This window comes from Magnolia sinica, chromosome 11 (assembly GCF_029962835.1).
Source record: "Magnolia sinica isolate HGM2019 chromosome 11, MsV1, whole genome shotgun sequence".
Lineage (NCBI taxonomy): Eukaryota > Viridiplantae > Streptophyta > Magnoliopsida > Magnoliales > Magnoliaceae > Magnolia > Magnolia sinica.
This window is the reverse complement of record NC_080583.1, coordinates 71,803,676-71,875,764: the sequence shown is the minus strand read 5'-3', so window position 1 is coordinate 71,875,764 and position 72,089 is coordinate 71,803,676. Positions and strand designations below refer to the sequence as shown.

The following is a 72,089-nucleotide window of genomic DNA, read 5'->3' as shown; positions in this document are numbered from 1 at the left end:
TCCTTTAAAATCAAACTTTGAATCAAAGAAGGTTCAACATAAATATGAATAAAAAAGAAACATCCTATCATGCTACAAGCTTCTCCTCTTAGTCCTATCTAAGAGGTTTAGCCAACCATAGACATGATTGAACTAAAGTCTCTTAAGAAAAGCATAAAAACAAGTTAAAGACGAAGAAGAAGAACTCCTGGACAGTGGCTCCACCCTTTTGCCCCACTCCTCAAACCATAAAAGATACCTAGGAACATCCTAGGGACTCCTATTTATAGTGTGCAACTCCAACTTTCGCACCAAGTTAGAAAAATCTGGAAACCACCTTAAATTTACACAATCCATGCAAAATTTGTGTAACCCTCGACTGGTCGAGGGTTACCTTCGACTAATCGAGGACCACCTTTGACTGGTCGAAGATCGCGCTAATTTAGAATCTAATGTTGCTGGAGTTCGAGTGGAAGTTTCCTTGACTAGTCGACCTGGAGCTTAGACGAGTTGAAGCAGAGCCTAGCCTAGTCGAAGATCACACAAATTCACTTCAAATCTTCAATTCTCTTCATTCCTCACTTGGTTTCCTTGGATCTTTGGTATATGAATTCTTCATTCTTAGTCTTCTAAGATTCAATCTTTGGCTTGGTGATTCTTAAGTATTAAATTCATGCTTTTAACATTCTTTTCAATCCAAGCTCTCAAATTCACCTTGCAACACAAACATTATAAAATATAACATTAAGCAGTATCATGTTTATAAAACTAAGATATAAATAGGGGATAATATGCAATATTTGACCCTCAACATTTATCACCCAAGGATGACTACAAATAATGTAAGGGTCATCACCCAAACACAAATGTGGCGAAATCATGATATCGATTCCATTAACAATATGGTAGGCTCATGGCCTTCACTAATGTTCAATGGTTACTCCAATAAGGCTCGTCACTCAATTTTATACCAATATAACAGACTCGTCATCTCATTTTTTATCAATATGGTAGTTAATGTCACCTTTGCATAAGCTGACAATTCAGACATTATATCTCATACCATAATTCGATTTGTAGTCGTGTGACTCATGATAGTTAATTCAATGGTAACAGTGGTATTTTAGATTCCTTTGAATATTATACAATCATCAAACATAAGAATGATCGGGCCATGCATGCAACTAATCCAATCGACAACGAGGGACCCTAAACAAAACTAGCATTAGGTGTAAAGCATCCCGTGTAGCTCCAAATACTATTAATCATTCGTATTCAGTCTCGGTCGACCGTATAAGTCCGGGATAGCCAACCCAAAGTGGTTCATCCACTTAAGATTTTACAGGACCCAATTTACATGACTATAAATCAGATTATCAAATACATAAACATAATCACGAAACAACTTAATACCATAATATGGTGCATCAACCAAATATATGTATGAATCAGTACAATTCAATGTATATCAATACCATCCAATGTATATCAACATCACTTATCAATTTAAATACAGGAGTTTAAACAGTAGGAGTTTCATCTTGTTCAACCATTTCACCAAACATGTCGGCTATCATAAAAAAGAAATATTAGGATTACAATAATAAAATAATTCAAATACAAATAGCATATGACATCTTATAATCAACCAAAAATTATTATCTAACACTATCAATGGTTGATAAAATGAAACTTAGAAGAATAGTCCACACCTTAGAGGCTTTCACCCAACCTACTCAAACTTCTAGAGTTAGGGTTTTAAGAGAAAATATCAATTCTTATACAAGCACCAAGAAATATGTGAGATTCATGCAATTTATCCTTAAAAACCTGGATTGGGAAGTAAAGTTCGTTTCTTACCTCTAATCATCAACAGAAGGAATTTGACAGAAGGAATTTGACAGTCGATTTGATAACGGTTAGGGCTTTTAGTTAGAGGGAATTGATGAAAAGGAGTGCCAATCTCTCCCACTTTTGTTCTCTCTCTCTCTCTCTCTCTCTCTCTCTCTCTCTCTCTCTCTTTCAAACCTAGCAAACTCGGATTTGTGGGAGGGGAGCTCAAATGGGATGTATTTATAGTGTCAAAAGTTGTTCTTTTGGTCATAAGAGCTAGTTTTTTGTCATATAACCCTATTGGAGGTCAATTATAACTTTTGAGACTCATATAAAGGTATACAAGTCAATCTACGTCATGGGATAGATGGCCCTAGTGATGATATACACATGGATATGATTGGCCTGTCATTTGGATGCATCGATCAATGGGTATTATTAGAAGTCAATTCGACGGTCACCGATCATCGATCAAGGCTGTGGCTATAGTGATAGGTGTAGGGACGTGGATTGCGTCCTACCCCCGCCCGGACGGTAATTTGTCGAGGCAGGGCTCTGTGGGGCCCATCATGATGTAAGTGTTTTATCCATGCCATTCATCGCCCTGATCAGATTATTTTAAGGTATGATCTAAAAATGAGGAAGGTCCACAGCTCCAGTGGACCACACTAAAGGAAGCTGCAGTGATAATGACACCCACCGTTGAAACCTTTCTAAGGCTCACCATGATGTTTTTTTTACCATCCAACCTATTAATAAGGTCATGTAGATGTGGATGAACTAAAAATACAAATATCATCTTGATCCAAAAATTCTCCAGCTCCCAGTAAGTTCTTAATGGTGGACGTTCAATCCCCACTTTGTGGTCCACTCAAGCCTCGCACCTGCCTCATTTTCTGGATCATAACTTAAAATGATCTGAGAAAAACGATGAACGTTGTGGATAAAACAATTACATCATGGTGGGCCCCACAAATCCCTTCCCGGACGGATTACCATCCGGGCGGGGGTAGGACACAATCCGCGTTCTATGTGTAGGGTATTAACTTAGATTAGTGTAATAGTCTTAGGCCCCGTTTGTTAAATCTGAAGTCTAAAGCCTGAATCTGAAATCTGAAGCCTGAATATGAAATCTAAAGGCTGAATGTGAAATCTGAAGTTAAAAAAAAAAAAAAAAACTTGTTTGGTAATTATGGCGGAAGTCTGAAAATTAAGTACCGAATTTGAAACAACGTGTTTGTTAACAAACATCTGAAATGTCTGAAATACATTAATTTAACACATTTACCCCTATCTCCTGTTTGGAAATGTTTTACATTATAAAGAAATTATTTTTTATTAAATGAAAATAAAATTATTCTATTTAATTCAAATAAACTAAAGTAATTAAGAAAATTAAAATATCATTATTCATAAAAATAAAATAAAAAAGATAAATTCCTTATGTTGCCTCACGAATATTTCAAATCAAGACGTTCAATCCTCATGTTTTGGGCCCACTTGAAACCTTCCTAGGGCATACCATGCTATTTATTTGAGGTCCAACCCTGTTCATAAGTTCACACAAACATGCAAAAAGGGAAAACACAAATATCAGCTTCATTAAAAACTTTTGTGGCTTCGACGAAGTTTTTAATGGCAAACATTCAATCCCACTTTTTCCTGTGGTATGGTTCACTTGAGATTTAGATCTATCTCATTCTTGGACTCATATCTTAAAATGATTTATCCAAATGGATGGACGGTGTGGATACAACACACACAACAAGGTGGGCCACACAAAACTTGGTGATGTCACTACAGTAGTGAGATGACTACTGAAGTTGTCAGTAGCTAATCCTCGGACTATTCATTAAAATGGCCCTCAATTATGATGTAATTACGGCGCTAACATCAGATTTCTAATCCATATCCTTTTTAGCTCCCCGAACACTTTTGGCTTTTAGAATGACTAAAATGCGCCTCTGCCAGTCGTACCCTTGTACTGCGTTAGCTTGTCTCGGAAGTCATAATGGCCTTTTGCGAATAGGGTGTGGGTTCCACTAAATCAACGATTAAGGTCACTTTTCAGCTGCTCTGACCCGTTCACCTTAATCGGATAGTCGTGAATCCATGGTAGGGTCATTTCAAAAATAAATAAATAAAGTTGTTTATGGCCCACAATTGTATAAATACTATGAGTTAATTCTGAATTGTTTCATCCAGTGTAATCCATCTATGATGAGTTTTGCTGTCATACTATGACAAATTACATAAAATGAAAACCACATTCATTTGGACAGCTTGGATCTACTACAAGATTATCTAGTGAGCCCCATATAAGATGTGGGATGGGTTTAATAGGTGGGTCCCTTGCACAGAAAAGGTCATTTGGGCTTTATTTCTTTCTTTTTCTTCTTTATTTTTCAGAGGAGGGGACCACACTAAGCATCATCGATGGTTAGTAGTTGTACGGTTTGATATTCGACTTTCCGACGACGATGACAAACTCCGACCAAGCTTCGATGAAATTCTAGGCAAAAAGAAGATGGTTTTTTATATATCTGGCCAAAATCTCAAACGTGATTTCGACCAAGTTCTAGTGAACCTCACTAAATCAATGATTGGGACCCACCATCACCTCTTCCATTCAACTTCCGAGGTAAGCTACTACATTAAGGACAAGGAAAGAGAAGAAAATGCCAAATTATCTTTCTCATGCAAGAGACCCACCTATTAAAGCCATCCCACATCTTATGCGAGGCACACTTGATAGTCTTGTAGTAGATCCAAGCTGTCCAAAAGAAATGGATTTTAATTTCATGCCATCTGCCTAAGTTTGAAGGTAAAACTCATTACAGATGAACACTTCACTCCCTGATAATGATGAAAAACTTCAAGGATGATTCGCAGTCTTTTATGAACTTTGGGCCCATTTTTAGGCATTCAAATAATGTCAAAGTGAGATAATTCCAAAGTTATTTGAAAGTTCATTAAATTATTTTACTAACGAGTACAAGATCACCCAAATCAAACATTTAACGAGGGAGTTATAATAGTTATCGTCAGATTGGCAATATAAATGTGTATCTGCAATCCACAGTGAATATTGGTGATCCATAGTGAATAACAACGATCTATAGTTAATTTCAGTGAGTCTCACTGAATATTGGCAACACACAATGAAAATCAATGATCCATAGTTAATATTGGTGATCCTTACTGAATGTCGGTGATCCTCATTGAATATCGGTGATCCACAGTGATTATTAATGATCCATAGTGAATATCAACAATCTGCTATACAATATTCATCAATTGTAACATTCTCCCATGTCAACATTCTTCCATTTCGACATTTATTACATTCATCCATTACAACATTCTTCTTTTACAAAATTTATCCCTTTGACAAACTCCCACCATTCATACTCAAAAAAAAAAAAAGACAAAAAAACAATTATAAAGGGAACCACCATACCCTCTTTCCTTTCACAAACTCCCACCATTGATGCTTGTTGAAAAAATAAAACATAAAAACCACTATTATCCTAACCTAAACCTACCTTTGGCGGTCATAACTTCTATGTCGGAGATCGAGTATGACTAGAAATCTTCAAAAAAACACTTAGAAGCTTGACAAGATAGAGGGAATGACGCTAGATGCACGCTGAAAGATAGAGTAAGTCCCATGGAGGTGACAACGGTCCTAACAACCAAATGGACCCCTCATTTGAAGAAAAAAATGAACAAGAAAAGAAGGAAAATGCCAGATGGCCTTCCTACGTCAAGCGTCCCCTTTTGAACCCATCTCACATCTTATGTTAGGCCCACTGGATAATCTTGTAACATATTCAAGTCATCCAAATGAAAAAGGTTTTAATTTCATGACATCTGCCCAAGTTTGAAGGCAAAACTTATCACAGATGGACCACACCGGAGAAAATAATTCAGAATTAACTCACAACATTAATGTATTTGTGGGCTACGGATAGGTCTAAATATTTTTTTTCTTAAATAACTTTATTGTGAGTTTACGACTATTCGATTAAAATGAACAGATCAGATCGGCAGAGGTGTAACCCCAATTGTTGATTTAATAGGACCCACATCACATTCTCAAAAGTCTTTCTCGACTTTCACCGGGTGTAGCCCCAATTGTTGATTTAATGATCCATAGCTTAGCATGCATCATCGGACGCGATTTGGCTAGCGACGCTGCCACTAGTCAGGTGGTTAGTGGTTGATTCTTTGTAGGCTCCACCATGATGTATTTGTATTATCCATGTTGTCCATCCATTTTCTCAAAATCATTTTAGGTTTCATCTAAATCTCAAGTGGACCGTACCATAAGAAAACAATAGTGATTGAATGTCCACCATTAAAATTCACTTATGGCCACTCTAATGCGTATTTGACATCCAACCTGTTTATTAGGTCATACAGACTGGATGAAGGGAAAAAACAAATATCAGGTTTATATAAAACTTATGTGGCTCTCAAGGAGCTTTTAATGGTCAGCGTTCAATCAACACTGTTTCCTGTGACGTGGGTCACTTGAGACATGGATCTAACTTAATTTTAGGCTCATGCTATAAAATGATCTGGAAAAATAGATGAACAGCGTGGATGAAACACATACATCATGGTGGGGCCCACAGAGCAACGACCACTAGCCATTGGGTAGTGTCAGAGTCACTAGCCAATCTGCGTCCGTTTATGTCCTAAAATAAATGGATGGACGGCGTGGATATACAATGCATATATCAAGATGGTCCAACGGAGAGGGCTGCACCGGGTCGAGCGAAGCCGGGAACGCACCTAATCCGCTCCAGTTGAACACGGCACCGACGCCCGGGGAAACGGATTGGCTGGTGTACCACACACCACCGATGTTGCTGGTGTGTTGACGTCATCATGTTCTATGGTCCATCATGAGGCATGAGTTATATCCAAACCATAAATCCACTTGATGAGCTCATCCTAAGGCATGAACCGAAAAATGAAATAGATCCAAATATCAAGTGGACCACACTATAAAAAGCAGTGGAGGTTTGCACGTATGCCATTGAAACCCTGTTAGGGGTCATAGAAATTTTGGATCAATATGATATACGTTACGGTGGGGTGGGCCCTACGATTGTTTTAAATTAGAAATTTTTCGGATCAAGATATAAAATGATCTCTTCAAATGGATGAACGGTATAGATATGATAAATACATCGTTATGGGGCCATGTAACTTTCATCTCCTTTGAACCGTTTCGTACAAGTCAGGACTCGAGGAGGATCAGCTCGTCTTGCGCACGACACGTACCCATACCAAGTAGGTTGCTGTGTGGTACACCAGCTAATCCGCTGGAAGCATATCCAAATATCAGGTGGACCACACAAAGGAAACGATGGTGATTGACTAATATAAAGCTTTTGAATCAATCTGATATTTATTTTTTCTAATCATCCTGGTCCGTATGACCTTATTAACAGGTTGGATGGAAAATAAACATTATAATGGGTCTTAGGAAGTTTTTAATGGTGGGCATTGGATCACCACTGTTTCCAATGGTGTGGTCCACCTGAGATTTGGATCTGCTTTATTTTTTTGGGCGAATTTTTAAAATGAGCTGAAAAAACGAATGGAGAGTGAATATGTATTACATACATCAAGGTGGACCCAAGCCCTCACAGTCTTGGGTGAGGCGTGAACCGGATTGGGTGCATCAGCTGCTAGCGGGTGGAAAAGCTATATTGGCTCAGCCATGATATATATATATTTTATCATTTTTGGAGCTTGCGAGTGAAAAATGAGACATATTCAAAGATCAAACAGACCATACCACACGCAAGAGTAGGAATTGGACATAAACGGTTGAAAGCTTCCTAGAGCCCACAAAAGTTTTAAATCAAGCTGATATTTGTATTTTCCATTCATCCATAGTTATGCGATTTTCTAAGTGGATTGGATGGGAAATGCAGTGGGCCTCAAGGAGTCAACAATAACAAGCGTTCAATGTAATGTTTCATATGGTGTAGTCTACTTGAGCTTTGGATCTACCTCATTTTAAGAATCATGACCACAAATGATATGGAAAAATGGATGGACGGCATGGATTAAACAAACGCATCACAGGTGGAGCCCACGCTACTTTTCCATCAGCTACTTGAGGGTCACCACAGATTCCGCGTCCGGTGAAGTCGGGCCGCAGCTAATCCGATAACGCGGAAACGCTCACCTGCGAAACAGTTCGTACCTATTACATACGAACGTTTTTGAGAACCTATCATACGTGAGGTGGATCCAAAATCTGAACCGTTTATGTGAAGAAGCACCTCGTGAAACACCCCAGGAACAAGTTTTACGTTGATCTAGAACTTTTATGGGCCACGAAAAATTAAAACAGTTTCCTCCCTTGATTTTCATTTCTCTTTTCTATAGCCCACCAGAATTTTATATCAGGGTTAAGATTTCTCGTATAAAGTTGCATGGGATTCCACATCACATGGACCGTTCAGATTAGACACACATAACACGTGTGCAAAGGTGCGCACGTGCGTAGGTGCGCAGGGGAGCATGACTCCCGATAACGTTTCGTTAAAAAAACATAAAATAAAATACAATTGAGATAACTATCAATACATAGATACGTAGCAATATTTAAATTAATTACTACATAAACTCTATAAATTAGAATTAGAAAACAAGTAAATCGTGAATTTTTATTTGTTTTCTTTTAAAGAGGCTAAGATGGCGGTTTCATGGCATTTGGGAGCATTGATGTTGATATTCTTCGTTCACATCATAGCTGCTCAAACAGAAAGAAAGGTATATGTTTACCTTGGAAGAGGATTAGGTGTGGCCCTAGCTAACCGTGGGGCCCACCTTGATGTATTTATTGTTTATCTCTGCCGTCAATCCCTTATTCCATATGATTTTAGAGCATGGTTCAAATACTGAAGTAGATCTATATCTCAGGTAGATTGCACCATAGGAAATAATGGTTATTGATCGCCCGCCATTAAACCATTTTAAGGCCATTTACCATCCAAACCATGGACGGTTTGGTTTCATAAAGTATGAGACCCACATGGATGGATGTGTATACTTTAGTCTTTAATTTTAGAAGCTATTATTATTATTATTATTATTATTATTTTAATTATTTTTATCTTTTATTTTTTTACTTTTTTTTGTATATGCGAGTGTAGATTTATATTGTGTATATGGGCGCACTACCAAAGGATTACGAGTATTCAGAAGATGAAATGTCGGTGGAATCGCTCCATCATGACATTCTAGAAGAAGTTCTTGAGGGCAGGTAACATTTCTTCCCGTTGTTTTAGTTATTTTGGAGAAAGGTGGGCCCACTTGCAATCATGGTAGAACTATTCTGGGCCCACCGTGTTATGCGTGTGGAACGTACTCCGTTCATCATGTGATCCTTCTAATTTACACCGTGTACCCAAAGCATCAGCCAGACCCAAAACTCAGGTGGGCTACTCCATGATGAACGATTTAAAATCACACTTAAAACCTTAAGTAGCGGTGTGTCCCATTTTAATTGTAGGTCCACCCTTCTTAATGGGTTGGATCTCACTCACATACCATGGTGGGCCCTACTGTAATGTGCACATGTGTGACCTTTCACGTTCTTCATGGAACCCAAAAAATCAGGACATCCAAAAGTCAGGTGGGCCACACCTCAGGTAACAGTTTGAATATGGACACTCTCCACCTAATACTTTCCTGATTGTGCATTGCCCTACCATGTTTTTGGTATTCTATCCAATACATTCATAAGTTGTGTCCCCTATCAAGACAAATGGACTCGTGGGGCCACACATGATGAACGGATTGGATGTCATGCACAAATCCCGTGGGTCCCACTCACCGAGTTGTGAACATCTGAGTTTTTGGTAAATTTTTTTGTTTTGAATTTCTCACAAATGGGTCACTGTTTTATCTAAATGTTTGGAGCAGCTCAGCAAAAGAGTCCATAGTCTACAGTTATAAAAAGAGTTTCAATGGATTTGCAGCGAGGCTCACCGAGCAAGAGCAACAAAAGATAGCTGGTAAGCGAAAAATATAAAGTGCAGCCCGAGTCAAGAGTCAGACTCGGTGCTAAAGAGGATCGGACTCGAACCAGTCAACTCGAACGAGTTAGCAGTACATGGTCATAGGTTATATTGGATGCTTATGAAAAGTTTTCTGAACAAATATGTAGGCATGGAAGGTATAGTATCAGTTTTTCAAAGCAAAACTCACAAGCTTCATACCACAAGATCATGGAATTTCATGGGCCTCTCTGAAACTGTGAGAAGACAGCCAGACGTTGAGAGCGACATTATCATCGGTATGCTAGACACTGGAATCTGGCCGGAATCAAAGAGCTTCAATGACGAAGGAATGGGGCCCCCTCCAAGTAAATGGAAGGGATTTTGCCAAAACATCACTTGCAACAAGTAAATATTCCTCCTTTCCTAACATGTTTTTTGAGTCTTCCCCACCATTGATCTTTGTAGTTTTAGTCAGTGTGCCATGTCTGGGTCTGAGTCTTACAGATTGCCAATATTCAGATCTATTTCTGGCTTTTGATCGACCCACATTGTTATCATAGCTGTCCAGGAAACAAATGGAATTGAATGGATCGGATGGTGTATTGCATTCTTGGATTCAATTCAACCCTAGTTAGGGTTAGTCGGTCCGACTCAGACGAGTTGTGACTCGACTCAGTAATGAATGAGCCATCTGAGTTGTTTTTGGCCCAGGTTTTTGAACTGGTTGGGCTGGAGCAGTGTTCATTCGGCTCAATTGAGGGATCTTGACAATGATCTAACGGTCCCATTGAAATTTTGCAGTAAGATCATTGGCGCTCGCTTCTACAATTCTCACAATACTTATGGGGAGGACCTTTCGCCACGTGACACAGAAGGACATGGGACCCACACCTCATCGACGGCCGCTGGACGTGAAGTGAAGAATGCAAACTTCTACCATTTGGCACGAGGAACTGCCCGTGGTGCAGATCCATCTGCGAGGCTCGCAGTCTATAAGGTGTGCTGGGACGATGGGTGTGGAGATGCAGACATCTTGGCTGCATTTGATGATATGATCCACGACCGTGTGGACCTTATATCAGTATCATTGGGTTTAGAGATGGCCATCCCTTATTTCCAAGACTCTTTGTCCATTGGCTCGTTCCATGCCATGAAACATGGTATCTTTGTGTCCATGTCCGCCGGGAATAGTGGTCCCGCCAGCTTTAGTGCATCCAATGTTTCGCCCTGGACTTTGTCAGTAGGGGCTAGCACCATTGATCGACGATTCACAACGAAGCTGACGCTTGGCAATCAAAGGTCCATTATGGTAAGTATGATCTTACTAAATCTGATTTGTGTCATTGAAAATTAGCAAAGTGAAATGCATGCGCCCCATTCAATCTGTCCACTAATGCAGATATGCTGCTGGGAGCTGCATTTTATTGTTATAATTATGATCATGATTAGAAACATCTGAACCTGTTTCGTTTATTACTTCTTGTAATTTGTGTTCATGTTCATGGCATATATGGATCACATTTTAGAAACTAGGTAAAATGACTCAGTGTCTATATGGGCTGACTTAACTCAAAGACCAGAACAAGTCCTTGTCCAGCTCAATTTGATATAAGTTATGGTCCACCCCACGAATAACTCCCAACCTTTCATGTATGTACAAGATCGAACCCGTCCATTAGATTGGTCTTATCACGAGGATCGCCTCGTGCAAAAATCGGTCATTTCTACTCATCAAGTAGATCACACTTATATATTGTAATTTATCAATGACTAAAAAACATTTCCAATGGTGCAGCCCACTTGGTGAGTAAAGAGGGGTTGGTGATCCTCATGGTGGGGTCAATCTATTGAAAGGGTTGGATGTCACATGTACGGTGTTAATGTAATTGCTGTGTGAGCTATTGAAAGAAATAACAGTTTGTTTTGCTTGCATTTCATATTAATAATAACATCGTTGAAATTAGAGCTGAACACGAGTCGAACTAAGTCGAGTTTGGCACAGCTCGACTTAGCCTGACTGGCCAGTTTGACCCAAGTTCGAGCCTAATTTATGGACACTTGTTTGTGAAAATAGGACCGTTAGAAATTTTCATTTTTAACTGTTCAATAAATCTCCACCTATAGTCAGATAATGAAATTAGCTTAGTTGTTGGTTCATAATACATCTTCACATGATCATTTATTTTATTTGACTATTATAGTGGGCCCACAATTCTGATAATCACACTGTCATTTATAGTTAGATAATGTATATACGTATGCATGCATGAATATGCATGTATACAACACAATACGTAATATTTCATTAATCTTTCACTCACTCATATTTAATTTTTATTAGGGAGTTTCCGTAAACAGTTTCGCCACCGAAAAAACGTTCGTTCCCTTCATATTTGGAGCCAATGGGGCGATTCAATCCGATCCCTCTACTGTAGCAGATGCAGAGTAATGTTTCTAGTTCATCCCAGAATCATTTTTTTGTATGGTCCCATCAGGAAGCGGATCATGTGATCTATATTGTCTTTCAGATAGGTCACAAATGATGCATGTATTCTGATATTATTATCAAAACCTACATTCAATTATATTCTCTCTTTTTCTTTTTCTTTTTTTCAGTGTTTGTATGCTTGAATCTTTGGATCCCAAGAAAGTGAAAGGGAAGATTGTTTACTGCAACTCCGATATGTCGGAAGGCGAGGGGCCATATGAAGCTGGGGCCCGTGGATCTGTTATGATAGCATACGCCGAAACTGATAATGCGTTCACTTATGTTCTACCGAATCTTGTACTCACCAAGGATGCAGGAAAAGAGGTTTCTAAGTACCTGAACAAGACCAGGTGGGTATTGCACTTACCCTTTCGTCCGGAGTCGACTTGGCCGAGTTGAGTTTTGACTCGACTGAGTCAGGAGTGAGTTGGGCTGAGTCACCCCATGTTCATCAATTCTGAATTGGACTTGACCAGTTGTGAGTCGACTCAGATGAGTCATGGACTCCATGGGTCTGACTCATTGGGCTTTACTGGCTGGGCCATGAGTGATGGTTGGGTCTTATTTTTAGCCACTTGTGCAGTGTGAGTGTCTTTTTTTTTTAAATTTTTTTTATACAGGTCTACCAATGTATTGGCAGCTCATATACATATGACCACATCATTGTGGCCAATCAAGCCTAATTAGCATCCTTGAAGAAATGTATGAAGTTGTTTCATATGATCAGTTGGTGTATTTTGAGCAGAAATCCAGTGGCTAGGATTCACAAAAGCGAAGCAGTCTTTGATCGAAAGGCTCCCCAAGTCGTTTCGTTCTCTTCCAGAGGACCCAACTACATCACGCTAGACGTTCTTAAGGTAGTATTCAACTTAGAACTCTTTAAAAAAAAATTAAAAAATGAATTCACCTCATTTTAGTTAACGATTATTATTTATTAGAGATTTTTGGAAAGGATTAAAATAATATTTATATCATTGAGAGGTTGAGCCAAATATCATAAAATTTCATATGAACCAAATTAAACTGATTAATCATGATATTTGGGCAACCAAACACGACCCAAACCACGATCTCTAATATATAATTAGGAAATGCTCCTAGTTGCATTGGGTAATTTGAACAATCTAATCAATCTATCTGGATGAAATTTCAATGAGTAAGTCCAAAATTATCGATTTCACCCATGGGATGCTTCTAATTTCATTCCAATTTCTTTTTTATTTTTTCACTTACTGACTGTATGACGTACGTACAGCCAGACATAACTGCTCCCGGGGTCGATATCTTGGCTGCATGGTCACCAGAAGGCTCAATTTCGGGGTGGGAGGGCGATAAACGACAATCGAAGTATAATATCATTTCTGGCACATCCATGTCTTGCCCTCATGCAACCGGTGCAGCCGCCTATGTCAAATCAATTCACCCGTCATGGTCTCCGGCGGCCATTAAGTCAGCTCTTATGACAACAGGTATTAGAATAATCTCATTGATAGGACAATCTCCACCATTTGATGGGCCATCCATGTGGCGTCCACATGATAAAATGTTGTGTCCAATGTTTTGAAAAATACCATTGATTAGTCGCCTATGTGATGAATGAGTCCAATCTTTAGAAAAAAAATCTAATCAAACCATATGATCTCGATCAGTTGATCGGCCATCAATGTGCACCCACTTGATAAAATGGTATATGTGCCAATATTTAGAAAAATCTCATTGATTAGATGATCTTGGTCATTTGATTGGTCACCTATCTATCATCTCCGGATGAATTTCTCCAATCTTTAGAAAAAAAAATTCTCATCCATCAGATGATCTTTTCCATTTGATCTGCCATTTATGTGGCACCCACCTGATTCATGGTTCTTGATTTCAATTTGAGCTTATTGTTATTGTGTTTTTCTTGGTGCATCTATAGCTTTTCCAATGGATCACTCCGGCAGTCTAGATCGCGAATTCAGTTATGGTGCGGGCCATATCAATCCTAAGATAGCCGTAAATCCCGGTCTAGTGTACGATGCCACTGAAGCTGACTACATTCAAATGCTATGCAACCAAGGCTACGATGCAATGCAACTTAAGCTCATAACAGGAGTAAACACCAGCTGCCCCAATGCCACTCTTGGATCTTCCAGTGATCTCAACTATCCATCGATGGCTTCCGCAATCCTGAAACCGACAAATTTCACGAGGACATTCCCACGGACGGTCACAAATGTTGGCCCGCCAAATTCCAAGTATAAGGCAACAATCAAATCTAACCATCGGGTGAACATCACCGTCGAACCCAGCATTCTACATTTCAAGTCTGCCTATGAGAAGCTCAGCTTTACGGTGACGGTGACGCTCTTAGGTGAGCCATTGGATAATTTTAATATCATCCCTTCTTCGCTAGTGTGGTCTGATGGGAAACATAGAGTTAGAAGTCCAATAGTTGTGTTTTCATTCTACGATTCCGAATTGTCATCCGATGAGAAATATACAGTTAAAAGGGCCATGTATTCAGAGCCGTCGGTGCCAGTGCCTTCTCCTTGAAAATGCTAGATAGTGGTAGTGGTAGAAAGGAAAGAGAATAGCTTATTTGAGTTGTCCAATTTCAAAGTTTGTTAGTCTTATATTGAATGAGTTTTAGTTTAGTTTTTAGGATGAATCGAGTAGCAAAAAGGATTGAATTATATTGTTTGAGTTTTCAAATCTTCACCTCTTCTCTTTCATTATTTTTTCCAGTCTTATTGCAAGAGATTTATTAAACTAATGAATTAGTATTAAAATGAGTTCATCTTATACTTCCAACGTTTGGAATCTCCAGATAAAGAGGAATTTTACAATGGGTGTGAAGAAGTGCTCGTTTGGGTACTTACTGGGATAATTTCTCAAACTGACTCATTTTAACCATTCAACCTAAAAAATCATTATTATCCAAGGCTCATGTAATCCAACTGCTGAGATGGAATGCCCACTGTTAGTTTTGTGAGAACCTACTGCGGTGGTTAAATGCCATCTGATCCACTCATATGATGTGCCTAATCAGGATGAAGGAATTACTCAAAAATATAGGCTTGGACAGGAATGATTATCAAGGCATGTAACTACTCCTAGTATCAGAGCTCCCGGCATCTCTACTCTAGTTCAATAGGAGTTTTTTCAATAAAGCTACTCTAATAAGCTCTTTTTATTTTAGCTCTTATTTCAAAACTTCCAAATAAGAGCTTTCTTTAAGAGTAGTTCAAATGGTAAAGATCTTCTTTTTTTTTTTTTAAAGAGTAGTTCAAATGTTTAAAACTTCCAAATAAGAGCTCTTATGATTCATCTTTTTTAAAGGCGTTCAACTCTATTATAAGTGTAATTCAAATGGTTGTTTTGGTGGATCTCATCATAGATGAACCATGCCCAATATAACAAAAGAATGGATAACAACAATCTTCATATGTTAAGACATCTAGGCCATCTATAATGTCGTACATTAGATGTGTGGATCAACCATCATATGGAGACTGTCCATTGTGTGAGTGGGCCGCCCATCATATAAGACACGTCTTGGATGTAGGTCATCCATCATGTGGGGCCACCATCAAATGTGTAATTGTATGCCAATTTTCATGTGCAATGCAAATGCAACAATAGCATGTGCTATTGTTGCTAGATTGGATTCACTGTCCAACTTTATGGTTGGTGGCATGATTTCTTTTCTCAGGTCCAAAAGGAAAGAATCATGACCGGTGTAAAATTAAATTCAAGAATCATGACGGGTGTAAAATTAAATTCCTTTGGAGAAAGTATTCTAGATGAAAGATGACATCAAATAGGAGACCAAGTTTTAACAATCCTTGAAAATTTTGTGGAAAATATAGATGATATATCAAAAAAGAATAAGGAACAATTAATGAATCTAAAATATAAAACCCTAAGCAATTTCATATGTCCTATCCGAGCTGTATTGGATCACTTCTTGTGGTGATACATTTTGGAAAAAACAATTCATATCTGATATACCATCGTTATTTATGAAAAAAGCAAAAAATTATATTCGAGATCAAAATAATGGGAACTTAAATTACAAAGGTTCATTGGTTGCCTCAACTATGTCTCTGATTTTTATTAGGACATAGCTAAGGATAGAAAAATCTTGTAAAATTGTCATAAAAAATTCAATAATGAAAAATGGCAATCTTCTAATACTGATGCGGTAAAACCAACTTGGAATTCAAGACAATTCTTCAAACAGATGCTTCAAAAATAGGATTTGATGAAATCTTATTGCAAATCAATGATAAAAATAAAGAACAAATTGTCTGATTCCATTTAGGAACTTCGAATCAGACTCAACAAAATTATTCAACAGTTAAAAATGAAATTTTGTCTATTATTAAATGGGAACTTAAATTTCAAAGTAATATTTTAAATCATTTTTTTTTTTTGTAAAAAATATATTGCAAATCAGTTAAAAGCGTTTTGCAAAATGATGTTCAAAATTTGGCTTCCAAACAAATATTTGCTAGATGGCAAGCTCTTTTAGCAATCTTTGACTTTGAAATTAAATTTATCAATGGATCTACAAATTCTTTACCAGATTTTCTGTCTCGTGAATTTCTGAATGGCCATAATGCCAAAAAAAAAAAAAAAAAAAAAAAAGGGAAAGCCAAAGTCCAAATTCCTTATGATCCTTCAAAAATTTTCAATCAGCAAAATTCCAGAGGTTTACAACCCTTACTGCAAACATCCAACAAAAATCATCGCAATACGAAATAATTAGCAAACAACCTCTCTTTGCCTTTGATCAGGACCTCGTTACGAAAGCTCATAATCAAATAATTACAAAACTATACCCCCAAATATGCATTTTGTCACAAAAGACCCTTGATTAATGCGTTAATTCTGTGAATTAATTCTCATCACTACCAGAAAACTGGGTAAAGGCTATGGATAAAAGCCGTAATCATAGACCTATGGCTACGGTTTTAGTCGATAGTACGACCGTAGTCGTAGGTGTCGTAACCATAGGTTTAAAAATAGGTCTTAAACCTAGGGTTACGGATTTAATCCGTAGCCATAGATCACAATAGCTACAGATATAATCCGTAGCAATTATATTTGTAGCGAAAAGCATGAACAGTTACGGATATTATTTGTAGCTAAAAGTCCGTAGCAATATGCCAAATTTAATAACGGCTACGGTTGTTAGATTACCAGCTACAGTTAATATCCGTAGCTATTGCCAACATTTTAAAAAAAATTATAATCATTTGTTCATGTAATTACCACCAATATAATCATTAATTCATTCAATTACAATTAATTACAATCATTCATTCATTCAATTACAATCAATTACAATCATTCATTCATTCAATTACAATCAATTACAATCCTTCATTCAATCAATTATAATTATAATTACAATAATGTTGAAAATATAAATCTTGGTGAGTCTGTGTGTACTCGCATATGGCCAAGTACATCCTTCATCCTGACCTTTGGCTTCATTAAAGAAATTTTCTCGACTTCACCTTAAAATTTCAATGATAAAGAATTGAAAGAGAAGATAGATTTTGATGGAATGATATTTTTTTCACAAGTAAATATGCCATTTTTAGCCATCATCCCATCACCCACCTGAAAAATCAAAAACCGATTATTATCCAAGTTCACTCCTTTTCCTTTCAATTTCTTAGTGACCTCTGTAAAATTACTTCCACGGTTGAAAAGAGCACATCACTATATAACAATTCATCACTCAATGAAAAGAGCACAAATACCTTTTCATGATTCAAAGAAGGGAACTCGAGGGTTTTCCTTACCTTCTATTGTATGCTTCCAAGGTGTAGATGGCCCCTGAAACACGCATACCCAAACAGCACATCACAACTTCATTCCATCAATATAGTGCCACTATACTGAATGAAGAATGAGGAAACATATTAACCTCTAGAACCATCTTATTGAGGAATGTTTCAGTGTCGGCCCGGACATCTAAATCATAGTTCTCATTTATAGTTAGGGAAGTGCACGTGTGTTGAACTGGAAAAAAAAAAAACAGTTTTAGGAGATAATGACAAACATGCTTGAGAACATGCGCAGAATCAAATTGGATCACTTACTGAATAAACGTGCAAGACCGCATTTGAAGCCTGATAAATCTTATTCAACTTCCTTCAATATCTAATAACCAAGACCATCAGAAAATAGAGCAAAAAGACTTTCAGAAAATGAAACCAGATCAAAATGACACATTACAATAATGGTCACAAACTCATAAACAACTTGGAACTCAATCAAGTTCTCATTTTTGAGTTCATGTACAGTACAAATTTTGTAATATATTTAAATCAGCAGATTACTTTATGAAACCATGGTTCCCGGTCCGCAGCCTCTCCATAAACCAGCCATGTTTGGGCTCATGTCGAAAAGGTTAACCATTCTTCCCATATATCCTGGGAATCGCTTCACAAAACCGCAGACTGCTTTGTTTTGAAACTCGTTCATCTCACCTGAAAACCTGTCACATAATGAATAATTGTAACCACAATGATAACTATTGTGAATGCACTATAATGAACAAATTATTATTACAGATAACTGTAATTACGACACAGATATCATGCACATGATATCACGAACATATTGTTGCAATAAATAAATGTAATTATAATCACATAATGTATTGTTTGATAAACTACATATGTCCATTCTTGACAAGAGACGTATCAGATGCTTGAATCTAAAATATGCAGCTCCAATCCTCCCACATGCAACATCCACCTGAAAGAATGCGCATGACCGTCATGCTTGAGTAATCAATACAGGAATGTACAAATAAAACCATAAAACCAAAGATATTGCAATTTCAAGATCTCCTCCATAGTTAATGATCTCATTCTAAAGCCCTTCTCCCTCCTCCTTTACCCGACCTTGGGACCGCCAATGCAAGGAGAGTTAAAAAAGGGCTTAGGCACCATTTGGTTTTCAAAAAAAAAAAGTTTTCATAAATACTAATGTGATGACCAAATGAAGCCTAAAACTAATAAGTTCAAATATAGAGTACAAAATTTATTCAATATTAAAAAATTAAAAAAAAACAAAACAAAACAAAAAACAAAAAACAAAAAACAAAAAAAAAAAAAACAAATCAATTAACATTTAGTGTAACTAGAAAGAACATGTAGACTATAACTATGTTGAACTATAGAGTGTCAAATTAGTTCAAAATTAAGAAACAAACAACCCAAACATCATATAGCGTAACTAAAAAAAAAAAACATGCACACTACACATGTTCAAATATAGAGTACCAAATTTGTTCAAATTATTGAATTCTCAAAGCCTCCTTCCCCCATTGCACAAATGATCCCAGATCGGCCTCTCCAAGTGTAGATGCGAACCCATCTTCTTTCCACAAAGGAGCGTCGGGTTGTATAACCTTATAAAATCTATATTGAATAAACATGAGCATTCACACCCATAGATATTTTTTTCAAAAAAATTACTTAATATGTCTAAGATTATTATTTTTTTCATGCGTACTCATACTCTTCAAATGATCTTTAGCAACTTCACAAGTGGATACCACATTTAGTAGCATCTCAAGCAAATTGGGTGTGGGCAGTCTCTACCAATGGGAGCAGACATATTATTCTACAAACATTGGAATTGTGTGCTTAGGGATTTGAATAATCGTATGCTTTATTCCAATGCATAGAGCATGATGATCCTAAAGCTCCAATCTTCCAATCTTCCAAAGATACCTATTAGAAAAGTAATATAGTGAAGAGTGGAATCCTTCTCTCTCTCTCTCTCTCTCTCTCTCTCTCTCTCTCTCTCTCTCTCTCTCTGTTGAATCTTAAAGGGAAATTGATCGAATGTTACATGCGCAATTCTATAACCCACATCAATTCACAGTAATGCAACTATTTACCATATTTAACATAAGATAACATGAAGCTAAATAATCCAAGTTAAAAAATGAATAATGAAATAAATGTTATGCGAGCCACACAAAACAACAATAACTAGGAACTTCCTTCAAATGTTTTTGCAATATCTTGACCTTTTGTGCAAAATGCACACATCTATTGTACTCAAAAGTAGTAACCAAAGAGGAACTACATGATGTCACAGGTTGGGGACTGGAGGGGATGTTACAACTTTACCTTCATAGAAGATTTACAAGCAAATACAACCATTCAAAAGTTTTAGCCGTGAGCAGGGAACCGGAGGGGTAAGAGGGTGGTAAAATGCTCTCTCCACCCATTCGTTAGTGGATAGTTTGGTAACAAGGGAGGGATGAGATGGTTTCGGAGCTCCTACTGGCTTCCCAGGAATAAAGATATTGGCCAAGTCAACTCAGACTTCTAGGAACATGGTACCGGATCTCATTGTCCAAAATTCAGAGTCTTGGCAGAGTTGGATTGTAGAAAGTGAAAGACTGATTTCAAACATCGAATTTGAGTTTGATGATATCTCTGGATGGAAAATTTGATCAAACATCTCCATATGTTTACCCATGATTTTGAACATTCTAAAGAGAATTATATGATTCCAGACTTGAGGATATGACACATGTATACTTGTGTTTTCAGTTTGTACAAGTGGGGCCCATGGTTCGGTGATTCAAAGCATTGGTCAATTGGGTACCTTGATGGATGATGGATCACGCATCAAGAGTCCCCTTGAGAGGACAACCCCAACCTTTAATTTCATGGCCTACAACTAGATGGTTAAAGCTAGAAATACAGCAGTAGAAGACATTCAACTAAGAAAAGGACCAACCCAAGAAGAGAGTTTCTAGGAGATTTTTGGAGAATGATCCATCCATGATGGGTCACACCAAACCAACAGTCTGGATCCCTCAACCTGTCCAAAGTGAATATCCAAGTACGCTGCAATATCATCGGGGAAAGAATGCTGTAAATTCCTCCATTCTAAGAACTTCACAAAATATGAGAATAACCATTCATTCTTCAGTGACATGAGAATAGAAAAAGAGAACCATCGGAAAAAAGAAAGCCAATCAATGTTTTTCCATGATTTATTTTCCAGTTCCTTAAAATATAATTGGATGCTCAAACCAATTAGGCAAAAATAAATTAGAATTTCTTCAGACCTAATTGTAAAAGCTAACCAAAATCACAAAATAAATTAATACAGAATAAGGGAAGTAGCCTTTCTTGAAATCCTTATTCCTTCTCTTTATAGTATTTAAAATGAGAAATGATCATATACATCCCCGTATGTGAACTTCCACTTACAACCCTTTCTTTCTAACCAATATGTCCCATATGTAAGACATCTTAGTAGCATAAAAGGTGGGCCACACCACGACAGTAACCTGTTGTGGAAATCAAACCGATCCACTCATTGGGAGGGATACAAAATCAAAATCAACATACATCCAGCAGTATCACTCAATGTGTGGCCCACACGATGAGTGGCTTGTGCTCACCTTTTGCAAGGATCAGATTTCTTACACATGTGACATGTCGTCAGGAAAGTAAGGGGTGGATTCGAGTTGTCAACAGTGCAAAAAAGAAAGAAAGAAAGAAAGGAAGGAAGAAAATATTCATGATAGAAAACTCTCCTCATTGCAGAGTTCCCAGATTTTCTTTTTCTTTTCTTTTCTTTTGTTTGTTTGTTTGTTTGTTTGTTTGTTTGTTTGTTTTGGCCCCCTACTTGTTTTAAATGAAATACCCAAATAGTTCCAGATTCAACAATCACCAGAAATATTAATGAATAAAAAACACGCAAAATTATCAATACTCTGTAACTGAGAGGGTTTTCTTTAAAATCCTCTCATTCCAAACATCAAGTAATCTCGACAGTCACACAAGTCCAACCACCACAATCAACTAAAATTGACCAAGAAAAAGAAAAGAAAAGAAAGAAAATACAAAATATTGCTTCTTCTTTTTAACTTTTTCTATCAAGATATTCCATTACCAAAATCACTCCAATCTATACCAGTTTCTTCTTCTTTTTCTTTTTTTTGGGTAAGAATCCGACCTCTATCAATCTAACCACCAAAAACAAATAATTTTTTTTTTTTAAAGGCATTCACTACACAGAAATTTAAATAAATAAATAAAACAAGAACCCACATTCTACAACCATCACATTTCTATACCAATCTTTTTTATTTTCTTTTTCTTTTTCTTTCAAGATCTTTCCATTACCTAAACCCCTCCAATCTATACCAATCTTTCTTCTTCTTTTTTTGGTGAGATATTCAACTTCTATCAATCTAACCATGAAAAAAAAAACCAAGTAAAATTATTTTTTTTGGAAGGCATTTACAACATTTAAAAAATAAAAATAAAAATAAAAAAACCCATCGCATTCTACCAACATACATCTATATTTAATCTTTAAAGAACATCAGAGAACATGAATAATCTACAAAAACAAAACATGGGTTTCCAACAAATTTCAGAAACAGAGAGAGAGAGAGAGAGAGAGAGAGAGAGAGAGAGACTAACCATTCTTCTTCTCCTCCTCCTCCTTCTCCTTCTCCTTCTCCTTCTTGCGGCGAAATGAGGTTTTGAAAACCCTAGTGAGAGAGAGAGAGAGAGAGGTTGGGAAACAGAGAGAGAGGGGAATGCGGCCAAGAGACAGGGAGAGGGTGAGGGAGAGCGAGAGATCGAGAGAGGGCAAGGGAAAGAGAGAGGCTAAGTGCAAGAGAGAGATGGAGAGAGAGATTGAGAGAAGGGTTTTGGGAGGTCTGCTGCACGTGGGAAAAAATGGCGGAAAGATTCCGTATTTCATTTTGGGAGGGGCGTGACGGACGGCCCTTTATCTAATGGGTTTTAGGACCGTGGGGCCCACCGTGATGTATTTTATTTATCCACTCCGTCCATTAATTTTAAATTATTATTTTAAGTATTGATGCAAAAAATGAGTCATATCAAAGCTGTAAGAAGACCATACAACATATTAAAAATAGAAATTTAATTTTTATTATTTCTTATGGTGTGGTCCACTTAGATCTTTAATCTGCATAATTTTTGGGCCCATCCACTGATATTATATATCAAAATTGATAGGTGGCTTAGATCAAACAAATATATTCCAATGGGCCCCATGAAGCCCCTTAAGCACCATCAATATCTAATAAGGTTACCATGAGAAGGTAGGTTTTAGGTACAGATCGATTAGGTTTTAGCTACGGATTAAATCTGTAGCATAATTACTACAGATTTAATTCGTAGCCAAAAACTTTCAAAGTCCGTAGCCTTTGCTCGATTTTTTTGTAGTGCATCCAAACTCAATCAACCTACATAGCCCATACCAAGAAATTAGATGTAACGCCCCTGATTTCGAGGGTCGAACAAAGCTCTACTCCCGAGATTCAACACATCACTTATGCAACATGGATAATGATGTTTAGATTTCGTCCATATTAATGAGTTAAACATGAGTGGAATTATACCAAAACAGCATATCATACTCCAAATATAATTAAATTAAGTAAGCGGAAGACTAAAACATATATATATATATATAAGTGTTTCACAGCCTCTAGAGTATGAGTATGTCACTGGGCTGAACATATACATGTATTGTTTCAAAATTGATAAAATATCAAAATGTAAAGTGTCCAACTAATCCATGTGTCCCTGTAATCCCGTCAAATTAGTACTAGGTCTACATAAACCCGCGTGAGAGATGAACGTAGGAGAATTCTTCCTCCTCATCTATGAAGTTCAATTCTGCTGCATAGGCTTCCCTATCACCTGGATCTAAACCAGAGTCTGATTGGTGTTTTAAAACACCGTCCCAGGGTGGGAGTGAGGTAAAGGTTAACATGTTATCAAGTCAATCAAGGAGTAATGATAAAACAATACAATAATCACTTCCTAACTACTCTTGTTAATGTATAAATGGAGTGCAAGTAATGATGTATACCCTCGCACAAAGCTACCTCACAAGCGACTTCGACAACCAATTTTGCACATGTCAACACTCCCTAAAGTGCACCTTCCTCGCCAAAAGTACATCATAACTAATGTAATAGGATACATGGTCATGTTAGCTAAATAATTAATTAAGCTTATTCATACAGCAGGTTCGGGAAGCTAAGGTACCTCCCTTTATATCATTAACCCAAACCAGAGGATTTAACCCTCAATCCTAGTTACTCACATATGATAGGCAAGTTGTAGGGCATCACTCCTAATGAAAAGCAGTCGATAGGCAAATTCAAAGTTTATACTCGCGATCACTATGGGGTGGCTAATCACCTTGGCGTAGGCTGATAGCTCGAACACGGTGTCCTATACCACCATGCCCGGCTCACGAGTCTGGATTGCTCACTGGTCACTACGAGGAAGCTTGTTACCCCAGCGTAGGCTGACAGCTCAACCATAGTGTCCCATACCACCATGCCCAGCTCATGAGTCTTAGCGGATCATGGTACCATGGTTGAAACGGACTTTTACATTGGTAAGTGGTACCTTAGATTCATGCAGTGATGTCCATACATGGTAAACACACAATAGGTTAATCGGTTCATTAGACAAGTTCGACTGATACGAGCACACGTTGACTTAATCGACATGGAGTGCATAAGAACTCCTTGTGGCTTAACCACTATCGACAGTCGTCGTGTGACCCGGATTCATCGAACGTATCCAATGTGGCGAGACTAGTTCGGCCACTCAAACGAGGATTGTTACGGACTGCTTGGGCTACGTCGTAGCCCCAATCTTACTCAGATGCAGTAACTAAGCACATGTAATAATAATCTCAGCATTTAGCAAACAATCCAAATAAATTTCTCATTTGAGCATTTCATCATGCACATTGATCATATTTCCTAGCACTTGCAATTTATCCATAAATCGTGTAGACGAATTAAGGTTACATGAGGGAAACTATACATATGAATAAGTAATTGAGAATCCTATCTCAATACCCTTAATAAATACAAATCATCAACATTTTCTCATTCAGATAATTTATCCAACACTTAGGCTACACTTCGCTAAATATGTAGACTAGGTTAGTTACAGCGTATATTTCAGCAAATCCTTACACAGGGAAGTCATCATGCATATGACAAATATGAATCCTAGATTAGTAGACATGGCAAGCACAAATCACATTTACATGTTCATTCAAATATTTCAACAAACACATAGGATGCATATTTGTTCAACATAGTTCATACGTGTATAATATGTCGAAAATGGCGTATCTAAGACAATATGGAAGCAATTAAGTTAGACATAAATCATTAGCTAACATTAAAAGCATTGAAAACCATAACCTAAACATTTATAGTCCGCACCTTTCGTCGGAATACTCGATTCAGACTCAATTCGAAATCTACGTTCCCGAAAATGGAACGACGGGTACCTAAATCATGAAATAGGTTAGCTAGTTCATCGATTACTCTATTTGAATCTCTAAATCAATATTAAGGTTAGGATTTCTTACCCAAATCGTAGCTAAAACTGATCATATAGCGAAATGGGGAGGTGAATCAGTACGTGGAGTAGTGGGAGAGAAACATCGCAGCAATCTCCCAAGATCTCTCTTCTCTCCCTACTCTTTTCTCTTCTTTTCTCTCTTCTCTCTCCTAGGGTTTGGAAAAATTCGTATAAGAGAGGGGTGGGATGATATAAGAGCTATATATATGCCCAGAAGTGATGCAAATGGCCCCAGGGCCCTGGTATACTTAGGTTATATCCAAAGGGCGACTGTTTTTGACAAATAGGGCACATAGGGAGACCCATTATTCACTTATGTCGTAGGGTAAGTCCCCTGACCATGGATCTAGGCCAGGATGTGATTTCAGCGCAATTGGATAGGCCGATCAACCGTAGAGGGCCCGTGTTAGATCAACGGTCGTACTTACTCGATCGGGGCCACAAGTATACGGTTATGTGCAGAAAAATTTCTCTTTCTCATGGGTGAAGTTTGGTCAGAAACTGACTGTCTAAACTCCTCAATTTCACACATGAGCGAATGGCCCAATTCACTTAAGTTTCAATACATTTTCTAAAGATATTCGCGTTTCTCACACACTTTACTCAGGGCTCAAGTTGTGCATTTCTGGACACTATTTAGGCTTAATTTTCGCATTGGTTGTCAAGCCTAGTAGGACGGACATAACCCTATAGTTTCGTGGTCATCGAACTTTCGATGTGCAGTCCAGGTCCAATACGGAGTTTCAATGTACTCCCGAGAGCAACAGGCTCTTGGGATTTTTCCTAGGTCTTTAAGGTACGTTGCGTCAGTGGTATTAATGGTTTTAGGTCTTGCCATTTGTGGAAACGGTGGCCCGAGCTAAATACACAGATTATTTAGTTTAGTACTTGATTAATTTCCGTCTAAATTACGACAAGATACGATCCTTAGGCATTTCTGGCTGAGGTGGTACTCAAGTCTTTGTACGAATTTTTCTAAGACGTTACATTATATAACCCTTTAGAAATAGCATTTTCAAAAATAAAAATTCTCAAAATAATCTCAACCACATATTAGGGCCTTGCTCTCTGCCAAAATAAATTCGTCCTCCGCCTAAAGAATTCAATTTCCTTTCAATTATTATGATTATCAAAATGCTTGAGAGTTTGTCATTCTATCTCAAAATTCAACAAATTCTCACTCATGGTTTCTGATTTTTACTCTAAAATTTGCAAACATCCCAAATTGGTTCATGCAAAGGTGGTGGGTTCTATTTGGCCCTAATCTTAGCATTATTCCAGAATCATGTAAAACGGTCCTTATTACTGAATTCAACAAATGCATGCCTCCCTCAATGGAATTCACAATGAAATGTTTCGCCAAGTATGTTTTTCCATGGATTCATCATGGGAAATATCAAATTAGACCGTGGACTCCAATTTCTATTCCGAAGCGAGAGAGTCATCCACAGAGCAACTATCCTCCCCTACTTCAAAATGAACCCTAGATACTTTCCTTCTCAGAATAATTCTTGGAAAATGGTGGGATAAGTTCAACATCTCTACATGCCTAAAGAACATTACTCCACCACAATCACCAATTCAATTCCTAGCTCTCCCATCTACTTCTGCCCCAAAGAAATCATTCAAAGAAGCACCCTAATTTAGAAAATCAAGAATCTACATTGTGAAATCTCCCTGCGTAAAGATCAAGCCCTGAGTCAAGTGGGATCCCCTTGCCATGGAGAATCTGATTCTGATTCAACTTAGGCACCTTTAGATGCAGACATGTTTTGACTCACTACAATCAAGCCTGGAGCTGACAAGCTGCCAAGCACCAACAATGAAGTCCTAGAGCCGACAAGTTGCCAAGCACTAACAATAAAGCCTTGGAGCCGACAAAGCCACCAAGGACCGAATTTACACGTCAAAGTTACTGTAGTCACTATTGATGTTATTGTAGCAAATGACGATATATCAGAGTTACTGTAACAAAAAGTCACTATTCATGTTACTATAGAAAATGATGATAAAAGCCTTTGTTGAAGATAAAATTTTGGACTTCAACTTACTTTTAATTTGCAAAAAGTCTCTGTTGAAAATTCGTTCGCATTAAGCTTCCGGACTTCAACCTATTTCGAATCCATCTCAATAATTGTCAAGGCAAAACTTGAATAGAAAGTTTACCTCTAGTCCTAATAATGGAGTTTAGTTGCTCAGAGCGATTTCTTTGAGTGTGTGAATTTCTGCTTTAGATCCTGCCCTCTTGGTCTAACCCAGACACCCAATGGGCAACCCGAGGGAAATTTTTCCTAAGTTTCCATAGGCCCACCGTTATGTTTATTTTCCATCTAACCTGTCACGAGGTCACATAGACATGGATGAAGAGAAAAGCACAAATATTTGTTTGATAAAAAACTTTTGTGGCCCGTAAAAAGTTTTTAATGTAGGCATTCAATCCTCACCATTTAATGTGGTTAGGCCCACTTAAGCCATGGATTCATGCTTAAAATGATATGTTAAAATGGATGGATGACGTGAATAAATCACACACATCACAGTGGGCCCATAAAGTCCCTGCCAAGACCGAATCCATCCAGACAAGGTGGGTGCAATCTGTGTCCTTAATGATGGTGAGTAGGGTTGTTAATGTTAGCCCAAGCCCATAAGGAGCTAAATTGTCTAGCTCGAGACCAACCTAGATTTTTTATTTTTTTTTTTTTTACAAGGCTTGGCTAAGCCAAACCTAGCCTGGTTCCAAAGAAATTTTGAAATTTCAAAAAATAAAGGAGGCACAACCTTAATCTTTCATGGAGCCCAACTATTAGGTGTGTAATGTTGTTAAATAGATTTCTTAAATCTTGGAGATCCGAGATGCTCAACCAGTCGAGGGACTAGCTCAACTAGTCGAAGGTCCCTTCGACTGGTCGAAGCCCTACTTTGACTAGTCAAAGATTACGCAAACTGCGTAAATTTGATGCGGTTTCCAGATTATTTCAAAGTCAGTGCATAAGTGGAGTTTCCTAAACTATAAATAAGAATCCCTAGGGCCATTCTAAGGTATTCAAAGGCTTTCTAAAGGTATTCTAAGGGTTTTTAGAAGGAGTTCTAGGGTTTGAAAGGGTGTAGAAAAGGTGAAATTTAAGCTTGTTTAAATCGGGTAAGTCTTCTCTCTTTGTAATTTATGCTTTCATAGTAGATTTCTGTCGCTTTGTGCCTTGGTTTTTTCCCGAAAAGGTTTTCTATGTTAAATCTTTGTGTTCTCTTGTGATTGCTTGGTGCTCTTGGATTACTATCCTAGATCCATATCTGTGTGATTCCGCATCACAAATCCCAACAAGTGGTATCAAAGCTATCGTTGGGGCACATATCTGAATCTGCAAGATTAACAATAATGGGAATTACTAGGTATGATATGTGTTGGGCAAGGACTTATGGACTGAGGCCGTTAAAACGGCTTACTATTTGGTGAACCGGTCTCCTTCAATGACAATTAAATGTAAAATTTCAGAGGAAGTATAGAGTGGTCATAAGATCGACTACTCAGATTTGCACATATTTGGTTTTGAGGCTTACTCTCAAGTACCGTCAGTTAAGAGAGATAAGCTAGACCATAGAGTTAAAAAATATATTTTTATTAGCTATGGTGTTGGTGTAAAAAGTTACAGGTTATTCGACAAGGTCACAAGCAAGGTCATCACTAGCCGCGATGTCAGATTCAATGAAAGCTTTTTATTCTGCAAGAATGATCAAGAGGAGCAAGAGAAACCAGAAAAGTTGACCATGGAAGTCCAGATTGACACAGATGATACTCAGATAGAAACAGATGGGACAGGATCCGGTAGAGCAGCCACCAGTGAGAAGAAACCCACCGCGTGATCGTAGGTTACCAACAAGATACAGGGACGACTCTAATATTGCATATGCCCTCGTTACAGATGAGGGGGATTCGTCTACTATTCAGGAGGCTCTCAGTGAGCCTGATACAGAAAAGTAGAAGATGGTTATGAACAATGGACTCGTTGCACAAAAATCACACATGGGAGTTGTGGAGCTTCCATTGGGCCGAAAAGCGATCGGATATAAGTGGTTATTCAAAAGAAAACAGAATAGATACAAAGCTAGATTGGTAGCAAAGGGTTATGCTCAAAGAGAAGGAATCGACTTCTCAAAGACATTCACGCCGGTGGTTAAGCAGGTGTCTGTCAGATTTGTATTGGCCCTAGTTGTCCAATACGATCTCGAGCTGGAACAAATGGATGTCACGACTGTATTCCTGCACGAGGAGTTGGAAGAGCAGATTACATGAAGCAACCAGAGGGCTACAAATTAAAGGGGCGAAAAATAAAATTTGCAAGTTAATGAGGTCGTTGTACAGCCTGAAACAGTCGCCTAGGTAGTGGTATAAAAATCTGATTCTTTGATGTTGAGTCAAAAATTTACTCGGAGTGAATATAATCACTGTGTCTATTACAAAATACTGAGTAATGAAAATTTCATCATCCTAGTATTTTATGTTGATGATATGTTAATCGCTATTCATGATATGTCTTAAATCAACGTACTGAAGACTCAGTTATCAGGGATATTCGAAATGAAAGATATGAAGGCTACAAGGAAGGTTCTCAACATAAATATTCATAGAGACAGGAAAAGGAGCAGATTTTTGTTATCACAGGCAGAATACCTTGAAAAGGTGCTGATCAAGTATGAGATGGACCAGGCAAAGCCAGTGAGCATTCCCCACGCAGCTCACTTCAAGCTTTCTTTAGAATAGTGTCCTAAATCAAATGAGGAAAAGCAGGTTATGTCTTATGTGCCTTATTCGAATGCGGTTGACAGTTTAATATACATCATGGTCTATACAAGACCAGATATTTCACAAGCAGTAGGTGCTGTGAGTAGATACATGTCAAACCTCGACAAGCAACATTGGAAAGCGGTAAAATGGCTAGTTCGATACATTCGAGGGACAAAAGACTATGTCTTAACTTTTGAGAAGACAGGGGCAAAGTTGGTAAGATATATGGATTCATACTACGTAGCAGTGTGAATTCCAAGAAGTCTACTTTAGAATACTTGTTTGTACTAGCGGGTGGAGCAATTAGTTGGATATCGAAGCTTCAGTCCGTTGTGACTCTTTCCACGACCGAAGCAAAGTATATGACAGTGACGGAAGCGTTTAAGGAAGGTATTTGGTTAAGAGACATGATAAATCAGTTGGGACTTTAGCAGGAGGCCGTGCCGATTAACTGTGATAGCAAGAGCGCTATTAATTTGGATAAAATTTTTATTTATCACTCGCATACTAAACATATTGATGTTCGTCACTACTTTATCCGACAGGTGCTTGAGGAAGGAGGCATAACATTGGAAAAGATTCACACCAGCGTGGATCCAGCAGACATGCTCGCCAAGGTCATTCCTACAGAGAAATTCAAGTTCTGTGCAACTTCTTTAGGCTTAGCGATGGCATAAAAGAAGGACGAAGTGTGCACGAGAAGTATTGAATGAAGCTATGATGCGACGTAAAGATAAGAGAAGAGGTCAAGAAGCTACACAGTTAAAAATTGAAGACATGGTGAAGATTGTTGTTAAACAGATTTTTAAATCTTAGAGGTCCGACCTGGTCGAGCTACCATGACCATAAACATATGACACATGTCCATAGCCACATCATCATCATCATGCTGTTATATGATATCATAGTAACTTTATAATCTTGGGAAACACTGTGGTCAACACTTATGCACAATGAGCACCAGTAATCGACCTCGTATACCCACCCTCTTGGTGACTCCACCTTACATGGTAACGAACCTCTTTTTACACCTCTTCTTGTTGGCAGGTCGAACTAGCCCTTGTTTGAACCTCAGCCCTTCAACAAGTTAGACCCACCTCTTCTCAACCCAAACTCATTAGTTGAAGCCAAATCCATAACACATGTCTCTACCCAACCGGACGATGAGACATCCCTGGGTACTATCAAGGTTTAAGGACTTTCAACCCAAGAAATTTCTATCTACCCCTACTATTTTACACTTTCAATGTTTTGTCCCTTTTTTAGGATAATCCAAGTTATCATCATAGATACGCATTTCATCACAAAGATTCAATTCATGTTATTTAACATATGGGCCCGCCAAATGAACGGTTTTTTGTTACCTCTTATCTACGATCAGGCCCCTCATATGAATGGCTCCAACTGTTCCAATTAAAGGGTACAACAATTCAATCTAATAGTTGTTTTTTGTTACCTCTTGTTTCTCATTTCTCACAATTCAATGAAATACGAGGCCACACATTTTAACAAAGGTTGTATTTGGTTAAACATTTGTGGTTAGGTTAGTGTTGGTGTCCTAGAGTCGTACTTTAACTCAAGTTCAATTGAATGCTAAAGACCACAATGCTGACCCCAATGCTAAGAAGATTAAGACTGAATCCATGGGATTGACCGCCTTCTGAGCCACCAATAGTTCAGTGATAAGGCGATTTAGAAAGATAGTAATTAGTCTTTCTGAATGGATTCTTTTTTCCTTGCATTCAGGGCTTTCTTTCAACGATGATTACAGGTGTTGTATTTGTCAAGAGAATAACAACACATGAAAGATTTAAAACTAAGAAAGCTAATAATGCTGATTTTATTAATTTGTATTTAAACCTCTGTACAATTAGCTTAATAAACAAAATAAGTAGAGAAATAATAAAAAGATAAATACATGTGATCGTATGCCTGAACAAACAATCAAGGCAAATTGCGAGCAAGATGCGACCAAGATTTGATCTTCCAAGTAAGAATTTAGTTCATTAGGGATCCCATGATAGTTGAATGCGGATATTTATATTGTTTCTAAGAAGACAGCCACGGTAGCACTAGAAAATAGTGATTTAAGCTAACTTAAACTTCGTATGTTCTGCTGTGTGACCAGATAAATATGGAAGAATCTAAACTATGATAAGTAGCATTATAGAGTATATAAAAGATAGTATTTAATGTCCTTAAACTATTTTAAGATCTTCCTAACCTGGCCTGAGAAGAATCTGCTTCCTAACCTGGCTTCGAGAAGAACCTACTTCTTAACATGATTGTGTGAGACACCAGTAACATACGATCACGCCCTACCAACGTATCCTATTGTAATATTAGCGTACTTACAAAGTGAGGTTGACTATATGTAAATATAGGGTCCTTACCCTTGCTCGGGTGGTAGACTCTCAGGAGTTTCAACTCCCGGCGGTCAAGGGTTTTTGGTCTAGATGATCCGAACCGTATGGAAAACCTAATGGAAATACCGGAACTCGCAAACATGTGCGATTGGCACGCGTCAAGCAAACCTCAACCATCCTTCGGCAACGCGTAGCATACGGTATTCGGATTGCGTGGCTTAGCACACAGCACCTCGTCGGTACTGATCGGTGCAGTAAAAGCTATGTGAGCCCTACTGTGATGTATATGTTTTATCGATACCGTCCATTCATTTTGCCAGCTTATTTTAGGAGATGATCTAAAAAATAAGGCGGATAAAAAACTCGAGTGGACCACACTAGGAGAAATAATGGTAATTGAATGCACACCGTTAAAAACTTATTGAGGGCTATAAAAGTTTTGCAACAAGTTTTCAACGGTGGTGTTCAATGACAATTGTTTCCTATGGTGGTGTGGCCCACTGAGATTTAGATCTGCCCTTCTTTCTTCTTTTTTTTTTACCATGGCATGAAATGAGCTGGCAAAATGGATGGATGCATGCATAAAACAGATACATCGTTGGACACCGACCAGTGCCCCGGGGGTGCAGTGTTCAACGGACGCGGATTTCCTGCGAAAGCCTTTCGCAGGAAGTTCCTGCGCAAGAATGCTGTGTGGGGCCCACCATCATGTTTTTGGGAAATGTACTCCGTTCATCCGTTTGGTGACCTAATTTTAGGAAAATTGACCAAAAACGAAGTGGATCCAAAACTAAAGTGGGCCACACGAGAGGGAAAGAAATACCTACCGTTGAAAGCTTCCTGGGCTCCACCTTGATGTTTATATGCCATCCAAACCGTTTATAAGGTTATTAACACAAGGATGAAGTGAAAATACAAAAAATTTAGCCTGAAACAAAGCTTTTATGGTCATAAGAATGTTTCAACGGTTCTAACTGAATCCCTACTGTTTCCTCTCGTGTGGCCCACTTGAGTCTTGGATCCACCTCGTTTTTTGTAGCTTGTCCTAAAATGAGGTCACCAAATGGATGAACGGAGTACATTTCCCAAAAACATGATGGTGCGCCCCACACAGCATTCTTGCGCAGGAACTTCCTGCTAAAGGCTTTCGCAGGAAATCCGCGTCCGTGTTCAACGGGAGCGGATTAGGGGAAACGGATTGGCTACTCCCTTGCCACCAGCCAATGGCTGATGGTCGGTTCCATGTGGGCCCCACCATGATGTATGTGTTTCATTCATGCCGTCCATCTATTTTTCTAGATCATTTTAGGGTATGATACAAAAATTTAGGTATATCCTAATCTCAAGTGGACCACATTACAGGAAAGGAAACAGTGTTGAATGAACATTTAACGTTAAAAACATTTTGGGGCCATAAAAGTTTTGGATCAAGCTGATCTTTGTTTTTTTTTCCCTTCATCTAGGTCTTTATGACATAATCAACAGATTGGATGTCAAATAAACAGTACAGCAGGCCTTAGGAGGATTTTAACGGTGGATATCCAATCACTATTGTTTTCCTGTGATGTGGTCCACAGGAAATTTATATCCCTCTCATTTTTGAGATTAAAACTATAATGATCTTTAAAAATGTATTAACGGCATGGATGAAACACATACACCATGGTGGGACCCACAGAGCACAGACCGCCAGCCACCGGGCTAGTGGCTGGGGGAGTAGCCAATCCGTTACCGGATTAGGTCCGTCTCACCCAAGATGCGGGAGCGGTTAAGTGAGACCCGGATCCACGGAAGTGGATGGGACCATAGTGATGTATATGCCTTAAATCACACCGTCCAACCATTTTGAAAGCAGGGCATGATTCCAAAAATGAAGCTGACTCAAATCTTAGGTGGACCATAATATAGGAAACAGTGGTACTCAACCATTAAAAACTTCTGGTGGGCCATAAAAGTTTTGTATCAAGCTTATATTTGATCAGTCTTTTCATCATATCTCTGTGACCTTATCAACAGATTGGATGTCAAATAAATATTCCAGTGGCTGTGTGAAGTTTTTAATGGTGGGATTCAATCACTACTATAAGCTTTCAAAATGGTTAGGATTGTGTGTCATTAAGTCACATACATACATCACGGTGAGCACCACATTCACTGTCCCACCCTACTTGGGTGGATCCGGGTCTCACCTAATCGGCTCCCCCAAGGTATATCCACACCATCCATCCAATTTTTTCAAGCTTATTTCAATTTACCAGATCAAAAAGGGAAACTTAGGTTGACCGTTCAACAGGAAACTTTGATGATTGGCTAATAAAAACTTCTTGCGAGTCACAAGACTTTTGGATCAAGATGAGATTTATCTTTTCTATTTATCCACAACCTATCAACAGGTGTAGAGAAGATTGTAATGGTGGGCATGTGATCATCACTGTTTCCTATAATGTAGTCCACCTGAGATTTGGATCTGATTTATGTTTTGACTCAATTTCTAAAATGATCTTAAAAAATGAATGGAGGATATGGATATACAATAAACACATCAAAGTGGGCCCAAGGCTGAAGAGTCTTGGTAAGGCAAGAGTTGGAAAATCTTGAGTTCTCCATCATGCTATATATGTTTTGTCTATGATATTCATCCAATTTCTAGCCAAAGCTCAAGAGGACCACACCATTGGAGAGATGAGAATTGAATGCCTACCATTGAAAACTTTTTGGGGCCGACAAAAGTTTTGGATAAGTTGATATTTGTATTTTCCCTCCATACATGGTCATGCTACTCTCCGAACAGTTTGGATGAGTGGACCTAAGAAGTTTTCAATGGTAAGCGATCAATCCTCACCATTTTATACCGCATGGTCTACTTGAATTTTTGTTCTACCTCATTTTTAAGACTCATGCCCTCAAATGATATGAAAAAAATGGATGGACAGGGTGGCGTGGGGGATAGAACACATGGATCATCATGGGGCCCACAGAACTTTTCCACCGGCTACCTGGATGATATAGGTCACCAGCCTGTCCACGTACGGTGATGCCGGCCCCACCTAATCCGCATATACAATTCAAGTTAGAAATTAAAATTTAAAACCTTATGTATCCTAACAATCAAAATTTAAAACCTTATGTATCCTAACAATACGTAGATACGTAGCGATATTAAAACATATTACTACAGAAACTCTATAAATTATATTTAGAAAGCAAGTAAATTGGGTATTTTTATTTGTTTCTTTGGAAGAGGCTAAAATGGGGGTTTCATGGCATTTGGGTGCATTGATGCTAATGGTTTTCGTCCACATCATATCTGCTCAAACAGAAAGAAAGGTACCTTGATGCATGTATAGTATATTCATGCTATCCATCCGTTTTTTCATATTATTTTAGAGGATAATTTTAAAATGAAGTAGATCTAAATTTCAGGTCGACCACACCATAAGAAATAATAGTGATTGTACACCAACCATTAAACTTGAGCCCACTGTAATGTTTATTAACTATCCAAACCATCAACGGTTTGGATTCATAAAGTGTGGGACCCACATAGATGGATGTGTAGATTTTATTCTTTAATTTTAGAAGCTAATTATTTTTCTTTTTATTTTTTTATATATGTTGGTGTAGGTTTATATCGTGTATATGGGCGCACTACCAAAGGATTATGAATATTCGGAAAATGAAATGTATGTGGAATCGCGCCATCATAACATTTTAGAAGAAGTTCTTGAGGGCAGGTAAGCTTTCTTCCGTTGTTTTAGTTATTTTGGAGAAAGGTGGGCCCACTCGCAATCACGGTAGAGCTATTTGGGACCTGAATCCACTCCTTTCATCATGTAATCCTTCTAATTTTCAACCTGCATGAAAAAAATCAGCCAGACCCAAAACTCAGGTTGGCCACTCCATGGGAAACGATTTAAAATCACGCCTAAAACCTTAGATAGCGGCGCGTCCCATCTTCGTTGTAGGACCACTGTTCTGAATGGCTTGGATCTCACCTCACTCACATCCCACACGTGGCTAGTTGAATTAAACTTAAGTCCACTGTAATGTGCACAGGACATCCAATCTGTCCAGTAAATGTGCCCTCTCACATTCTCCATGGCACCCAAAATATCAGGACATCCAAAACTCAGGTGGGCCACACCACAGGTAACAGTTTGAAGAGGGACACTCGCCACCAAATGCCTTCCGGATTGTCCATGGACCACCATGCTTTGCATATTCTATATATCCAATACATTCACAAGTTGTGCCCCACCATGATGAACGGATTGGATGTCATGCACACATTCCGTGGGCCCCACATACCGAGTTATCAATATCTTGAGCTTTCTGGTAAAATTTTCTGTTTTGAATTTTTCACAAATGGGTAACTGTTTAATCTAAATGTTTGGATTTTGGAGCAGCTCAACAAAAGAATCCATAGTCTACAGCTACAAAAAGAGTTTCAATGGATTTGCAGCGTGGCTGACCGAGCAGGAGCAACAAAAGCTAGCTGGTAATCAAAAATTATAAAGTGGGTCCCACTTGTTGAGTGTCCACGATCTAGTCATTCAGGTGGGCCACATTTGTGTATTGAATAAGTTGATCACCATCCGTTTTCTTATACAGCCAACCCACCGGTTGATCTAAACGGGCCAAAGTTTCATCATGCACATATGGTGGGACCCACTTGATGAATGGCCCGGATCTCGTACACATTTTTCACATCAAGTATTAAATTCAAGAGGTAATATTCATGGAAAGGTTTCTGAACAAACATGTAGGCATGGAAGGTATAGTATCAGTGTTTCCAAGCAAAACTCACAAGCTTCACACCACAAGATCATGGAATTTCTTGAGCCTCACGGAAACAGTGGACAGACGGCCAGACGTTGAGAGCGACATCATCATTGGTATGCTAGACAGTGGAATCTGGCCTGAATCAAAGAGCTTCAACGATAAAGGATTGGGGCCCCCGCCAAACAAATGGAAGGGATTTTGCCAAAACATCTATTGCAACAAGTAAATATTCCTACATTCCTAACTTTTTGTATCAGAGCCAAGTTCTAGTGTTGGGTAGGTATTCGACAAAATACTCATACCCCATCGTAGAGCATATAGGTCACATATAGCTTCTGAATTTTCTGATTTGACTTGTTAAATTTTCTGCTTAGTATTTCTTAGTCCTTTATTGTTGGAATTTTCAGATTTAATAACTTTAGGCACATAATTACAGAATTTTCAGTTTTAACTTTATTAGAATTATTCTAGAGTTGTCCTAAGGTTTAAGACATGCAGGGTCATCATACATAAAGTACATGTGCATACACACACATCTAGGTTGTCTATCATTAAAGTTATTTAGTGTATGCAATTGTAAATAGGTTATAGTTTTGGTCTATTCTATACCATGAATCCGGATTAGATTGCCGTGTCTCTCGAAAGGATAAACCGTTGTCTGATAGCTATTGAGACCTGTTTTAGGACCTTGACCACTATTATATGGTCTCATAACCATGTCAGGAGCCCTGGCTTTGATCCATCAAAGCTAGTATGACAAAAGGCTGGACCTGGGTTGTTTTGGATCAGTATTGTGAACTGGTTGGGCTGGGTCTATGTTCATTTGGTTCAATGGGTGTATTTGGATGCTGATCTTATGGTCCCATTGAAATTTTGTAGTAAGATCATTGGTGCTCGCTCCTACAATTACCAAAAAAATTACCCCGATTGGGAAGACCCTTCGCCGCGTGACACATTAGGACATGGGACCCACACCTCATCAACGGCTGCCGGAAGTGAAGTGAGGAACGCCAACTTCTTTCATTTGGCACAAGGAACCGCCCGCGGCGCAGTTCCATCTGCGAGGCTTGCAGTATACAAAGTGTGCTGGGGTGATGGGTGTGCAGATGCAGACATCTTGGCTGCATTTGATGATATGATCCACGACGGTGTGGACCTCGTATCGGTATCGCTTGGGGGGACCGGTGCCTTTACTTATTTTGAAGACAGTTTGGCCATTGGCTCGTTCCATGCCATGAAGAATGGGATCTTTGTGTCTATGTCCGCCGGGAATAGCGGGCCCTATAGCTTTACTGCATCCAACGTTGCACCCTGGATTTTGACTGTAGCGGCTAGCTCCATCGATCGACGCTTCACAACGAATCTGACGCTTGGCAATCACAGGTCCTTTGTGGTAAGCATGGTATTAGAAAATCTGATTAGTGCTATTGAAAATTAGCAAATTGAAATGCATGTGCCCCGTTTGATCTATCCACCGTTGATCATCGGATGGTCAGGATTTCAAGCATTTGCCGCATGGTCGTTTGCGGCACACTTTTTAGTATGATCATGACTACAAATATCTGAGCGTGCTCGGTTTATTAATTCTTCTAATTTGTGTACATGTGCATGGTAGGGGTGCACACGGGTCGGTTCGGTCTAGTTCTGGGGTGAAACCAGAACCGAACTGTTCCTAACGGTTCCAGGAAAATTTGGAACTGGAACCAGACTGTTTGCACCCTAGAACCAAACCAGAACTGACCGTGAAAACTGGTTTGGTTCCGGTTCAGGTTCGGTTCTATGGTTCTGTCAGCCCAATTGCGTGTTTTTTTAAAAAAAACCAACCTATGTCCATTCGTATTGTGATCTATTTGATGAATGATTTAGATATTATGTAAGATGTGCAAAAAAACATTTATAGAAACAATCAAAGAGCGCATTATAAATCATAAATCATGAGTCAAATAGATAACTAAACTAATAAAATAGATAACTAAAATATGTTGTAAACTCAGTCTGATTCATTCTGAGTTTGGTTCTAAGGTCCGGTTCATGGTTCAGATCGGTTCTACAAGACCCCAAACCGAGAACTATACCAAACTAATCAGTTCTTTGATTTTTGGAATCAAAACCGGAACTAGTGCACTTCAAAACCGGTGCAGTTTGGTCGGTTCTGGTCCAATTTACTGGTTCTACTGGTTCCATGGCATCTATGTGAGCATATTTTAAAACTTGGAAACATGACTCGTGTCTAGTTGGTCCGAGTTGACTCAAATACCAGATCAAGTCTGTCCAACCCTTAATGTGTGTGCCACATCCAACCCATCCAATAGGTTGGCCTTATCATGAGGATCACATGGTACAAAAATCATCTATATCTAATCATCCAGTGGACCACACCTATATATTGCTATTTTTCAATGGCTAAAAATCTCTTCCTATGATGTTATCTGCGGGAGTGGACTGTAACAAATTGTCCAACTAGTTGAAATAATTTTATTGTTGAATTATTGAGAAATGCTCTAATGCTCTCATATCACTAAGTTATAGTACTCCTAGTAGGGACACTTAGACACCCCAATCCACTAATCTAGACTGTTCATTAAGTAAAATGTATATTTGATGGCCTACCATCCAAACACGACACTGTTTTAAAGTATACTATACATTTACAATCGCCTTTTAATATGGATGGTCACGATTGTTTATACAAAAGTATGTCCCATGAACAATTCGAATCATCTATTCACAATGGACCATCATGGATTGCCTATGATTGCAAAGAATCATTTTTGTTAGGCAAGTGTAAACAACCATATTTGGTTTGGAAAATGGATGGCTATAGAAACAAAGGCCTAATCAAGCATGGGTTGGACCATTTTATTATTGTGATTTTTGCATGTTAGTCGTGAAATGTTTTTTAAGACTTTTTTGATAAATTAAAAAATAAGCTCTAATTCTAAAATAATTTAAAGTGTTGAATTGTAATTTTGGAATAATTTTTTAGATATTTTAACCAAAAAGGAAATGAAATTTTAATACGGAATCATTTTTGACAAATTATTTTAGATTTTGAACTAAAAAAGATTGAAAATTTATCGGAAGCTCTAAAGGTTTTGTATGAAGCTGGTATTTGTGCTTCCCCTTCATCTATGAACATATGACCTTGTGAACGGGTTGGATGGCAAATAAACATATGGCCCTAAGGAGGTTTCGATGGGTAAGTGTCCTGTCATCCTTGCTTCCTATGGTGTGGATCTGCTTCATTTTTGGGCTCTACTCTAAAATGATATCCAAAATGGATAGACGGCATCGATAAAACCCATACATCTTGGTGAGCCCCACATAGCTCCCGGATGAATTATGGTCTAGGCAGGGGTATGACGAATCCACTTCCACTAACAGCATGGAGCCTTAAGCAGTAAATAAGGGGGAGGGGCTGGAAAGCCAAGAAAAAACTTTCATATTTTTAATAAAAACTAATTTACACAATTTATAAGCCAGATTTGCTAAATGATTTAAATTAATATGAGAGTGTTTGGATCTTAAGTTACTTATGCCTCAAGTAACTTATCTTCTTCTTTTTTTTTTTGAGAGAGAGTAGTAACTTATCTTGTTTTCTACTTGTTAAGCTGAAGTGATTAAGTACCTTTAAGTGAGAAGTTACTTATAATTAAACTTAAACGAAACTTACTTATCTCAAATAAGTTACTTATAACTTATTTGGTGGTATCCAAACAAGCCTTAAAAGTCAAGGAAAATATTAAACTTCAATGGTAAGTGCTAAAAATAAGTTTAAATAACCAGTTCAGATCAATCAATTAAACTGTCAAAGTTAATGAATGCAGTAAGGAACACTATAAATCATTTATAGTGCTCCTAGGGTAGGCTTTCAATGGGCTGGGCCCGGGTTGTCAAAATTAAAATGTCGAATAGGCTTAGCCCGATTGCCTGGCCCAAAATATTTCAAAATATGGGCAGGGACCAACCCTAGGCCCGGCGGTTGACAGCCTTGGTTGCATTTAATATCGTGAAATTTCATGGTATTCTGTGCAACCATACGACCCCTTAAATATGATAGTATCATATGTCCAGTATGATACTCTGGTTACCTGTGAACTTGATATGCATGCACTCAGAAATTGTACACGTGATAGATATCAACTCATGTCAATCGACAAAAGTGTGCAAGCCCATTGTACGTTATCAAGTTATATTTTCTTTTTCTTTTTTAACTGTTAAATAAATGTCCACCTATGGTCAGATAATCAAATAAGCTTAATTGTTGTTTCATAATACATCTACACCGGTTACATAATTTGGACATTTTAATTTATTTGATTACGTGTATGCTACATGTGCAATTTTTAAGTAATCTCAAGTGCCTGTGTATCATCCATCACACTCTGCCAAGTATCAATGTTTTCTCTTTCTTATTTGGGCTACGACCCATCTTTTATGGTGGGCCCACAATTTGGATATAATCACACTACCATTAAGTATATAGGTATGCATGTGTGTGTGTGTCCATCACACTCTGCCAAGTATCAATGTTTTCTCTTTCATTAATTTTGGGCCATGACCTATCTTTTATGGTGGGCCCACAATTCGGATAATCACACTACCATTTAAGTATATATAAGTATGCATGCGCGCGCGCGTGCGTGTGTGTGTGTGTATTATTCCATTCATCTTTAACTCACTCAGATTTAATTTTTATTAGGGAGTTTCTGTCAACACTTTCGCCACCGAAAATAAGTTCACTCCCTTCATATTTGGAGCCAATGCGGCGAATTCATCCGATCCCACTACTGTAGAGGGTGCAGAGTAATGTTTCTAGCTCATCCGATGATCATTGTTTTTCGTATGGTCCTTCGTATGGTCCGATCAGGAAGTGGATCGTCCGATTCCTGTTATTTCTCAGATGGGCCACAAATGCTACTTGCAATTATAGTCTTTTTTTTTCTTTTTTATTTTATTTAATTTTTTTGTCTCTCTTTCAGTTTATGTTTTCGCCACACTTTGGATCCCAAGAAAGTGAAAGGAAAGATTGTTTACTGCAACACTGATGTGATGAAAGGCGAGGGGCCATATGAAGCTGGGGCCCACGGATCTGTTATGATAGCAGACGGTGAAACTGATAATGCGTTCTCTTATGTTCTACCGTATCTTGTACTCACCAAGGATGCAGGAATAGAGGTTTCTAAGTACCTGAACATGACCAGGTGAGGATTGCACTTACCCTTTGGTCCCGAGTCTGCTCAGCCGAGTTGAGTTGAGTTTGAGGTTTCAAAGTATCACTGAACACAACTTACCTTGGGAGCCATCCTAACGGTCTAATTAACCTGTGACACCAATTTAACGGCTGGGAACTCATATTTCCAAGATTGATTGTGACCCATTTGTCAAGTTTTTTTTTTGGAAGTTTTTATTTTAATTTTTAATGGAAAAAAAAAATTTTAAGCCCAATTAGCATCCTTAAGAAATACATGAAGTTGTTTCATATAATCCGTTGATGTATTTTGAGCAGAAATCCAGTGGCTAGGATTCACAAAAGCCAAGCAGTCTTTGATCAAAAGGCTCCCCAAGTCGCTTCATTCTCTTCCAGAGGACCCAACATCGTCACACCGGAAATTATTAAGGTAGTCTTCTACTAATTAAAAAAATGAAGTTCATCTCATTTTAGTTAATAGTAGTTATTTATCAGAGATTTTTGGAAAGAATTAAAATAATATTTTATATCATAGTGTGTTTGGTTGCACCAAATATTATGGATATTTAGTGCAACCAAACTCACCCTAAACCATGATCTCTCTTTTTTCATTGCAAAGATCTCAATTTTTTGTGCAACGGAAGATTTCAGCGAACTACAGAAGAGTTTTGGCACCACACCATGTGTCCAAGTTACAACTAGTAAAAACCTAAAACCTAGAATAAGCATAATCAATATCCCCAACATCATGAGAATCTATTGTAAGTCCAACCACTTGAGTCTCTGATACTTGTCAACTTCCTCTCAAATTTCAAGCCAAGTATAAGAGACGATTTTGGATATTGGAATTTTGCATATGGGACAGCCTTCCCACCACCCAATATGAGAACAAGATATGATAATAACAAGATATGTTATTACCTCTTCTTGCATTTAAGTGCATTTTTTTGTGAACAGTGAGTGTTTCGCACTTCCTGCTCAAACATGCCCCAAAATGTGGACGCAAGGGTGCCTAAACGACAAAGCGCATTTAGGAGTAAACCAACAGCCCCCAAAATTTCTAACCCTGTTAACCTTTTCTTTTATCATTCAACTGCACAGTATTAGACACTACGCCCCACCATTGCTCAATATGATCTCTTTCAATATAAGGACACAATTCTGCAGAGCTTCACATAAAGCCACTATAGCACTTTCTTAATCCCCTTCCACCATGAAATCCCCCCCCCTTTCCTTTTTTCTTTTTTTAAATCAGAGAAATTTTTCATTGAAGAAGCAGGAAATTATAGAGACAGATTTCAGGCCTCCCCTGGAAAAAAAGGACCTAGGGAGACCTATCATGTGAAAAGAAAATACAAAGCAGGAGGCGCCAAACAAAACGCAGAAAACAGAACCACCGACGGGATAAAATCCTCTAATCGACCCCAGACCGACCTTGTCTAGGAAGAGGAGACCACGGATTCTGGGCGGGAGATCATAGAGCTGATCAAACGAAGCAGAGGACTAACTTTCGCTTCCCAAGCGGGCCAAAGCATCCGTCGGGGCGGTCCCCTCCCTGAAAAAATAAGCGAATTCAATACGACCTTTGCTCTTCAATAACAAAATCCACCCCAACCAAAATTTCCACTTCCAACTCACCTGGCTTATCCCATTCAACATCTTTACCACTTGCAAGGAGTTGGACTCCAGGATGATATGACGGAACCCCAAAGACATGACTAAGAGTAAGCCCTTGTACACTGCACGCAGCTCGGCATAGGAATTAGAACTAATGCCATAGCCCGAAGAAAAGGCGCAAATGAATTGGCCCTTATCACCCTTGCAAATTCCTCCTCCACCAACTAAGCACAGGTTGCCTCTGAAGGAGCTGTCAACATTCATTTTAACCCAATTAAAACAAGGCCTGATCTCGAACACATTCCCCATGATTTCTAAGTTCATATCATTTTAGTCAATAGTCATTATTTATTAGATATTTTTGAAAAAGATTAAAATAATATTTATATCATGGTGAGGTTGAGCCAAATATCACAAAATTTCTTAGGTACCAAATTAAACTGATTAATCATAAAATATCATAATATTTGGGCAACCAAACGTCCTCCAAACCACGATTTTTAATGCATTATTGGCAAATGCTCCTAGCTGCATTGGGTTATATGAACAATCTAATCGGTCAATCTAAACTGCCTATTTTGTCATCGTAATCCTTTATTTGGCCTCATGTTTGTAGCCATTCTTTTTTTTAAGCCATTGATGGAATGGTTCTGGTGGCCTAACAGAAATTATCCTTAAAATCATAAGTAATCCATGATTAGGGCTGTCAATGGGCAGGACCTAGGGTTGGTCTCGGCCAGGATTTTGAAGTGTTTGGAGCAACCCTATTCAAAATTTTAATTTTAGCAGGCCATGAGCCTAGCCCATTGACACCCATCCATGATGATTATAGATCTAGACCATAACAAACTATTACAAATAGAGAGCTACCTCCTCCATAGCTGTTGCAATGGCTCCATTTGCGATATTCCTATCTATTATTTTGGAGATTTATAATTCTTCTATTTGTTTGGATGAAATTTCAATGAGTTAGGCCCAAATTATCGATTTCACCAATTTTTGTGAATGCGATTCTTCTAATCTCAAATGCATTATTGAAAAAAGCTCTAGTGCTCTCTGAGTTCATCTCATTTTAATTAATAGTCATTATTTACCTTATGTTTGTAGCCATCCTTTCTCTAAGCCATTGGTGGAATGGTTATGGTTGCCTAACAGAATGACCCTTTACAATCTTAAGTAATATATGATGATTCTAAATCTAGGCCAAGATGAACTATTACAAATGAAGAACTACCCTTTTATAGGTGTTGCATTGACTCTTTTTGCGATATTTCTATCTATTATTTTAGAAATTTTAATTCTTTTGTTTTACTGGATGAAATTTCAATGAGTTAGGTCCAAAATTATTAATTTCACCCATTTTCGTGTATGCCATGCTTCTAATCTGGTTACAATATTGCTTTTTTATTTTTTACTTAACGCTTTATGACATGTGCATACAGCCAGATATAACTGCTCCCGGGGTCGATATCTTGGCTGCATGGTCACCAAAAGGCTCAATTTCGGGGTACGAGGGTGATACACGACAATCGAAGTATAACATCATTTCCGGCACATCCATGTCTTGCCCTCACGCAACCGGTGCAGCCGCCTACATCAAATCATTTCACCCGTCATGGTCTCCGGCGGCCATTAAGTCAGCTCTTATGACAACAGGTATTAGAATAATCTCAATGATAGGACAATCTCCACCATTTAATGGGCCATCTAGCTACCTGATAAAATGTTGTGTGTTTCCAATGTTTTGAAAAATACTGTTGATTAGACGATCTTGACCATCCGATCAGTCACCTATGTGATGAATAAGTCCAATGTTAAAAAAAAAAAAATTCTAATCAAACCATACCATCTTGATCAGTTGATAGGCCATCTATCTGAACCCACGTGATAAAATGGTTTATGTTCTCATTGATCAGATGATCTTGGTCATCTGATCGTTCGCCTATCTGGCATCTCCATATGAATGTCCAATCTTTAGAAAAAATTCTCATCGATCAGATGATCTTTACCATTTGATCTGCCATTTATGTGGCACCCACCTGATTAATGATTCTTGATTTCAATTTGAGCTTATTGTTATTATTATTTTATTTTTTTTGTGCATCCATAGCTTTTCCAATGGATTACTCCGGCAGTCAAGATCACGAATTCAGTTACGGTGCGGGCCATATCAATCCCATGAGCGCCGTAAATCCCGGTCTAGTGTACGATGCCACTGAAGCTGACTACATTCAAATGCTATGCAACCAAGGCTACGATGCAATGCACCTTAAGCTCATAACAGGAGTTAACACCAGCTGCCCCAATGCCACTCTTGGATCTCCCAGTGATCTCAACTATCCATCGTTGGCTTCTCCGATCGTGGAACCGACGTATTTCACAAAGATATTCCCACGGACAGTCACAAACGTTGGCCCGCCAAATTCCGAGTATAATGTAACAATCAAATCTCACCCTCGAGTGAACATCACCGTCGAACCCAGCGTTCTACAGTTCAAGTCAGCCTGTGAGAAGCTCAGCTTTACCGTGACGGTGACGGTCAGCGAGCCTTTGGATAATTTCAATATCGCCCCTTCTTCGCTAGTGTGGTCTGACGGGAGACATGAAGTTAGAAGTCCCATAGTTGTGTATTCAGACTATAAGTCTTCGTCAGATGTGAAACAAACAGTAAAAAGATCCATAGTTGTGCATTCGTCTCCTTGAAAATGCTAGATAGTGGTAGTGGTAGAAAGTAAAGAGAATAGTTCATTTGAGTTGTCCAATTTCATATTTTGATAGTTTAGTTTTTAGATAAAGGATTCAATTATATTATTTGAGTTTACAAATCTTCATCTCCTTTTTCATCATTTCTTTGCTTTTATTGGATGAGATTTATTACCTTAATAGGATTAGGCGTCGTTAGATAAAACTTATATTCAGTGATTTTTCACTGATTCAGATAGTTTTCGCAAATCCAACTTTTGATTAAAGAGGTTGGTCTTTTTTGCTACAACACTTTGTCGGTTAACCTTAACCTACGAAGTATTTTGAATGAAAAGAGAGTTACCTGCGGTTGGCATTACAACAAAAGTCTCCTTTGAGACTCTCATTTGAGACCTCATGAAGCACTGTTTCCTATGTTGTGGTGCACCTGAGCTTTCCATAGGGGAGCGGATTGCGTGAGCCCGTGGCCCTTACCATGGGGCCCACCTTGATGTATGTGTCATTTTTTCTAAAAGCTGGAGCTGCCTGAGGCTGGCGTATCAATGCATATCGAGGGACTTTAATAGTCCCCTGCATGTGTAAGGTGGAACTTGGCATGGGTGTTAATAGACAAATGTGTCTTAAATCTGTCCGTTGGTCTGTCAATGACATCGACCAGGTTTCGATGATATCGAAGGTTGCTCGATGCCATCAATAATTTTTGAAATTTTTTCACCCCTAGTCACTGGACAGTTTTGGTCCGTTTTCGATGACATAGAAAATTAATTTTATGCAGATTTTCTGTGGAAACACAGATTTTGCGATTTTTGTTTCCTATTCCGATTCTACTTCTTTCTTTATATAAAGGGGTGTATGCGGGATTAGAATGTATTCAAGGGTATTCTAAAGCTTTATAAAGGAGTTCTAGGGTTATCAAAGGGTATAGCAAGGGTAAGATTCGAGATTGTTCGAATCGGGTAAGTCATCTCTCTTGTAATTTCTATTTCATAGTAGATTTCTATCGCTTTGTGCCTTGGTTTTTTCCCAAAAGGGTTTTCCACGTTAAATCTTTGTGTTCTCCTGTGATTACTTATTACTATTAAATTGTTATCCTAGATCTAGATTTGTGTGATTCTATAGTCCGAATCCCCAATAAGTGGTATCAAAGCGATCGTTGGGGCACAGATATGAATCTGCAGGATTAGTAATAATGGGAAACGGCAAGTTTGATATTGAGAAGTACTCAGGAAAAAATAATTTTGAATTATGGAAGGTTAAGATGATTAGTCTGTTAACCAAGCAAGGCGAGATTAAGGCTCTTGAGGAGCGGAAATCAACAATGAAAGATGATGAATGGAAAAACCTTAATAGTAATGCTTTAGCCTCTATTCATTTATGTCTCACAAATGAGGTTCTTTATAATGTTTTGAGGGAGAAAACTGTGACTAGTTTGTGGGCGAAGTTAGAGAACATCTATGCAAAGAAGTCCTCTGAAAATCGCCTACACTTGAAGCTATAATGTTATACCTTCAAGATAGCAGAGGGTGGAGATTTAGAAGCCCATATTAGCAACTTTAATGAATTGATGTGCAAATTGCTGGATATGGTGGAAGTGGTCAAAGATGAGGAACATGCATGTATATTGTTGAATTCTCTTCCTGCATCATATGAGTCTTTTAGGGACACAATGTGCACCGCAAATAAAACTCTAAGTGTTGACACTGTTATCTCAGCCCTTCAAGGGAAGGCTATGAGAAAGTTAAACAGCGACATGGGAGCATCTTATGATGCACTGATTACGAGGGGCAGAGATTCTAAGTGAGGTACAGGGTCCTTAAGACCTAGATCCAAATCCAAGGCAAGGGCAAAGGAAAATTAAAGTGTTGGAATTGTGGGTTGTCTGGACATATGAAGAATGATTATAGAAATCCTAAAACAAAGAAAGAAAATTCAGCAACTTCTTCCAAGAAGGTCAATATGGTCACATCTAATGAAGAATCAAGTGGTGGTGACGTTTTGTCTGTTTTCATGATTGGTCACTTACATGACAATCATAAAGACCAGTAGATACTTGACACAGGAGTATCTTATCACATGACTCCTCATCAGAGTTGGTTCGCCAGTTACAAGGAATGCGATGGTGGACAAGTTTTTATGGGCAATGACAATGCCTGTAATGTTGTGGCTATTGGCATGGTGAGCATCAGGATGCTTGATAGGATGGGTACCTTAACTAACGTCAGGCAGGTTCCTGATATGAAGAAAAGACTGATTTCTCTCGATGCACTCGAGGCTATAGGGTGCAAGTTCACCGGTATTGATGGTGTCCTTAAAGTTTCAAAAGGGGCACTCGTGGTTATGAGAGCGCAGAGGCATGGAAACCTTTACAGGTTGATTGAGAGCACTTCAGCAGATGGAGCGGCAGTAGCTATTATAGACTCCACGTCTCTACGTATGTGGCATGCTCGTCTGGGCCATATGAGCGAGCAAGGCATGAAGGTACTTTCTGATCAATGTTTGATTCCAGCTTTTAAAAATTTTGATTTAGATATATCCGAACATTGTATATATGGTAAACAATCTAAACTGTCTTTTAAATCTGAAAAACATGTTTGTAAGGGAGTGCTTGATTATGTGCACTCTGACATATGGGGGTCATTGCCAGAAGTTTCCATTGGGGGTCATCATGGTTTGTTTCATTCATTGACGACTACTCCAAGAAAGTTTGGGTTTACTTCATGAAATATAAATCTGAAGTTTTCACCATATTCAAACAATGAAAGGCAATGGTGAAAAAACAGTCAGGGTGAAAAATAAAGGTTTTAATGACTGACAATGGTGGAGAATTTACTTCCACTGAGTTTAATGAGTATTGCAAGGATGAAGGGATCATCAGGCACAACAAAGTGCGCCACATGCTCGAGCAAAACGGTGTGGCTGAGCGAATGAATCGGACTCTCCTGGAGAGGACCAGATGCATATTAAGTAATGTTACATTGGGCAAGGACCTATGGACAGAGGCCGTTAACATGGCTAGTTATTTGGTGAATCGATCTCCTTCAACGACAATTGAATATAAAATTCTAGAGGAAGTATGGAGTGGTCAGAAAATCGACTACTCAAATCTATGCATATTTGCTTGTGACTTTTACTCTCATGTGCCATCAGTTAAGAGAGATAAGTTAGACCATAGAGCCAAAAAGTAAATCTTTGTTGGCTATGGCATCGGTGTGAAAGGTTACAAGTTATTCAACAAGGTCACATGCAAGGTCATCATTAGCCGTGACATAAGATTCGATGAAAGCTCCCTATTTTGCAAGAATGATCAAGAGGACTAAGAGGAACCAGAAAGGTTGATCGTAGACATTCAGATTGACTCAGATGATACTCGGGCAAAGACAGACGCGTAAACAGAGGTACAGGATCAGGCGGAGCAGCCACTTATGAGAAGGAACGCACCGCATGATCGCAGGTTACCGACAAGATACAGGGATGACTCTAATATTGCATATACCCTCATTATAGATGAGGGGGACCCATCTACTATTTAGGAGGCGCTTGATGAGCCTGATGCAGAAAAGTGGAAGGTAGCTATGAACAATAAGATGGACTCGTAGCACAAAATCACACATGGGAGTTAGTGAAACTTCCAGTGAGCCAAAAAGCGATCAGATGCAAGTGGTTATTCAAAAGGAAACAGGATAGATACAAAGCAAGGTTGGTAGCCAAGGGTTATGCTCAGAGAGAAGGAATCGACTTCACAGAGATATTTGCGCAAGTGGTTAAACAGGTGTCTATCAGATTCGTGTTGGCGTTGGTTGACCAATACGATCTCGAGTTGGAACAGATAGATGTTAAGACTACATTCTTGCACGGGGAATTGGAAGAGCAGATCTACATGAAGAAACCAGAGGGCTACAAAGTTAAAGGGGCAGAGAAAAAAGTTTGTAGGTTAATGAGGTGGGGCCTAAAACAGTCGCCTAGGCAGTGGTGTAAAAAATTTGATTCTTTCATAGTGAGTCAGAAATTTACTCGGAGTGAATACGATCACTGTGTCTATTACAAGACACTGAGTGATGGAAAATTCATCATCTTAGTACTGTATGTTGATGATATGTTGATTTCCTGTCATGATATGTCTGAAATCAACGTACTAAAGATTCAGTTATCAGGGACATTCGGGATGAAAGATTTGGGGGCTGCAAAGAGGGTTCTCGGCATAGAAATTCATAGAGACAGGAAAAAGAGTAGGCTTTAGTTTTCACAGGCAGAATACCTTGAAAAGGTGTTGATCAAGTATGGGATAGAAAAGCAAAGCCAGTGAGCGTTCCCCACGCAGCTCACTTCAAGCTTTCCTCAGAACAATGTCCTAAATCAAATGAGAAAAAGCAGGTCATGTCTCAAGTGCTTTATTCAAATGTAATTGGCAATTTAATGTATGTCATAGTCTGTATAAGACTAGATATTTCACAGGCAGTCGGTGTTGTGAGCAGATACATGTCAAACCCCAACAAGCAACATTGGGAAGCGATGAAATGGCTACTTTGATACATTTGAGGTACGAAAGACTACGTCTTAACTTTTGAGAAAACAGGGACAAAGTTGATAGGGTATATGGATTCCGACTACGCAGGCAGTATAGATTCCAGGAAGTCTACTTCAGGATGCTCGTTTGTACTATCGAGTAGAGCAATCAGTTGGATGTCGAAGCTTTAGTCCGTGATGGCTCTTTCCACAACCGAAGCAGAATATATGGCAATGACGGAAATGTTTAAAGAAGGTGTTTGGCTCAGGGGCATGATAAATCAGTTGGGACTTAAGCAGGAGGCCGTGCTGGTTAAATATGATAGTGAGAGCGCTATTAATTTAGATAAAATTTCTGTTTATCACTCATGTACTAAACACATTGATGTTCATCACCACTTTATCTGACAGGTGCATGTGGAAGGAGGCGTAACACTGGAGAAGATTCACACCAACATGCATCCAGCAGACATGCTCACCAAGATCATTCCTATAGAGAAGTTCAAGTACTGTGCAACTTCTCTGGGCTTGGCGATAGCGTAAAAGAAGGACAGAGTGTGCACGAGAAGCGTTGATGAAGCTATGATGAGATGCAAACACAAGAGAATGGGACAAGAAGCTACACGGATGAAGATTGAAGACATGGTGGAGATTGTTATGGACAGATGTCTTAAATCTGTCTATTGGCCTATCGATGACATTGACCAGGTTTCGATGACATCGAAGCCAGTCATCGATGACATTGAAGGTTGCTCGATGTCATCGATAATTTTTGAAATTTTTTTCACCCCTGGTCGCTGGACAGTTTTGGTTCATTTTCGATGACATTGATGGACCTACACGGACTGCGTAAATTTGAGGTGATTTCCGGACTTTTACAAAGGAGGTGCGTAAGTGGAGTTTTCTAAACTATAAATAGGGGTCCCTAGGGCTATTCTAAGGTATTCTAAAGCTTTCTAAAGGGGTTCTAGGGTTATCAAAGGGTGTAGCAAGGGTGAGATTCGAGATTGTTCGAATCGGGTAAGTCCTCTCTCTTGTAATTTCTATTTCATAGTGGATTTCTATCGCTTTGTGCCGTAGTTTTTTCCCGAAAGGGTTTTCCACGTTAAATCTTTGTGTTCTCCTATGATTGCTTGTTACTATTGAATTGTTATCCTAGATCTAGATCTGTGTGATTCCGTAGTCCAAATCCCCAACAATGGGAACATACTGGGCAAAGGTGGAGGGACTTATAACTCGCACCATAAACAGCCCCCATCGTACTTGGTTCATCCTAAATCGAACACTTGACCTTCCTCTCTAATACCAAGTCAAATCACCACTTCCTCTGAACGTCCCCTTGCCATTGTACATCTCTCCCGAACCCATCTCAATCTATCTCATTACCACCCCCTATTGCGCCACTACCATCACACCTTCCTCCGCTCTTACTCTATCACCACACACCCCTACCACACCACTTTATCATGCATCCACTGCCTACCGCACCATGCCACAAGCAGCACCACCACACCAAGCCTCCCCTGAGCACCACCCCTGCCACAACACACCACTAGTCGGTGCCACCAGCTACACCTCCCTTGCCACACATCCATCATCTCTCTACACTTCCATCTTTCTTACCCATTTTGTGATCAGATATTTGTGATTTTTGGATCAAGTCCATAGATTGTTGGATGGTTACAACTACCTAACATGATCACAATCAGTTAAAATATACCTTGGCGGCAAAAGGAAGTTGGGATTTATTTCTGGTGAGAAGTCGACCCAAACTATAGGTGACCCGGACTGATAATTTCACTATAATGGCATGGCTAGTTAACTTTATGCAGCCTAATATTAGTGGTCCCTTGATGATGTGTTCAACTGCACAACAAATAAAGGATACAATTGTAAAAATATTTTCCCTTTGTGATGACTTAGCACGTGCATATCAACTACAGAGAAATTGTTAATCTGCGATGGGGGGAGTCTTCAGTAAAAGCATACTATATCGCCCTTTGTGAAGGAATTTGAACATTATATGCCAGTCTATTCCCTCTAAAGATATACAACAATGGCATGAGACGCTACATATCTTTAAATTTCTTGATGGTCTTAACGATGAATGCAAACCACAAAGAGTCCAAAATTTGGGACGTGAAAAGTTTCCTAAATTAGATGCAGTTGATAACTAAGCGAGGCTACTTGTAACGCCCCAGTTCTCGAAGCCAAATATACTACTCATTTTCTGAAAATTTGAGTGTTAACCTTCAAAGATAGTTCAAATTTCACGTATATTTTTTTCTTTCTTTTTCAAAGTGAGAATTTCAACGGAAAGACATAAATCAAGCATAAAGGAAATTTGCATACACATTTAAAATATTTGAGTAGTTGCCCATAAACTTATACAAACAAATGTCTCGATGCTAATGAATACAAGAATTAAATAATTTATCATAGAGATTAAGAAAATGCATATAAACTTGAGCCGCATGATCACGCAACTTCTCTTAGGCAGATGCGTCCATATATTCAATGGATGAGTGGCCAACTTAATATGAACTCCTCAAGATTATACACCACCGCATTAGTTGAGTATAATTAAACAAGAAAACATACAAAATAATCCACAATGCAATCTTATTTAAATGCATGGATGCGTGAATGCACATTAACTGGGGATGCTCATCCAGTTGGCTTTTGGGCAAAACCCATGCATGTAGCCGATCACCAGTAAAAATACATCAAGTACGTGAGTAGTGACTAGCTCACATAAATTCTTGACCATTGATCTCTTGTGCCCCACCATGATGTATATGTATGATCCACCCCTTCCATCTGTTTTACTACCTCATTTTAGGCCATGAGGTAAAAAAGAGGCAAATCGAAGACAGGTGGACCACACCAAACAAAACAATGGGGATATTGACGCCCATCATTAAAACCTTCCTAGGGCCTACATTGATTCAGATCTACCTCATTTTTAGCTCATGGCCTAAAATAAGCTTTCAAAAATGAATGGATGGTGTCGATCACACACATGCATAAAGGTGGGCCCCGTAGATTCCGGCAGGCCCACCCCCTTCAAATGGGGTATAACTTCCCCAAATGAAAAATGTTAGGGGTATATTTGTCTTTTTAAGCTATTAATGGCGTTTTTCCGTCTAGGATCATTAGTGAGTTGTGCAATGTTCAATCCAACTCTTCTTAAAACGTTAAGACTGACATTTTTATTATTTTACCTTGTAGACACCCCATCTCAACAAACTATGCACCCATCTTAAACTACACTCGGTGGCTATAAGCTTGAAACCCTTAGGAACTAGCAATATGAAAGCCCAATTAGGAACTCATTCACCTATAAATCTACCTAGCCAAACGATAATCTAGTATATAATAAGGCACAAGAATCCCGTAAAGTAAAAGGCTCGGGAAACTTTGAAAAACCAAACTCCCCTATCATATGAAAGGAAACAGAAGAGGAGAAACTAAGATCTAGACATGCGCACCACTTCTAAACCCGTCCTAACTAGAACCAGTTCACCTCGCGTGATCCTAGGGAGGTCGGCCGCAATGTGGAATACCCTGGGAGTCTAATTCAAATTCTACCCCTGCGGGCCAAGTTGTCAGCCACCTTATTGGCCTCTTTGGGAGTGAACATGATGGAGATAGAATGCGAGGCCCTGAAGGAAAGAAACCGGTGTTTCCAATAGAACGCGATCCATGGCACATTTCCCGCATTAGATAGGGAGTCGACCATAGCCTGGGAGTCACTCTTAACCTCGATGGAAGAAAAGCCAAAATCTAGACGGAGCTTAAGGCCGTTAATCACCGCCTTCACTTCAACCATAAAGCTCGATCACTGCCTATACCCTTTGGCGAAAGTGAACATGAAGTCATTTTTATCATCTCTACAAATACCTCCACTACCTGAGGGACCCAAGTTTCCCATCGAGGACCCATCCACATTCAACTTAACCTTACCCCTGGACAGTCTGGACCATCTCATGACCTCAAAATGAAGACTTCTTCTACTGCCATGGGAGATCTGAAGCTCTACCATCACATCCCTATCTTCCTGGGATTTAGCTGGAGGGAGCGAAAAGGAAGTGGACAGCAGGAAAAGCTAGGACCGCACCTGGGAGATCGTTTGAGAGATTCTGATCAGGGTTCCATCAAAACGCTGAGCATTTCTCACCCTTCATATCTCCCAGAGGATTAGTGCAGGAGTGATACCTCTGAGGAAACCTACTAAAGAAGTTCCGTTAGAAATTGCCCACCACTGGGACGTCCTGCCCTCCATGGCCTGGTTAGAAAGAAACGGCACCGACAACATCGTTGAGAAGTGGGACCAAATAACTGTGGCGAGTTCCCCTTTGATGAAGAGGTGCTCGTTGGTTTCTTCATCCTGATTGGATGGGCTGCAGCAGGCACAAGCCGAGGCCAGCTAGACTCCTCTCCTCTTCACCCTGCTATCAACGAGAACAGCCCTGTTGAAAACCTTCCATGAAAAAATAGCTATTTTAGAAGGGAGAAAGGGATGCAACGTCCATCTGGTCCAAGCACGAGACTGACCCCTGGACCTGATCAGCTTCCACGCTGATTTGGTTGAGAAATTCTAGTCCAGGTGATGCGATCTTCTCCCTGATTCAGCGCCAGACTCTCAGCCTGCACGTGTTGTATGACGGCATCTGGCAAGGAGGAAGGGAATACACCGTTGTGGAGAAGCCCGGCCGAGCCTAGCACGTCTCTGATCTTCAGGTCTTACAGGTGTTGGGATGCACCATCCGAAAGCCAATTCGTGAAGGGCCTAATGTTTTATTTAAACCAACCTGATTTAAATGATTTTAAACTCGCAAGTATACGAATCAGGTGTAGATATGGTACGTATTACGAGATCATTCCCATGAAGACTGGTTGTCACAATTCAAATTTTTACGATTCTTCTTAACTAATCCAACAAATAGTTTAGCGAACTAATAACAAAAATCTATGGAAAATAACTAAGAGCGAGGGAAATTCAATCAAGGATAACACTAAGACTTTTGAATCCACCCCTAATTATCCTAACCCTTGTTTTACTTGTTGATTCACCCTAATTCAGATTGATATATATTTATAAATAAAGCACACTCTATGTCCTTGGTCGGGCACACAGAATGTATAATCTCTTAAAGCATAAGGATCACATCTTTCCATCCATGGTCAGGCATGAAGAGATGTAATTCCTATTTCTTTTCCTATAGAAAACCTGTTCATGGTCAGACACGAGTACCTAGAATAAGATTCCAAATAATATCCATATCTAGACTTTGGTTAAGCTCATAGAATGGAGAAGTACAGAAATTTCAATTAAGCATACTAGAGAAAGAAACAAATCAATCAAATTAGATGAATTCAACACATATAAGAGTTATTCAAATTAGGGGCTTCATCTCAGCCCTAGGTAAGAAATTAGCAATCCATAAAATCAATTATAATGAAGGAAAAATAAAATTTAAACAATAAGAACATCCTTCCTCTCTCTCTCTCTCTCTCTCTCTCTCTCTCTCTCTCTCTTTCTCTCTCTCTCTCTCTCTTCTTTTGCATTTTGGTATCGAAAACGGAATGGACTACGTGGCTATGATTAAATTTGTTTTTTAATGTGTTCGCTTGAGTCGGCTGAAGTTGGTTCCGCAGCAGAATTCGCATAAGCCTTTTCGCAGCCACCTTCGGAGTTTCATAAGTCCCTTGTTCTTTGCACTTTATCCGTAAAATCAACGTCTCCTGGGACGTTTATTGGCTGGCCTATACGATGGACGGATCAGATCAGCCATCCGATCATGGCCATGATCGTACAACTTCTGCAAACATCGGTCAGCATCCGGACATCTTCTTTCACACGTAACAGCGTTGTGATGCTCAGTGGGGCCCACATTGATGTCAGAAGTGAAATCCAATCCGTTCATTGGATTCCTCTCGAAAAATCGGTCGGACATGTTCAATTTTGGTTGTCCGTTGATGCGAAAAAAAAAAGCAATCACGCTAAAATCGTTTTGAACGTCGCAGGGCAGTCCACTTGTGACCTCTATAGAGAGCAGGTACTTGTGTGCATTGGCACCAAATATCAGCTTGGGTTCGATTCTTTCAAGGCCCTCTACAAGATGGATGGCTTGGATCATCCGTATGGCCCTGATGGTGGCCCACTAACTTTCGCAAAATGGACAACGTCCGTTCGTTACGCAGGAAGTCGAAAACGAAAATAGCCGTTTTTAGAAGATTCGGGTGAGCGATGCTTGGACCAACTTATCCTGTCCGGTTCGCGGCGCTACTACATGTGCATGGTGTACACCTACCATGGTGTGGGATCCACTATAATGTTTATAGGAAATCTGCACTGTCCATCTGTTGTATCACCTCTCTTAAAATGAGTTGAGAATAACTTTGAAGCATATCCAGATTGTAGGTGAGCCCCAGTTAAGGAATTAAGGGGCTGATCTATCCGTTGGGCCACTTCCCGAGATAACCAATGGCTGAAATTTTATGTGTACGGTTAATTTATGGCCCCCATCCCATGTATAAAGTTTCAAGTCAATCGAATGACGGGAACCCTGTGATCTTGCATTTTGGACCAATTTTGGGCCTCTTTAACGTGAACGGCTTGATTTCCTCTAATCCTTAGCGTGTAAATTCATCAATGTTGGTCCTCTAGAGCCCGTCCCTTGCTTTGGTGACTTTAGAGCATTAATTTCATGCTTGTAATACTCTTTTTCAGTTCACGCTCCCAATTACATCCTACAACAAAAACACAATTAAAATATGACATTAAGCATTATTGTGTATGTAAAATCAGGTAATAATCGGGTCTAATATATAATATTCAACCCTCATCAGGGCCTAGCCCCGTTTAGTTCTCAGACGAAAAACTGCCGGTCCCATCTCCCAGCAGAAGATGGGAGTGATTAGTGTTGAGGGTCAAATATTGCATATCAGACCCAGTTATTGCCTGGATTTATGAACATGGTATCGTTGAATAGCCCATTTTAATCATGTTTATGTTGCAAGGTGGAATTGCGAGCTGAGACTGGATCGGGATGCTAAAAGCACGGATTTAACGTTCAGAATGCACCAAGGCAAGGGACGGACTCCAGGGGACCAAGATCGACGGAATTACACGCCAGGGATCCGCGAAAATTGAGAAACTGAAGCTCAAGCGGCCTGAAAGTCAGCCAGAATGCAAGATCACTGGGTTTCCATCATCTGTTTGGCTCGAAACTTTATACATGGCTCGAGGACCAAAAACTAACCGTACACGTCAAATTTCAACCATTGGATCCTCGTGAAAGTGGTTGAAGTAATAGATCATCCCATAAAACCCTGATTTGGGGCCCACCCGCTGTCCAGATACGCTTTAACTTCGGCCCCCACGGCTCAAATGAAATGGGGAACAAGATGGATGGTGTGGATTTCTCATAATCATCATACAGTGTACATAGTACACTTTTTGCACTAAGAGTGCATGGCAACACAGGGACGTGGGACGTATTTTGAAGAACTCAGAGACTTCGGATGATCTTAGTGGGCCATCATCATGGTCCAAATGCTCAATCCAAGCCGTCCATCATGCAGAGGGGCTCGATTTAGCCAAACCCATGTTGACTTTATGCACTCATGCACGCACACGTGTTGGTTTCAATAGTCACAAATGGACTGCCCTACAACTATTGCAGCTGATTTCTTCCGTGGGTCACGCCGAATCTGATCCAAAATCCATCCCTCTTACCAAAATTTTGTCACGAATCTTATGGACGGCGTGGATTCATCAAACGTCAGGGGATTTGGGCCCCACCAGTTACGCAGAGAAGGCCTTACGCATGTATTATGCACAGACGTGCGTCCGGACGTCGTGGGGCGTTGTACGGCCCATATGGCGATCAAATTTCTGATCCGAACCGTCTGAATGCTAACTCAGGAGGTCTTGATCCTAGACATGTAGCCAGATGCAGGGTTAAATCAGCAACGGGACCGGCTTTTAGGCGGGAGCAAGTTTTTGCGAAACGCTTCGCAGGTGGTTCTCAAACGTGATACGCACGCTGTTGTGCGTATTATCCACCGCCGTTACACGCAGGTTGGCCCTGTCTATAAAAGCAAAAGAAAACGGAAGCAAAAGGGGGAGCGCTGGAGCAGGGCTGCTGAGCCGTGGGGAGAGTGCAGCAAGACAGTGGGTGTGCTCGGTTTTGGAGAGAGAGCAGCAAGACAGTGGGCAGAGGCAGCCGTGGGAAGAAAAGGGAATGGAGAGAGAAAGGGAAAAAGAGAAGTTGGAATGTTTCTTTTATTCTTCGTTTTCTTTTTCTTTTTATTTGCTAAGAAGTTCAAGCCATTCATGTCTGGCTGAACCTCTTAGCTAGGGCTAAGAGGTGAAGCCTGTAGCATGATGGGAGACTGTTATTATGCCTTTTATTTAGACTGAATTGAATTTTGATTTAATTATAAGAATATTTATAGTCTTTAATGGCCTGTTGTGACTGACATTACAATGGGTTTGCAATGGCTTTGAGTATTTCCTTTTCCGTATTTTGATTGTGACGTCAGGAAGCCCTGTTGTTCGCCATCGTCTCCTGGGCATGGCTGGATGGCGGTATCCTTCCTAACCTTCACAATCATCTGATTGGTTGGTAATTGGTTTAATTCTGTTGTTTGCTCTGTCTCTTGGGCATGGTTTGATGATAGAATCCATTCTGATTCATATTCCTTTCATCACATGAAGACTAAATCAAGTAGGTTCAGTTTGATTTCCATGAATCTTAATACAGGCATAAGATCTCCCTGATCCCTACAAGTGGATCCTCTGAATCCCTAGTTTCCTTCCTCTGAATTCCTTAAAGTTTTAAATAATTATTCCACAATTATTCCTTAAATTCTCTTTGGTTTAGATCACATCTTAGTCTAGTTCTAGTTCTACTTGGTTTCAGGAAACGTACAAGTTTCAGTCCTGTGGATTCGACCTCGGTCTTACCGAGTTTATTACTACATCACAACCCTATACTTGGGGAGTGATTTAGAAGGAGTGAGTGAAGGTTCCTCGCCTGCTTCCAAATGGGGGAATCGATTCGCCGATGCACAAAGTTGTCCCTGGAGTGCTTGACAATGTATTTCAAGTGCATAAATCTTAGCCATAGGCTGGATTTGTGGCCGAAAAAGATAGTCTAACCCTCTTCATTCTCAGGGCCTCCGAGACCTCTTTTAAGTCCTTGATGTCCAGGCCACCTTCCTTCAAAAGGGTCGCAATATGCTTCCAGCAGACCCAGTAAAATTTCTTTTTTCCATTCGACCATCCCCAAAAGAAGTTGGCAAAACCTCTTTCTAGTAAAGACTATGTTTTCCTTAGGGCCTCTATCGATGCAATGGTGTGAATTGGAATACTCGAGAGGACATGCTTAATGAGGGTGATCCTAGGAGCCTGATTGAGGAACTGAGATTTCCAACCTGAGATACAGGCCAAGATTTTATCAATCATGGGCTGAAAGGCCGCAGATATAATCCTCCCTCTGGACAGTGGCTCCCCAAGGTAAAGAAGGGGGGGGGTCGATCTCGAGATTCCTAACAGTCTCTCCACGCACCGCGCCCTCCTCTCAATCATCTTAGAGGAGACAATTAGGCTGCTCTTAGCCATATTGATCTTGAGGCCTGACACTTCCTTAAAATTCTATGGGAACACCATCATGTTCCTGATTGAAGGGGTGCTACATTAATGAAAATCGTCGTATCGTCCGCGAAGAGCAGGTGGGTAATCGGGAGGCATCCTCTGCTCGTGTGAAAGGGCTAACAAAAATTGGCTTCAAACATAACTTGAGACCCCTGTCGAGGGATTCCATCATCAAGATAAAGAGACTGGGTGAAAGAGGGTCTCCCTGGCGGAGCCCTCTCTCAAATTTGAAGAAGCCCGAAGACTCCCCATTAAGAAGAACCGAGAACCACGAACCCGACCAACATTTTTCAGCCAAACTGATCCACTCCTTGCAGAAACCGAACTTCTGGAGCACCTCTTTGGGGAACAGCCAACTGACCTTATCATAGGCCTTTTCCAAGTCAATCTTGAAGACGGTATTACTTCCCCTAACTTTCTTGTCGATGTCCCGAAACAGTTCCTGCACCAAAGAGATGTTGTCTGCAATAGATCTCCCCTGCACGAAGGCCATTTGTTCAGCCGAGATGAGCCTTGGCAGGATGGAACTCAACCTGGCTGCAATCACTTTGGAAAAGACTTTGTATACACAGTTACAAAGACTAATGGGGCGGAAATCTGAAAAGCATCTAAGTGCCGGGCTCTTAGGGATAAGACAGAGCAAAGATGAGGAGAATGCTTTAAGAATGTTACCTCATTAGAAAAGGAATTTGACAGCGCGATGGAGGTCCTCAGTAATAACACTCCAGCAGGCCGAGAAGAAAGAACCAAAAAATTCATCCGGGTCGGGAGCGTCATCCACTGGAATGGCAGAGACTGCAGATTTTACTTCTTCTAACATTGGTAGGGCCATGAGATAGGCATCGTCCTTCGTGGAGATCAGTGAAGGGATAAGGAATAAGAAATCGCCCGTCAGGGCAACCACCTCTGAAGAGAATAGGCACTTGAAGAAGTCTACCACTGCAGCCTTGATCTGGGCTTGATCGTCGGTTGTGGTCCTGTTCTAAAGTTTAATTTCCCTGATTTGAACTCTTCTAGCCTGGTTAACAATAGAGGCGTGAAAGAACTTAGAGTTTCTATCACCCTCCTTGAGCCACCTATTCCTGGACTTTTGTTTCCAGAAAGTTTCCTCCATACACTCCAACTTGAGTAACGACCTTCTCTCTTAATCCAGATTGGACAGAATTGCCGCTGTTGGGCTGGTAATTTACTCCTGCTCTAGCCTATCAACCCGCGCAGATGTGGCCTTGATCTGGCTGAAAATGTTCCTGAGAGAATTCAGTTACATACTTTAAGGGCCTGTTTAGTACTCTTCAACTTACACAACAGGTGGACCATAGGGTTGATGAAGACATCCGATTTTCATGCGTTAGAAACAATCGCATGGAAGCTATCGTGATGAGTCCACATCCTTTGGAAGCGGAACAGACGTGGTGAGGATGGGAGGGCTGAGGGGGAGGAAAGGAGGAGAGGGGAGTGATCCGAGGAAGGTGCTTAACGTTGAAGGAAGGGAAGAGTTGAAGCCAGGATGAGGAGCACAGGGCCCTGTCCAACCTCGCCCATTTCCTACTGATGCCTGAACGATTGTTACACCAAGTGAAAGCAGAGCCAGAGAACCCCGCATCAATGAGGCCAATTTGGTCGATCGCATCAGAAAATTCGAACAAGCTAATCCCTACAAAGGAATTCCCACCTATTCTCTCTGCCTGGGACAAGACCACATTGAAATCCCCATAAAATAATCCAAGGACCGACAACAACATTAGCCTGAATGAGAAGATTAGCCCACAAACTCCTCCTGCTCAAGTAGGAGCACTTGGCATACACACATGTGAAATAAAGGGGAGTGTCGATGCCTGGGACCGAAGCCCTGAAGGCCAAGAACTGATCAAAAGCCGAAAGCGAATCCATGGAGATCGCCGAGTGGTGGAACACCCAAATCTTCCCAGCTGCCGACAAATTGGACAGGGAACAATGAAATCCCTGCTTCAGTCCAATACTGACTCTCCTAGAATTAGCAATCATGGGCTCCATGATGATGATAATTGAAGGATTGTAGGACTTGATAAGCCGCTTCACGTATCTGATTGAGGGGGAATTACCAATTCCCTGCACATTCCAGAGAAGGAGACTATCCATCCGAAATGTTTCCTGAGTTGATGGCCCTGTTGTTCTTGGTAATCATCCTGCCGCTTCTGGATTTGGCTAAGCTATTCTGACCCTTCGTCTTGAGCCCAACACTATCCCTGGTTCCTGCTATACCTCCAGCTGGAAGGTGGAAGTAGTCTAGAGTTTCGCAGCCACCTATCGAATCGTCAGTCTCAGAATCTAACAGCCCACTGTGAGAAGAATCCAGGGACTGGACCTGGCTATCCTGAATCTATTGATCCCTGATTCGAGCCTGATGAGAGAGGAAATAGGGAGACAGATCAACATGTATCTGGCCTACAACATCATGGCAAGCCCTTGCCTTGATGAGTTCTTCCATACTTGGAGAAGAGCCAACTCCGGCGGCTTGAAGGCTAACTGCTAGGTTCCTCGGAGTTGCACCCTCAGATTGAGAAAGATTCTTGCATCTGTACGTGATTATTTTCTAAGGCCTGCCCTTACGGTCTTGGGCTGCTTCCTGTTGAGGGGAAGGACGCTGGGGTTCGCCGAGCGTGAGATGGTGCTTCTTAGAAGCACATTGGGGGAGAGGGGGTGTTGGGGTGGAAGTCTGGTTGTTTGCCAGGACCTGGATCTCAGCTAAGGGGAGGGTGCTGATCATTTTGACTGGGGGAATTTTCCTTCCGCAGGGATGAGTTGGGCTGCTTATGGCTACGAGCCCTACTCCTTTGATCAAATCCTCTCTCAGGGGGGGAAATGGACTACAGGCGAGTGGAGAACGAGGTAGCAGGTATAAATGAGTCCTGCTAGGAGGGCGGTGTAGACGAAATTTGAGTGACATTGGGACTGTTATCTGCCAGAAGTCTTAATTCTAGCCCACCCTGAAGACGGGGAGGAAACCGGTCGTGAGAGGCATTATGACAAACATGTGGGGGGCCTTCCTAGAAGTCTCCTTTGATGGGGTAAAAGGACTGCAAAACCCATTGTTTTGTGCTCTGATTCTTCCTAAGAGTAGGGATATGGGGCGAGGGATGGAACTTGCGAAGATCCTACGCAGGGTTTTCAATTACTGCTAGAATGGGGTAGGAATCCTGACCCACCTTTAGGTCCACCATTTTGAATAAGTCTCTGCCTGGCATGATGAGCACTTTGATTCAAGCAAATGCCTAAAATATGCTGAACCTAAACACCGAGTCAATCTTCACCACCTTCTCATAGTGTTGGCCGATGTCTACGATCACCGATTCTAGCCAAGCATGGGCTAGAATACTATACAACCTAATCCACACCCCTCCACGCCCAAGGACGGCATTGGGGTGCCAAGGCTCAATCTTGTCCAGGCCTAAAGCTGAAATGAGGACACTATCTGCACTGAAATCCTTGAGCTCTTCCTCAGATCTGAATTGAAGAAGGAATGCATCAAGAGCTAATCTAATAACGTTAACTGCCGATGCTGCAAACTTGGATTTCCTGAGAGTCTTGAGGAGGTGAATGATGGGAGTTCTGTTATGACCTACATACCCCACCAGGGACAGCTAAACCCTGGCATCTTTGCTCGACCGCTACTCTATCAGCCGTGACCGTGAACGACTCAGTTGCCACCAGTGAGGCGGATGTTGGAGGGGGCCTTTATTTGAGAATGTTGCTGTAGGAGTTGAAGATAGGGGGTATATGTCTCTGATGCTGAGCATTTATGTACTTTCTCTTCCCCCGGGATCCGGGCTTCCGGGTTGCGGGTTGAACCGTGATAACTCTCCCATCCAAACGTTTACCATTCAAGAAGCCAATCACAGCTCTCACATCATCTTCGTAGGCGAATCGGACAAAGGCATACCCTCTCGGTTTGAGAGATCCAGGAAATGTGGGTTGGTATATCTCCCTCACCTTCTCGTATCTCCCGAAAATTGTTAGGAGGTCCTCCCAGGAGTAATCAAAGGGAAGATTCCCAATGAACGCAGTGAAAAAATCATACCTAGGTTGTGCCGGCGAAGGACGACGAGGGGTCTGGGCACGCTTCCTATACCTGTCCATCTTGCTTCGATCACAGGGGAAATCCCTAACTGGAGGTCGTCCTCTACCTTGCTGGTAGCATCGTTTTGGCAAATGCTGAATGTCCAGAGGGCGAAGATGGTGAGACAAGGAACGAAACTTCCTCATCTCAGCCTCTACCTAATCAAGTCTATGAAAGATTTATAAGTTTTATACTAATTATCACTTTTGTCTTCTCATTTGGTATGCATGGGATTGCATAACAAGGTCTCTAGTAGCCTATTCACCTACAAACATACTTAGTCAACCCATAACCTAATCCATAATAATGCATAAGGATCCTACAAAGCCATTGAATTGCATAGAAAAATTTAAAAGGAAAACTCTATATAAGTGACAATAATATTGTCGTCCAAACACATTTTGATAATCTAGGACTACCATAATCATTAAGAGATTGTTTAATTATTATAATCAAGTGCACAACATTGCAAAGAGGCAGTAATATTATTTCAATAATTTGGACTCATAGAGGGTCACCAACGATTATCAGAGACAATTATGCCCAAATGTACAAATTTATGTGGCGATGGCCTCGCAGATCTGAAAAAATCCTACATCTCTCAGAAAATATCTAGAACAACTATGGAGGATATTTGGGGGCTAGGGAGCAATATTACTCCTAACGTGATAAAATTACAAATTTTACTATTTATCAAGCTAATTCCATAGTGCCACATATCTCCTAACCAATAAATCACTCTGCATAGCATGTTTGTTGTAACAACCCAGCCCTTTAATACTCGGGTATTGGATGTCATTAGGTGTAACCACTAATTTTTTCTATCAAATTAGGCAATCGCACGTGATTACATACATGCAAACTCGAAGACCCGGGGATCGTGATTTGAAGCTTAAACCTAGAAGCCCATTACCCAATTAAACCCCATACCTTAACTGATCAAACAATAGTAGACCACCAATGGGACTCAGATCCTTAATCTACTAGGTTGGATGTTTGATCAAGTAGAACCTACCATGAAACACATCAAATTAAATATCCAGACCAAAGCTTAACCTATGAGATGCTTTCGATCGGTCCCCAATGCCCGATCAGTAAAAATCTTCGCTTAATCTTGCCAAAGACTATAACCCGCGAGTCTAAAATCGATGATAAACCACCTCTCTCAACCCCTAGAACTCTTAGGCAATGGAAAAACCCATTTTAAGTCGAACCAATGCTTTGACGGTTCAACCAACCTGAGTAGCACAAAAACAGGGAAAAATAATGATTTGTCGATCCAACTAATAGATTGTCAATTTCTATCGGTCAAAATAACACCTGTCGATCATCGGTCCAACTGATAGCTCGCATTAACTTACAGTTTTTTTAAGGAAAACATTTTGAGGTATAAATACTCTCCTATACCTTTCTTTCATATCCTTCATTTCAAACCATATATATATATAGTACTGGATCTCGCCGCTCTAACACATCCCTAAAAAAATCAGATCGTACGGGTTGTCCCGTGTCTTCTCTGGCCAAAAAGTCATTGATTGGGAGCTGGATTGATCCTCATTGGCTAGGTAAGAGATCCTCTCATCGTGCACGCGTATCATTTTCTTCTATTTCTAGCAACTCGAGCTATTAGGGTAAGAAATCCTTCTTTTCCATTTGAATCTTAAGATTTTGATGTTAAAGTTTGTTCATACTAAGATTTGTGATCCCAGCAAGCGATTAGAGGTGGTCTATTATTGTCCGGGAGTCATATTAAAGTGTGGTTCCATGTGAGCTTTGGTTTGGCACCGAGCTCAGGCCCGTTTCATCGAATCAAGTTGAGGATCGTTTGAATCAAGGTAGGTAAATCCTTAAATCCTTAATTGAAAGACTGTTTAGAGTAGAATCCATGTTATTAACACTAGATTTACTATTACTATAGGTTTTGAAACTTTTTCCTTAAATTTCATACGCCTATGCCACACCGGAACTAAGAAATTTTAATTATAAGGTGAGATCTACCCTTCAAGCTTTCCTGCGACATTTTTAGTCTTGCAATAGTCTCCATATTCAATAATCATGTTGATTAATTTATGAATCATGCAATAACTCTTATAATTTATCTTACATGTGTTAAATATAGGATAAATTGCTAGAACCCATAACATGCTTAGGTCCTTGCTATAATCTATAACATGCTTAGAATCTTGTATATGATCACATAATGTGCGTAGCTCTTATATAGGTTGATTCACCCATGCACACTCCTTAACATGCTCCAAAACAATTGAATATGTCCCTTATCTGACATAATTTACATGAATATTTATTATAACATGCTACGTCATGCCCTAAAAATCAACACCCAAGTACAAAGACTCTAATCTCGAGTTCCCAGGTGTGAACCTAGCAAAACTGCATATGGGTGAGTCCCCACGTGCCTATGTAGTCCAGTTAACGTTCACCAATCAAAGTAGATTTCAATCAGTAGCATCAAAAATTAAGCAGAGATAACTAAGCCCAAAAGTAGATTACTAATATTTAAAATATACAATTTTAAGGGTACCATTTGCCCAAATAAGGATTATACAAGCCACAATATACATATCCAAAATGATTAAAGTATAAAGTTTTCATTTTTCACCCAATCCTCCAAAACATTTTCTTTACTTGAGAGCCAGCGTGTGTCGTCAATCCTCCAAAACATAATGGCAGTGGTGTGAGCTGATCTAAGCCTACCCATTTGAGATCTCGATAGTACTTACATTGATAATATCGTCTGGTTAGTGTTTTAAAACTCCGTCATAGGTAGGAGTGAGTAACTAACTCAGTAGTTTCATTAGTTCTAAGTTACCCATGTTATCAACTCAATCAGCACAAGTAATAATAACATTACAAAACAAACAATTCCTAAGTCAATTATTTAAATGCATGGATGACTGATGATATGCGCAATGGTTGCCCCATAGTACAACCGAACAATGTTTAGCATGATGAATGCTTGAGAATACAATAGTCATAAACTTTCCACATCAACATTATTTCTAGCAAGGATGTCAATATATACACAATGGTTAGCCTGCAGCACAACCTAATAATATAATGATACGCATGATTAGCCAAGTAATTATTTGTAATTCAAACAACAAGTTGGCGAAACTAGGATATCAATATTATATCACGAGTCCTTATCCAGTTCACGTGGCTCATTGGAGCACATAGTAGCTCCTCACCAATGTACCTTAATCCAAAGTTAACTATCACCCTTTATATCTCATAAATCAACAATTCCAAAGATATGGCATGATACTCAAAGGTATGATGATAAACCCGGAATGGGTTATCACTCAAATACCGAGTGTGATCACTCAGTTCAGAGGTGTGGGCTTGTCACATAAAAATTAAATCAATATAAAGGAAATGACTCATCACCCAATTTCATTCACGCATGGGTCGTTTGAATAGTACTCTTGCACGGAACCATCGGTCAGGTATTTGACAGGGGTCATTCGAACAACAATTTATCACCTCCATCAGGGCTCACTTCTCACTACGAAGAGTCTCGTCACCTCAGCATAAACTAACAGTTCGAACACGATGTCCCATACCACCATGCCCAGCTCATGAATCGTAGTGGGATCATATCACACTAATGGTTATGAATGGACTCATCCATTAAAAAATAGGGTATCTTAAATTCAATTTTGATCATGTCATACATTGTGAACATACATGATCAATCGATTATTTGACTAATTTAATTGACTCGGGAGAACCTCGGTGCAATCGGTATTAGGTATAAGCATCCCATGTAGTCCAGCTACTGTTGGTCATCAGGGTTCAACCCGGGTCGATCAAACAAGCCTACGGTGGCTGGCCTAACTTGGGTCACCCCTTGGTTCAAGTGATTTACCGACTAACCCAACATCGTAAGCAATTCCAAACATAGTAAAGGACTAACAATTCATCAAGCAATCATAACGAGATTTTATATGAAGCTTAAATTTAATACCATAATCACTTAAGCATTTCATCAAATATGTGAGCATCAATAGACAATACAATCACTTAAGCATTTTGTCGAACATGTGAGCATCAATAAACAAGTAATAGTACATGTTGCAATCAAAATTGAAATATGAACATCTTAGTAAATACCATACCATCTATAATAATAAATTATTAGCTAAGACCATCAAGGGTTGATAAATGATAACATAAGAATAATGGTCCACACCTCAAGAAAGAATTTCTTATTTTTGAACTCATATGGTTAACATTTTGGGGAAAAACGATTCCTACACCAAATTCAAAGGACTTAGGTGTTATTCATACCACTCATCCTAGAAAAACCTAGGTTAGAAGATAGGGTTCATTTCTTATCTCTCAATTGCAAGTGGGGTGGATTTGGCGGAGGAGAACGATCGAGGCTAGGGCTTTGATTAAAGGATTCAGTGAAGGAGACACCAATCTCCCCCTCATTTGCTCTTTCTCTTTTCTTCTCTCTCATTCTCCCTTTCTCTCTCTTTCTCTAGAGCAAAATCAGATAGGAGCAAGGGTTGCCCCTAAATGCCCTATTTATAGCACCAGAAATGATGAAAATGCCCCTAAGGCCTAGGTTTTCATTATGCTATCCTTATGGGAGGGTGTTTCTAACCTTTGGGTCTAATATGGGGTGTAGGAGTCGATATACACTATGGGATAATTGGCCCTAATAATGATTTATGTATGGATACATCGGCCCACCATTTGGATGTGAAGATCGGTAGGTATGATCAGAAGTCAGTTTGACGGTTACCGATGGTCGATCGAGGTCGCAGCTATATTGATATATGTAAGGTATTAACTTAGGTTGTTGTCTTAAATTTGGTCAAGATCTAATGGTCTGAAATTCATAATCTTGGAAAAAACAGGATAAAGACAACTAAAGTTCTTAATTAATTTCAGGAATATTCACACATCTCATCATGTATTGGCCTTACGAGTCCAAGTTAAGCTATTCGAGACATGATCTCAACTTGATGTCTCACGATGAGCGACAAGCCTGCTAAGATAAACATATTTCTATAATCTTGGGTTTAGTAGCCCACTAACGAGCAGTGTAGAGCTTATTCAGAAAATCGGGGCATTTCTGGAATAAATTGGATAGCGAGATTTCTTGTGCCTATTGATTAAGGTTTGGATTAGATATTTCTATTCAATGTAGGAACTGTGGATATTAAACCAGGGGTAATTCAATTCTTCCCTAAGTTTCATGGACTAAAATCTGAAAGTCCATACTTGCGTATGAAAGATTTCAATGAAATCATATTTACATTACAGTTCCCAAACGTGTCTGAGGACACAGTTAGACTGAAATTATTTCCTTTCTCTTTTAAAGAAAAGGCTAAATCGTGGTTACATTCCTTAAGACCATGGTCCATTGGCTCATGGGATGAGATGACAAGGGAGTTCCTTAAAAAGTTCTTTCCCTATCATAAAACAAATACCTTAAAGAAAGCAACCATGAATTTTGTATAAAAGGAGGATAAGACCTTCTTCCAATATTGGGAGGGATTTAAGGATCTCATAAATTTATGTCCACAACATGGCTACGAAACATGGCATATAACAAGCTTTTTCTATGAGGGATTGACCTCACCCATGCGTCAATTTGTAGAGATGATGTGTAATGGGGAATTTATGAATAAGGAAGCCAATAATGCATGAGATTATTTTGATAAACTTGCTGAAAACGTGCAATTATGGGATACCTCTTCAAGAATTATCACTTCTAAGCCTACTCTATTAAAGGAAAATGGAGGAATTTATATTTTAAAATAGGAAGATGATATAAATGCAAGAGTGGCTAAACTCACAAGAAAAGTCAAGGCCATGGAACTTAAGAAGGTTGAACCCGAAAGGACTGCAAAAGTTATTTATAGTATTTATTCTTGTAACATATATATAACTGAGAATTGCCCAACAATTCCTACTTTTCAAGAGATATTGAATGAGCAATCAAATGTCATACACAACTACCAAAAACCTTTCAGTGGACCCACCTCAAACACATAAATTCAAGCTGGAAGAACCATCCAAACTTCAGTTGGAGGAACGGACAAATGGTTACTCATCAAGGGATCCTTAACCAATTTATGAATCAAAGGAAACCTCAAGAGGATCTGGTCTTAAAACATATATATACAAAACTAAGAGCTTTTTAATTAAGATATGCTGCAAGCCTTTCAAGACCTTACAAAGGCCATACAAGGGCTTGAAACAAAAATTTTGATTAGGGAGAAAGGGATCCTTCCAGCTCTTTAAAACAGATGGAGCAGGCTAAGTTTATCACTACTCTTAGAAGTGAGAAGACATTTGACAAATCTATTCCAGTGAGGGCTGAAAAGCCCAAGGACTCGGAAATAGATGAGAATAATAGACCTAACAATGCTCCACATGAGTTAGAATCGAAACTTCAAAGTAAGCCAATTGCATCATTCCCTCAATGGTTAATTGCACCAAAACCTCTCTCTAACTCTTAGGATATTTTAGAGGTGCTTAAGCAAGTGAAGATCAACATCCCTCTACTAGATGTGGTTACACAAATCCCTTCATATGTCAAATATCTGAAAGATTTATGTATGACCAAAAGACGACAAAATATACAAAAGA

General features: G+C 39.5%; 3 protein-coding genes and 1 non-coding gene across 4 annotated transcripts; 2 read left to right on the top strand and 2 right to left on the bottom strand.

Moving 5' to 3' along the window:
• The first annotated feature begins 8,535 nt into the window (after positions 1-8,535).
• On the top strand, positions 8,536-14,868 carry LOC131218162 (subtilisin-like protease SBT4.9). The gene is made up of 10 exons (XM_058212844.1): positions 8,536-8,613; positions 8,997-9,106; positions 9,769-9,860; positions 10,013-10,250; positions 10,647-11,154; positions 12,187-12,290; positions 12,462-12,683; positions 13,079-13,190; positions 13,589-13,802; positions 14,252-14,868. Exons 1-10 carry the CDS (start codon positions 8,536-8,538, stop codon positions 14,866-14,868), a joined length of 2,295 nt encoding a protein of 764 aa, XP_058068827.1.
• A 21,604-nt stretch (positions 14,869-36,472) lies between these two features.
• On the top strand, positions 36,473-47,254 carry LOC131218161 (cucumisin-like). The gene is made up of 9 exons (XM_058212843.1): positions 36,473-36,634; positions 37,304-37,398; positions 37,667-37,904; positions 38,562-39,075; positions 42,385-42,488; positions 42,665-42,886; positions 43,192-43,303; positions 45,933-46,146; positions 46,601-47,254. The coding sequence occupies exons 1-9, from the start codon at positions 36,540-36,542 to the stop codon at positions 47,191-47,193; spliced, it is 2,187 nt and encodes a 728-aa protein (XP_058068826.1). The 5' UTR covers positions 36,473-36,539; the 3' UTR covers positions 47,194-47,254.
• A 14,146-nt stretch (positions 47,255-61,400) lies between these two features.
• LOC131218160 (secreted RxLR effector protein 78-like) lies at positions 61,401-61,856 on the bottom strand. Its single transcript, XM_058212842.1, has one exon. The coding sequence runs from the start codon at positions 61,854-61,856 to the stop codon at positions 61,401-61,403; it is 456 nt and encodes a 151-aa protein (XP_058068825.1).
• A 9,065-nt stretch (positions 61,857-70,921) lies between these two features.
• LOC131219813 (small nucleolar RNA R71) lies at positions 70,922-71,029 on the bottom strand. The gene has a single exon (XR_009158456.1). It is a non-coding gene; the product is annotated as a small nucleolar RNA R71 (small nucleolar RNA).
• Between the last annotated feature and the right edge of the window lie 1,060 nt (positions 71,030-72,089).

Bases quoted from the DNA above. Each gene is read 5' to 3' on its own strand.
- LOC131218162 (XM_058212844.1), top strand. From the start codon at position 8,536: ATGGCGGTTTCATGGCATTTGGGAGCATTGATGTTGATATTCTTCGTT. The intron at 8,614-8,996 runs GTATATGTTTAC...ATGCGAGTGTAG, and splicing joins CTGCTCAAACAGAAAGAAAG to ATTTATATTGTGTATATGGG. The intron at 13,191-13,588 runs GTAGTATTCAAC...ACGTACGTACAG, and splicing joins TCACGCTAGACGTTCTTAAG to CCAGACATAACTGCTCCCGG.
- LOC131218161 (XM_058212843.1), top strand. From the start codon at position 36,540: ATGGGCGCACTACCAAAGGATTATGAATATTCGGAAAATGAAATGTAT. The intron at 37,905-38,561 runs GTAAATATTCCT...GAAATTTTGTAG, and splicing joins CAAAACATCTATTGCAACAA to TAAGATCATTGGTGCTCGCT. The intron at 46,147-46,600 runs GTATTAGAATAA...GTGCATCCATAG, and splicing joins GTCAGCTCTTATGACAACAG to CTTTTCCAATGGATTACTCC.
- LOC131218160 (XM_058212842.1), bottom strand. From the start codon at position 61,856: ATGGCCTTCGTGCAGGGGAGATCTATTGCAGACAACATCTCTTTGGTG.